General features: G+C 38.8%; 3 protein-coding genes across 3 annotated transcripts; all 3 read left to right on the top strand.

Annotated features, from left to right (window-relative positions):
* Window positions 1-50,177: 50,177 nt before the first annotated feature.
* On the top strand, window positions 50,178-52,495 carry LOC133796295 (protein TRI1). Its single transcript, XM_062233769.1, has 2 exons — window positions 50,178-50,586; window positions 52,143-52,495. Exons 1-2 carry the CDS (start codon window positions 50,287-50,289, stop codon window positions 52,257-52,259), a joined length of 417 nt encoding a protein of 138 aa, XP_062089753.1. The 5' UTR covers window positions 50,178-50,286; the 3' UTR covers window positions 52,260-52,495.
* A 531-nt stretch (window positions 52,496-53,026) lies between these two features.
* LOC133796288 (pentatricopeptide repeat-containing protein At5g02860) lies at window positions 53,027-56,298 on the top strand. Its single transcript, XM_062233762.1, has one exon. It carries the CDS (start codon window positions 53,407-53,409, stop codon window positions 55,876-55,878), a length of 2,472 nt encoding a protein of 823 aa, XP_062089746.1. The 5' UTR covers window positions 53,027-53,406; the 3' UTR covers window positions 55,879-56,298.
* A 1,366-nt stretch (window positions 56,299-57,664) lies between these two features.
* Window positions 57,665-59,660, top strand: LOC133818677 (uncharacterized). Its single transcript, XM_062251703.1, has 2 exons — window positions 57,665-58,663; window positions 58,761-59,660. The coding sequence occupies exons 1-2, from the start codon at window positions 58,076-58,078 to the stop codon at window positions 59,658-59,660; spliced, it is 1,488 nt and encodes a 495-aa protein (XP_062107687.1). The 5' UTR covers window positions 57,665-58,075.
* Window positions 59,661-72,089: the final 12,429 nt, after the last annotated feature.

The following is a 72,089-nucleotide window of genomic DNA, read 5'->3' as shown; positions in this document are numbered from 1 at the left end:
GCTTTTTGGGCATGCAAAGAAAAATGAGTTGAATGGTCATATTTTTTATGCTGAGTTCCCTAGAAAGATGTCAAAAGCAGTATAGGCCCCAAACCTGGAAAGGAGCTTGTTGGTTACATGTGAATGGTTCTATTTCGGTGTTGTTGGTAACCTTTTTAGAAGTTGCTAGTTTTTATCTAGCAAACTTTTCATTTTGGAAACTTTTTTGGAGTTGCTAGGTTTTATCTAGCAAACTTTTTCATTTTGGAACTTTGTTTAGGATGTTTTTTTTTTCTTTTTTTAACTATGTAATCAAGGATTTATATAAAGTATTTCAGTTTTTACAATATTAACCATCATATATATTTTGTCATTATTTTTAATGTCAATTTTTTTTAGTTACTAAATGGTAAATTGAATAATGGAATTCATGAAATTAGGGATTAGTGAATAAGTTAACTAATATGTAAACCAAATTAATGAAAGTGATACTCAAGTCACGATTTTGGTAACAAAATAATAAATTATATAATCGGAGTAATGAAAAAGATCCCGAAAGTTACCAAATTCATAAAATAAAGTAACCAATAGTAAATTAAATATTAATGGCAGTATATCAAACCATAAATAATGTAACTAAACAATATATCAATTTGTAGTTTAGTTACCTGGTAACATGAAGTTTTGTGACAAATTTATATAAACTATTTTAGAAGTTACTAATTAGTTTCTAATTTGATTAAACCAATATTTGGTTACAAAGTTTCTAAAATTTGGTTACAAAAATATTGTATTGTTGTAAATTTGTAAACTTTGTTTACAAAACAAAAGCTTCGTATTTACGATAATGCCCCTCCATCTTTTTGTAATTTATACGAAATTCTATATTTTTAATATTGTTTTTAAATCAAAAGTATTTTTTTAAACTTCCTTTTTTGGGGGACATGGGGAATAATAGCCCTAAAATATTCATCGATCAAATAAATGTCCCTATTTTAAAAAAATTAGAAAAATGACCTGACACACTTTGTTTTTAATACTATACATTACCAAGTATACTCTTTCTGTATAACAAGTTATATTTATACTCTTTCATTTTAAATATTTTAATATCTTCATATATCTATATTAATTTTGTTCAATTAATTTTATTTGAAAGTTATATTGATTTTTTTTCATTTTTTTTAAGTGTTGTTGGTATATTATTTTCCAACTCAATATATATATTTTTTGTGGTATGATATATCAAAGTTGTATAATTAATATTATATAAAAATTATATTATTATTATTATTATTATTATTATTATTATTATTATTATTATTATTAACACAGTATATGCATTATATATGCTATAATATACCGAATATCATTATTGTTATTTTATAAGTAGTACATATACCAAGCATAAAAAATGATAAATCATTATTTTTTTTTTTAAATCAACATAATTTAAAAATAAATATGATATACCATAACATAGAAAACAAATATATACCAAGTTGATAAAATAATATCCCGTCCAAATTAAAATATGTATATATATATATATCAATATAATTTTGAAATAAGATTAACCAAATAAATTTGATATACCACACTAAAGGAAACAAATATACCAAGCTAGTGAAATAATATACCTTCAAATAGAAAATAAATATACTAAGCTAATAAAATGATATACCATCAAAATTAATATATGTATATATATACATATATTAATTTTGAATAAGATTGACCAAACAAATCTGAAATACCACAACACAAAAAAATAAATATACCAATGGAAAAAATGATATACCCCAAAAACTATTGCCAAAATCTAGTTATCATTATTATTATTTTCTTATTTGAATATGTGCAAAAACACACATTTTGGGTGTAGGGTGTCGGAGCCAACAATGATATACTACAATATAAAAACTAATATACCATGCTAGTAAACTTATATACCATAAACTTTTTATTTTTAACAAAATCATTTGATATGAAATAACACTAACAAATTTTGATATATTATAGAATGGACTGCATATATACCATGTTAATTGAAAATTAAAAGATGGAAAAAAAAAATCAATATAGCTTTACAATAAAATTAATTGAAGAAAATTAATGTAGATATACCATGATGTTAACATTATATGTTTTTAAAAATAAGAAACATGTATTACTTACCAATCTTAAAAAAGTCATTTGTTATAAATTTTCTCTTTTTTTATAGGAAAAATATGATTAACTACAAAAGATTAAATTTGGGACCAAGCAAAATACTTAGGTTGTTATTTTTGGAACTACCTATGAATTCAATTTTTTGCACTTTTGTATGTATTTTAGTAAATTTGGTATATTTGGAAACTAAATTGTATGACATGATATATTACTTTAAAAAATAAACTTGAATATTTTGGTATATTTTTCAAAATAATATTTTGTATTTTGTGATAATTTTGAAAATATTTAAGAAAACTAATATTTGAAAAAATATTAAACTAATAATAAAAAATATGAAGCTAATCACTAGATTTTTGTGAACATTTTCAGTTGTGAAACTAGATGTCATGCTTATAATTGTAAAACTAGTTACTTTTAAAAAAAAAATAGTTACTAAACTTTTAGTTGTATTGTGTTGGAATAAAATACAACAAAGGATAACAATCTTAACAATAAGATACAAATTAAGTTCAAGATTACACAAGACAAGAATGAAAGAATACAAACTCAATACTATAGGTTACATTAGGCTTGTCTCTGATGCAGGGGCCGCCAAGCTTTCAGGTATGTTCTAGAGGTGCTCTTCGTTTTGGTCAGAATAGACAACACTCAACGAAAGCTCCAAAATATTGATGGAGATATTTGTTAACCAAAATTAACACGGAGAAGTTGTCGATTCAATGAAAGTGAAGGTGTGTTGGAAATATAAATCTTAAAAGAATAAAATGACGCACATAAATTTATAGTGGTTTGGCTAAAAAAATTGGCGACCTATGTCCACATTGTTGTTTTATTGGTCTCTTTTTATAAGAGTTCTTACAAAGTGAAAAAAGTCCAACCTCTCACACACTCACCCTTCTCCTCTATTTATAGGAGATTGACATTGGGAGACATGAAGAAGTTCGGAGACATCAATATCTTTACGAAGGAGACTAACATTAAATTTTGAGGGTGTTTCTTTTTCCCTTCTCAAGAATTATTTGCTCGACAAATAGCACAACAAAATCTTACAATCACTTCATGTTACAAAACAATCAAAACTATATATATAACTAAATAAAAAACTAAAATCACAAACAACTATTCACTAATCGATTTGTTGGGGAATCCCTCTAGCAAGAGATACTTTCAAAGGACTATTTAGAAGATCAGCATAAGCACTATGATCCATATCAAGTTCCAAACGACCAAGATAGAAACTATTTCATTTCCAATTAAAGAGGAATCAAAACAACAAAAGTTTCAACTACTAGTAAAGTATGAGTCTCATGTCTAGCACCAGACATGGAATCATACGCAATAAGATTTCTCTCCTTTATAACAAAGTGCAAGAGAATCCAATACTATAGACTTTCCACATTAACAAGGATACGAACTTGATCTAGATGAATCCAAAGAGTGTTGCAAGAGATATACTCACCCCTCATAATATCACAAGCAACACTAGTGTACCCAACTTTAGACACATCCCTACTTGACTTTTGAAAATTTTCGTAGGAGTAAGCAATGTTCTTGCCAGAAGAAGAGTCTGTAGTTAAATTTTTCTCTTCACATCACTAGAGAACTTAATCTTCCTCCTCAAATAATACATCATCACATCAATATGCTGCATAAATAAAAAATGCTTACAAGTAAGAAAAACAAAACACCTTGTAAAAAAATTATAAGCAAAAAATACTCTACTTTTTTTCCATAAAAATAAAACACATAGGTAACTGGTTACCTCTACTAATGACACCATCAGGTAACCAATTACCCAAAACAACATAACATCAAATATAAAAGTAACTGGTTACCATCCAACATATATATATATATGACATAAAATTAAAAATAAAATAATTAAAGGCAATAACACAACATAGAAGTAAGAAGCTCACAGAAAAATCTACAAACTCCCGAGGGTAATAAAGCCTGTAGAACCAAGTCTTCTCGTGAATAAAAATGAAAGTCAAATTAATAGTTGGATACACCTTAATATCATCATCATACTTCTTAAACCAAATACATAAATAAGACAAGATTGAAATAATATAAATAAAACAAACAAATTCAAAAAGGAAAAAAAAATCTTACATATACTTATTCTTATGCTTCACATTAGTTTCCATGTATCAATGAAACTCAAAAAGTTGTTCGTCAATATGATTGTTTCCAAGATTGTTTGAAAAATGAAAACTCTTCTCCACTATTCTCAAATTCCTTTGCCCTTTGACTTCAGGTGTTGACGAACCAAACTTGGTAACAAAAAGAGACCTAACATTAACACCAGGTCTTGCCTTCCTTAGCCTAACAAAAAACTGGTCAACAACAACTGCTTTCACACCATCATAAAAACCACAACAGATCAGTTACTTTTTTCCTCCACAAAAATGCTAATCGTAAGGGGCCTCTAAACAAACTCATTTATAGCTTTTCGCATTTCCTTATAAATATGGAAAGGAGTCCTAGGAGTTGTATAATCAGTTGCTTCATCTTGGAACTTACTCCGAAAAACAAAAATTAAAACAATTAAAAATACATAATAAAGAATAAAGTAACACATTACTTAAAAAATATGATATAAATGACATACCTTAATCGAAGTACTAAATTGGAAAATAATCTAAACAGAATGATCCAAATCAACACCTACTCCTTGACCAAGATCAACATCTTAGTATTCTCTCATATCCTCATCATCAAAATAATCCTACATACAAAAAAATGTTTATTATCAAAGAACAAACTGACATAGAGAAAATAATAATAATAAAAATATATATAAACTTAACTGGTTACCTTAGTATCATTATTAGACTTCCTTAGTTCTTCAGACTCTACACCTCCACTGTCATTTGACACAAATAGAGAAGCCTTAATATCTACCAACAAATTAATAGTTGTAGCAAAATTAACTGGAAAACTTTTATTCAAATTAGAAGCTTCATCAAGAATGCACTTTTATGAAGCTTGGACTTCAAATTTTTTTGAATCTAAAGCCTTAATTTCATTATGGAACTCCTTCACATACAAATTTTTTACACAGAAATCATAAGGTGAAAAAAAATAACAATAAACACACATCAATCCAAAATAATATATGCAAAAATTAAAATATAACAAAAAAAAAAGGTTTGCAACAACTTCTTTTGTAGAGAAAGATCAGACCTTAACAAAGGCACCTCTAAAATAGGTGGTCACCAACTATTGGATTTATTGGGAAAAAAAGACTATTAAAAAACAATCATCTCAAACTAGGCAAGTTTTTTCAGCCTCAAAAGGAACAACAACATCAACATCATACTGCATAAAAAATAATAATATAAAATCATTAAAAACAAAGTCCGAAAGAGGTAACTGGTTACTCCATCAAAAACAAAAACAATACAAACTGACAGGTAACTAGTTACTTACAATGTCACACAATTAGTAAGAATATAACAAACAATACAAAAATATAAAGAAACATGTTACCTCTTCCTCCGAAAAAAAAAAATTATCAAGCAGATTCTAATACGACACATTATTCTTGCTTTGCCAATTCAGAATCCTCATAAAACTATAATTAAACCTCCGATATAAAAATGTAGAACATGAAATCCATACAAAGAAAGTAACTAGAAACATGTAACACTTAAATTTATAGTTATCAACTGACTCGTCTTCTTTCCTAGGTACCTTATTGATGAGCTCATTCATCTTTTTTGAAATCGAGCGCATGTAATACCTAGTTCTCTGCCACAAAAACACAGGAAAATCACAATCAACCATGACCAAAAACATGTTGTTCACCCTAGTATCGTATTGCATCCCATACATATATTTGGCCAAAAAATGAACAACAGCTGACTTAACTACAATCTCATCATCCTTGGTCATAATCTTCTTATCATTAAAAGCATTCTTAACCTCAACTTTCCTAACTTTTTCACCAGAATGAGGGAAAATAGCTTTCCTAAGACCATTGTTAGCCTCAGAAAATGTAACACCCTACTAATCTAGAACTATTACACTGTGTTTAAAATGGTGCTTAACTCGTTAAGTAAGTCATTTGGACTCAAACGTGTAATTAAGGGATTAGGTATTAAATTTTTTGGCCAAAAGAATATTACTTTTCATTTAAAGAGTTCAGTATATACATGGGATCCCAGAAAAGAGATTTTAAGAAGGTACAGGATAAACAAAACATAAAATAGCCGTCCTAAGCAGAAAAATGACCTATAGTTCTAGATCCTCAAAAGAAGTCTCGACTGTGGTGATCGAGCAGGCCGCATATGTACACATCGTCCCTGAAGCTCTCCAACTCATGATTGCTCCAACTTCTTCTTGCCCTTACTTGCACCACATAGCACCCGTGAGCCAAGACTCAACAAGAAAACTCAATAGCAACATAACAGATAATCAACAGGTTATAAATCGTTAATAGAATGCTTAGCAGTTATAACCAACACTCAAGCATGCATTCAATCCATCTATGTGGCCATAGAGCCACATGAGCGCCTGCTGCAGTCATTTATTTCAAGTGCCTATAGAGTCATACAAGCGTATACCGCACTTCCAGATTGGCCTAGCCATAAGGGTCTGCATTCCGCATGCTAATTTCGACCACGACTTATAAGCCAAGTTTTTCAACCAGATACAAATAGATATGCATTTCACACATAACACAATTATACATAACACATTCATTCATGTTTAAACAAACATTCAAAGCGTGGTTATAGCCACGTTCAATAATCGGGGCTAAAGCCCTAATCTCAACATAGGTGCAGTTTTCTTACCTCAAGTCCTGAGCGATAAAGCAAGGCGACCCCGACACGATCCTTTCCCCCGAGCCTAGCAGAAACCCCTAGTCATAATACATTAAGGAATATTCATCAAGAATTGAATCGACGGAGGGCTTCAAGACCAAGCCCTAGTCCTTGGGACCTCAAATTCCACTAAACTGGGTAATAGAATCATTCCCGAGCCTTTTGATTCGGTTTTCCAAAACCCAAAGCCGCGGTGCCTCCCAGCTGCGCCACGACCTCACAATAGGTCGAGAGGCCTCCAATAATTCTCAAGCATTTTGCGCTGCGACGGACACCACTATGGGCTGCGGCGCCCCACTTGGCAGAGAGCTAACTCATAATTTTTCTCATTTTGCGCCACAACTTTGGCCACTAAGGGTTGCAGTGCCAAGGCGGTTCGAGGGAAACCCACCCTCAAGACATTCAAGCGGGTTGCGGTGCTATTGCAAAAAACCTAGAAAAATTGTGATTTAAAAAATCGCAAACCTACTCAAATTCATCCCAAAACATAATTTCAACCAATTCGAGCCTACTCCCAACCACATATCAGTCATACCACCCATATGCATCATAAAAACAACATTTAAAATAGGGAATTTACTCATTTGGTACCCTATATTTTTACAAATTATTATTTTGGTACCCTCTGTTTTCAATAATGCTCATTTGGTATCCTGTATTTTAAAATTGTACGTATTTGATATCCTGGACTCAGATTTGATAGATAAAATTTTGTCAATATTATCAAACTATCATTAGTTATATGTAATTAAGTAATTAAATTTAAATTTGGACCTTATATAATTGATTAAATTGATAAAATTTTATTAATTAAATTTGAGTTTAGGGTACCAAATATGTACGATTTTAAAATATAGGGTACCAAATATGTACGATTTCAAATACGGGGTATCAAATGAATATAATTATAAACACAAGGTACCAAAATGATACTTTGCAAGAACACAGGGTACGAAATGGTTACCTACCCTTTAAAATACACCAAAACCCAACAAAGCCCCAACACCAGAAATTGTCAAAGACACTCCAAGAAAAACTCAAAAATCTTCAAGAACTTTAGATTACCTCTTAGAATTCGAACTTCACAACTGAATTCCCTAGCTTAATTGCTTCCTAATTCTTCTCCTCGCTGCTCAATATCCCCCCTTAAATTCTCAATTCTTCAATTTTGGTAAGCCTAAGTTTGAGAGCTTGCTAGGCTTGAAATAAGGTAGAGAGAGAGAAGGAAAAATGTGGGAGTGAGGGAAGAATACTTATCACTTAACCATTTATCAAAACCCTTGGCTAAAGACTCTTTTGCCCCTTCCTTTGACCTTGACCTTGAAGCCCCCACGAGGGCAAAATGGTCATTTTGCTTAAATCCCCACTAAACCTCAAATTACACTCAAAATTCCCAATTAAATCCACTAATCCTCCAAATACCATTTTTTCCCCAAATGTATCTCATACCCCAATAATTCCTAGTAGGCTCATCTCGAGCCAAGTATTAATCCACGTTGTGATTTTTACGCTAATTGCTTAAAAGGACCAACTCATGTCGAATATCTCAAATGTATCCACATAATAATGTGGTCTTAAACATAACAGACATATAATTACAGTTATACCCTCAACGAGTCAAAATTACGAATATGCCCATTTTTAACAAAAGCGGGCCTTTTAGCACATTTAATACACTTAACACATACAATGTGCAGTCATATCATAATCTAACTCATATGTTCATATAATCACATATAGATATTCAATAAAATCACATAATATCACATATAGATCCAATTATGCCCACCCGACACACTAATCAACGTACTAAGCCTTATTGAGAATTTTGGGGTGTTACAGAAAACATGGTAGAATCAACACTACCCACACATTTCAAAATAATGAGAGCAGACTCATTAATGGAAAACCTAACTACTTTACCACCCAACTTAAAACCAAAACTCAACCTCTTCATTTTTTTGATGAATTTCCCTCATTAAAACACTATGAAACAATTATGCCAGAAATGTAATCTCAGGCACATCCAAAAAATGACCAAAAGGTTTTCTTCGAAACATCTCGTTTTGTTTCAAAGAAAAAGTTTATTTAATTAAGTTATAACACTACTTTTATTCCATTGTTGCACTTTAATCCCAAATTGTTTATATGGTTTAATCATAAAATGTGCATCCTACCATAATATAGAAACTAGTTACCACTAAAACAAAAGGCAAAAATACAAAAACAAAAAAACAAATTACAAACATCATACATAACTTAGGCAACCAACTACCTTAGCACCTGTTGTCTGTTTTTCACCAGAGGAAGTGTGGCATTCATTAGAGTGATTGAGCTCCTCGAGCGCTAGTAAGGTTTCATACTATGATCTGACCAGATGCGGATGTTTCCAAGTGAGGCCATGCCCTGAATCTGTCCTCGTGGCGCAGATGTCTCAAGGCGAGGCCACGTCCCATGACCCATCTCCAAGGTGTGGATGTCTCCTAGTGAGGTCACGCCTCGAGGACCATATAGATGGTCCTCGCTCTCTTCCTTCGCCAATCTCCCAAGTTTAGGATTCTTGTCCTCGAACCTGGAGTAGCTGCCAGGTGTCATTCGCTACAACTGTGGCCCACCAGATCATCTGACAACTTTTGGTGAGCCTCGATTAGTGGTGTCGAGTTTGTACTCTCGACAATCGACATTCCCCACAATGTTGCCTGACATGGGCGAATGTGCGTCGTATCCTGACACGGTTAGATGCCTGCTCCCCATAAAGTTGGTAGGCCGGTTTTTTCAAATGGGCCTCGTGCGATCCGCCTAGGCCCAAGGTCTTTGTTATTGCATCCCTATGCAATTAATTAGCAGTTTACTCTACAAATAATGAGGAATGTTGTATAAATTGTTATTAAGGACATTAATGACCCAGACCTTTATAAATATGGTTGTGGTATTTCCTTGTAGAGGGTTCAGAACTTTGGCAAGTAAAAACATTGTAAATTCAGAGCAATATATACACTGCCTGAGACTCCATTAAAGCTTGCTCAAACAAGCTTCAAAGTCACTAGTATCAAATACTCATGGACTAGGCTCTTTTATAGCATGAACCACGGAAAATCCCTGTGTGTATTCTCTTTTGGTTCCCCCCTATAGCGTCCCAAATTTGCTAATAAGGCTTAGGGCCTTGATTAGCGTGCCAGCATGGCAATAATTGATTTAACTACGTTAATATGTGGATTTGATGATTATGTGATTGGAAATGCATGTTTAGGTGAATTAAATATGCATGTGACCCCATTTGGTTATTAGGGACGTGTTTGTAATTTTAGCCCGTTGAGGGCATAATTGCAATATTTGTGTATATTGTGATTAGTATCACGAGTGAGTGGTGATATACTTGTGATGCACGAACCGAGATGGTCCTAGGGAGCAGTTTAGCTAGATAGTCACAAGTGGGAATAACTGGTAGTTAGTGGTACTTTGGTAACTTGGGTAACTATAAGTAACTCTTGAGGATAGTTGATATAGGTGGGAAATTAAGTGGGAATGTGGCATTCTTGCAAGAGGATAAGGAAAATTCTAGGCTGCCCTTGAGGTTAGTTAGAGTCTAAGTTAGAGGGGAGGGCAAATGTGTCATTTGGATTTAATAATAGATTGACTTTGGCTGAGAGAAAGTCTCACACATTTCTCTCTCTCTCTTTAACATTACACTTAGGGGATGTTTGGTATGGGGTAAAGTGAAGGTGGGGATGGGAATCCAAAACACTCCCCATGTTTGGTTCAAATATTTAGGGGGTAAAATTAATAATTTTGGTGGGCCACACATGTATTTTAAGGGTAAAGTGAACCATTTTATACACTTGAGTTTAATATTACCTTCATCCTAAACCCCTCTACACTTTCCAAAGCACTCAACTACTCAAAACAAACACCTCCTTAGTCTCTTGGAAGTTCTAGAGGAAACCAGAAACCAAAAGAAGACTAGCTGAATTTGTAGGATCAAAGTAGGAAATTAAGCCAAGGATTGAAGCCAAGGGAGCTAGAGGTTGTTTTACACGTTTGAGGTAAGATCTTGATTTGCTTATCTATGAGTTTTTGGTGATTTATAGTTAGTGTTCTTGAGATTTAAGCTCAAGGATGGAGTTTGAGGTTTTGAGGTAGTTTTGGGTTAGTTTCTGAGTTATAATTGTTGTTTGTACTACTGTGAAGATGGTTTAGGGATTAGGTCTGGACTTGGTTGAGGTTTGGGATCAACTTTCTTAGTTTTGGGTCAAAGAAAACAAGGGAAAATTTATGGGTTTCGGGCTCAAGTCGCGGCCCTATTCTTCAGGCACTGCGACCCGTGTGTCGAAGAGGCTAGGAGCCTCTGTCTGCCTAAGCACACCGCGACACAAGGTATAGCGCGCTGCGGCCCGTGTCCCCCAACAAAGAGGCATTTTCGCCTCTGAGTGTGATGCGGCCCTTAAGGGGGGCTAGGCTGCGGCTCAAATGTGGAATATAGGTTGTTTGAAGGTTTTTAGCTCGGGAACTCAAATGTTAAGGCTCGGGAAGAATTATACTACCCAGTTTGGTAGAATCCAAGGTCTCGGAGGCTAGATTTATATTCCAAATTTATTTAATGGTTCAGAACTTGATGGATGGTTATTATGAATGCGTTGTGACTAGGTTTTCAGCGAGGCTTGGGTTAGGGGAATGTGCTCGTGATTGCGGTGCTCAGATAGCTCGAGACACAGGTAAGAAAACTGTTGTACCCATAGAGCAGGGTGTGGCCCTATTGATTGAATTGTAGGGCATAGCCCTATTATTTATGTTTAGTATATGTTTAAATATCTATTGATATTATGCTATGTGATGCATATTTGTGAGTGAACGACGAATGCTGGAAACGGTAAAGGCCAGGAACGGCGAAGGCCGAGAACGGCAAGAAGCCGAGTACGGCAAGGGGCCGGGATTGGCGTTGAGCACGCAAAGTGCAGGCCGTTAGGGTGAGACCCTCCTAGGATGTTGGGGTCATCCTTTCAGTGAAGACCGTGAACCTAGGGCCTGGTAAGCGCTTAGGACGACATTGGTCGTTATATGTTTAGCCTATTGGCTGTCTTGCTGTATATTGTTGACTGCTGTGCATATGTTATATGTTATATGCGAGTTTTCTTGCTGGGCTTCGGCTCACAGGTGCTCTATGGTGCAGGTAAGGCCAAGGGAAAGGTCGACCAACCATGAGTACGAAGAGCGTGGAGCGACGGGTACATGTTTGGCCTGTTGGGGTTTTATGCCCTAATTAAAACCCAATTTCTTTGTAATCTCATTTTATTATCAATAAAAGAATAGAAATCATTTTTTGACTTGGTCAATCACTTTGCTCACATGTTTTATTTTCATGATTATTTGTTTAATATAAACTTATATTAAATCCCGAGCATATAGCTAATTGTATTTATAGTGACGTAATCACAATGGAATATAAATATGATTATATGTTCAAAATAAGTTAGTCCTAAGATTAGTCAGTGCACAGGATTTACACTGACTTGCCAATCTGCGATATGATCTACTTACACATTGTGGTGTTATGTTCTTTCCAGAACATTAGCAAAGTAGATAAGATCAGATGCATTTGTTACATCAGACAAGACCGATATTGACAATTGATAAGATAAGTAAACATATCGTTATAATCTATTCTAGTCATATCATATAGTTGACCATAGGTCAATTCAATCTCAATTCTGAGTGGTTAGTATTCTAACTGATTGTATCATTTGAGTTCTTTGACTTGTTCGTTACCAACTTACTCTACGGACTAGCCCATACTTACATCTCAGGAACTCGGTAGTATAATTGAGTGGGAGTGTTAATCATAGATATGAACATCTATAGCTTCTGATGAAGAAGTGAAATGATGGTTTCCTTTTAGTTTGGTTCAAGGTGTTAAATGATAGAGATCTCATTTCAGTAATTAAATTAGTTTACTGAAATATCATTTACAAGGAACTAAGTGTTTTAAGGATAAAATACAATGAGGGGTAAAACGGTATTTTAGTCCTATCTCATTGTAGACCGTCTATAGAGGATTGAGTGACAATTATGGTTGTAACAATGGATAATTAATAGCGTGTCTATATTTGTTATAGAGCGTTCTATGAATTCAAGAGTGCAATTCTGAGTCTTTAGTGGAGTCATGAGGAATTAATAAGTTAGTAAATTTATTTGTTAGATTTATGATAACTTATTTGAGCTTGATTTCATAGGCTCATGGTCCCCAGTGTACCTTGGATAAAATCATCTAGATAGTCTCAATTAATTGATTTAATTATCAATTAGAATTATCAAAGTTGACCATGTCAATTTTGGATAGTTTCACAGAGTTATGTAATTTTGAGAAGAAAAGATAAATTATGACAGATTTATTAATTAAGATAAATTTATATCTAAATTAATAAATAAGTTTAAATCAAGGTTCAAATTATAAATAATTAATTTGATAAAGGATTTAAATAATTATTTAATTAATTAAATCAATAAAAAATAATACAGACCTTGATTTTAAGTCCAGTGGGCTTATAATCAAATGAGAAATTTCATGGGCTTAAAGCCCATGATAATTTCGACCTAGGGCTTCAAATTGGCTATTATTTTATTTATTTTTTAATTAAATTAAATGACCTAATTGAGTCTATAAAATGAGTGCTTAGAGAGAAGTCAAGATAGACGACAGACAAGTTTTTCTGATAGTTTTAGATTCTCTCTAAACGCAAGTCCTTTTCTAAGCCTCTTTGTCATTTTCTCTTCTTCTCTCTGTATCTATCTCATGTGTTGAGAAATGCCCACTCTAGTCTAGGTGATTCTAAGGATACTTTGGAAGAATGTGAAGATTATAGAAGAACAGTTCAGTTTCTTAATAATACTCTGCGACAGAAAGGATACAAGGGTTAGAGAAACTGAAGGAATGACTCACTCATTTCGCTGCGTAAACTGTAAGTATTCTTATCTTTGTTTCTCTTTGAATTCAATTTTAAAAATATGTTCTAGGTTATCTCATATTAATTTGTTTAATATTAGATCTACATGAAAATAAATAACGAACCTTGTTTACCCAAAAAATGGCTGCTAATGACGTGGCAAGAATTTCTCACATGTGGTTGACACGTGGTGTAACACCCTGCTAATTAGGGACCATTACCAGGTGTGTTTTGAAACCAATGCTGGACTTACTAACAAGTCATTAGAACTAAACATGTGATTAAGCCACTAAGGTTTGGATATTAAAAACTTTTGATCATTTCATAAACATTTCCATTAAGTTAATAACCAGTTCTTTACATGGGATCCCAAAAACATTAGTTTAAAAGCCTGTTACAAAACTCAGATTACACATTAGGTCATCCTAAGCGGCAAAAGCTGGGTTTAACACTAGTTCCTTTGAACTTCTCGGTCGTGGTAGTCGAGCGGACTGCATATGTACATACCACTGCTAATGCCCTCCGACTCATGGCTGGTTGAGCTTCTCTTTACCTTTACCTGCACCACAAAGCACCTGTGAGCCAGAAGACTCAGCAAGAAAACTTAATCAACAGTTCAGTGAATAAAACAACCATCAAACAGTAATAACTGAATCCATTGCATTCATTAAACCCAATTGGAGACCATAGAGTCACACAAGTGCATGTCGCACTTTCTTTCAAGTTGTTGGCATCCGAGCCAGTCAAGTGCATATCGCACTCCCAGGGTGGCCCAGCCATGGTGGCCTGCACTCCACGTGCATTATGCCATTCTTAGTTCATAAACTAAGTTCCTTATATCCTTGACTTATAAGTCAAGCCACCACGTGCCTCCAACTTATAAGTTGAAGCCTTGGGATTTTCAACCATTAAGAATCTCCCAGAGCCCATCATATTCTCAACTAATAAGTTGATCTCCATTTAACATCCTACTAATACCCTGATTTGTAAACTAAGCTTCACAGTCATAACAAACAGCCACATGTTTCATATTGCATACTTAACAGATAGTCACACAATGCATTATAATACATTCACTCAACAGTCATAAGCATAATCATAATTATGCATGTTATAGCGTACCTAATCAAACATCTGCAACATAATTATAATCAAGTTCATCACCTTAACTAAGCTCTAATCATGCATTCACATAACAGGTGCAGTTTTCTTACCTTTGGTCCGTATGCGGGTTACTAGCGACAACCCTCCGAGCACGATCCCCGATTCAAGCCCTTAGCGAAAACCTAATCACAACCGCGATAAGGAAGTTCCCATCAATAACAAGTAAATAACAATTTCCAGACCAACTCTTAGCCTCCGGGACATTGAATTCCACTTAACAAGGAAGTGGGATCGATCCCGAGCCCAAACGGTTAAGTTTCCAACCTAAAAATCCCATTAAGGTCAATTTTCCCCTTAAGAGCCGTGGCCCCTCACAGCTGAGCCGCGGCCCGCCTCTGATTCCAGAGGCTTGGCCTCCCTGGAAACCAACGCGTGCCGCGGCGCGCCCCTGCATCCGAGCTCTGCTGGCTCAAAATCCTCCTCGCAGGTCGCGGCTCACCATAGAAGAGCCGCGGCTCATCACCACGAACCCAGAATTTTCTGGGTTTTTCTTCAACCGAACCCAACTAAAACCCATATAATTTCACCCTAACCTTCCAATTCAGTTCCCATAATTATCACAACCCTTTCCTAAGACAAAACCCAACCATATATCACAATAAAACTTACCAAAACCCACAAACTCAACCCTCCAATTATCTAACATGCATCAACACCACAATTCTCAATTATTCAGCATAATTAACCAAACAATTACAGTCAAAACTCTTGCCTCAGTTGGAATGAATCACTGGAACCTAGCTTCTGTTTTCCCCCAACCCTAACACCTTGATTTCCCAAGCTTTACTCCTCAATTTTCCAAAAACCTCCTCAAGCTTCAAAGGCACCTAGAGAACGTGAATGAGAGAAAGGGAGCTGCTGAATTCTTTTTCATGTAATTTCTCAAACTTTCTGAGTATATCCCAGCCACCTAAGTCTTAAACCACAGTGGAAATGACTAAGTTGCCCCCTTGCCCTTATCCTATTCCTAAAGTGTTCACAAGGGCAATTTTGTCATTTGCTTTAAACCTCGCTATCCACAATTTGCATCCTATAATTCCCGCTACTTCCATTATTCTCACACAATTACCAATAAATTCCCATTACCCACTAATTCCCCGTAATGTACTAAATTACTAAAATACCCCGAACCGGGTATTTAGACCCCGTTGTGACTTTTTCGCTAACTTGCTCATCGGGACCGCCTCTCGTCGAGTAACCCAAATATATCCACATAATAATGTGGTCTCAATCACACAAACTCATATTTGCATTTATACCCCAAACGCGTCAAATTACTAATATACCCTTCTTATAAGAAACGGGCCCACATACACATATTCAATATCTTTAAAATACAAGCATGATTATATTATAATATAAGTCATATAATAATTCAATTATTGTAAGAAAATCTAATGGCAAAGACATCTAAGAAAGCTGGACTGGCCGTTGGCGCTGCATCATCTCAACCTCCTCCTCCAAATGTGGCAAAGAATGAACCACATTTAGAGTTTGAAGAGGAGGAGTTGGATACGGAAACACCGAGGGCAACACTGGGGGTGTTGCAGAATGAGTTGCCCAATCTGAGGGCCAATTAGGAGAACGCAGCGGAGACAATGGTGCTGCAGCAGAGAGAAATTGAACGTCAGCGCCAGGAGTTGAATGAGCGGCAGGCGGACATGGACCGTCGGCAGAGGGACGCCATGGCCACTCTTGAAGCAGCCATTCAATTGGCTCGAGGCCAGGCTATGCCGACCTCTCAATCGGATCAGCCACCGAACGCACCACCACAGCGGGCTCCCAATCCAAGTCCTCCACTCCAACCAGCAAACTCCCAAAGGCCGGAGCATCCACCTGTGGCTCAGGATGATGTCCCAATTCGGGATCCTGAGCAGCAACCTCCTTCTCAAGCTGGTCGAGGCAAGCTCCAGCGCCAGAGGCAGAATAGGGCCGGGCAACCGCCCCGCAACCCTAGACGCCCAGGGGACGAAGAGTCGAATCCGCCGAGCAAAGGGTAGCGTCCTTCTGCTAAGAGAAGGAACAACGAGTGAGGCTTTGCGATCAGAGGTTCCCCACGGCATAATAATGCATGGGGACCCAACGACCAGCGTAGGCCTCCTCTTGACGCTCGGGAAATACTTGCCCGAGGAGGAAATAGCATGAACAGCCAGTCACGCTGTAGTCGCCACAATTTAAAGATGGCCATGACTATAATGAAGCCGATTCTGGCAGAGGAAATGCTAGTCGGAGGAATGAGGAAAGAGGTGGAGACAGAAGCCCCCCACATAGAGAAAATAGGCCAACAAGCCATAACACTGAGGGGCAACCCAGGCAGCATAACGTCTTTGATCGGCTAGGAGTTAGTGAGCAGAGGCCCAGGGATGATGATTTGAGGGACGTACTCAATGACCATCGTGAGAGGCACGATGAGTACGCTCCTCCAGCACCGGTCGCCCTAGTGATCCCAAAAGCGGTTCAGGCACAGATTGATGCCCTGAACCAAGCAGTGCAACAACTAGTTGGGAGTCGAACATCCCACATAAAGTACGATCGGAGGAGGGACACTTCGTTTGTGCAAAGGATTGCTGTGGCAGAACCCCCAGAAAATTCAAAATGCCAGTATTGCCGAAATTTGATGGGTACGGAGATTCAGTATCTCATGTAAACAAATTTGAGATACAAATGGATATACTGAAAGTGTCAGAAGATGCCCGCTGCAGGATCTTCCCCGTAACACTATCTGACACCGCCTAGGAGTGGTTCTTTAAGTTCCCTCCTGCTAGTAGAGTATCCTGGGAGATGTTCGTAAAGGAATTCTACGGACAATTCTATGCGGGTCGCGTACATCCCACAGAGGCCAACCAGCTGGTCGAAATATGCCAGAAGGAGGGAGAGCCCTTGAAGGAGTATGTCCAGCACTTTATGCGAGCAGCGGCTGGAACAAAAACAGTGGGTGATGAAGGCAAGATGATGGCCCTAACTGCTGGGGTAAGTCACCATTCCCCTCTTTGGAGCAGCCTGAGGAAAAATGGGGTGAGGAGTACCCAGGAATTTTTGGATCGAGCTGATCGATATATCAAGCTTGAGGACGCGATTTCCAATGAGGGGAAATCGCCCATGAAGGACAAGGGGCCAAAGGAAGAACCCACCAAGGCTGCCAATGGGTTGGAGAAACCCAATGGCAAGGGCAAGGGCAACGGGAACAGAAATGTCAGAAATGGTGGAAAACGGGCGAACAATGAGTCGTTAGCCTCTGAGAATAAACGCCCCAAAGGCAATAGATACGAGCCGAGATTCACCAACTACACGGCCCTTGTAGAAATTCGAGCAGAGGTCTATCAGGCGACCAACTCTAGTGTTCCTTATAAGCGACCCGCACCTATAAGGAAGGATATCTCCAAGAGAGATACCACAAAATGATGTCGTTTTCACAACGACTACGGACATGACACTAATGAATGCAACCAGTTGAAGGATGAAATTGAGTTCCTGATCAGGCAGGGACATCTAAGAAGATATGTGCAAGCTGCAGGAGGGTCTCAGCGAGAGGCTCAAGGTGGCAACGAGCAGGAGCCTACACGCCAACACTCGCCACCTTTACAGCCAGCTCCTGTGGCAGGCACATTGCTCACCATTTGTGGTGGCCCACACCTTGCAGGGGACAGTGGGAAGGCAAGAGAACGATACGCTCGAACCTTATGCCATGACCAGAACATTGAGATGATGAGTGTGGAGGATCAAGCACCAAAGAAGGCTCGAACAGAGGAGGAATTAATAACCTTCTCTGAGGACGATACCCAGCACGTACGGTTCCCACACTCTGATCCACTGGTCGTTGACGTTCAAATCGCCAACATGATGGTAAAGAGGGTATTGGTTGACATAGGAAGTTCAGTCAATGTAACGCCCTGGCTACCCCAGAACAGTTACGGTGAACGGTGGACCGGAAATTTGACTCACTACCTGAGTCCTTTGGTCAAAAACGTGCTCTAAGTGTAATTAACAGGTTAAGGCATAAAACCAATAAAAAGGAAATGGAGATTTTTATTACAAACTGCTCTGCAGAGCTAAACAAAACGTTTACAAGCTGTTCTTAGTACAAAATGGTCACTACTATTGTAAAGTTACAATCCCGCCGACCTAAGCGGCAAAAAAAAAAGGGTAAACCCCCTAGTCCCTCTGAGAACACCTTGACCGTGGTGGTCAAGCGGCTGCATACGTACACACCACCACATCAGCTCTCCACTCAAGGCTAGGTGAGCTTCTCTTTCCCTTTACCTGCACCACATAGCACCCATGAGCCAAGGCCCAGCAAGAAAACATAACACTTTATATAAACATTATCAAATGATTATCATTATAATCACAGTGAGCATAAAGCTTTCAAACAAATGAGTAAACACCACATGAGGTCCTGATAAACCACACTGAGTGACTGACAAGCAAGTCACTAATTCAGGTGGGAGAGTGGCTGCTGAGTAAGCCACTAGCCTCCAAGCGCTTATTTCGTTCATCGACCCTCGGGGTCGGTCTGGCATTAATGCTCTCTGAGCCATTCAATGCTGATAATTGATTTGATCAAATCTTGTTGGCTTGCGTGGCACACGCTAAGGCCGTCCTGACTAATAAGTCAGCTCAACATGATCAGTGCCCAGTACCACCGCCGAACCTGACTAATAAGTCACAGCTTCACAGTTGATACTAGCACCCTTGCCAAACCTGAATAATAAGTCAGTACCATGCACAAATGAGCAACATATGCTAAACATTCTATATTCAGTCCATGTCCATATTCTCACAATCAACATGCCTCATGAATACCCACGCATGTCACATTTGGGGTGCAGTTTTCTTACCTCTGGTTCGAGCAAGAACGAATAAAAGAACAACCCTGAGAACGATCGACTTTTTGGTCCTTTAGCGGTTACCTGGTCATAACCAAATCATGGGATTTCATCAATAAAATGAATAATAAAAGGTTCCCAAACGAAAACCTAACCTCCGGGACCTCAAACACTACTCAACCGGGTAGTAGGTTCAATCCCGAGGCCTTAGGCTTGCATCCCCGAGCCAAAAAGCTAATTCTGGCCAAAAATGCCTTAAGGGCCGCGGCCCTCCTTGGCCATGCCGCGGCCCGCCCCTCAAACAAAGGCGCCTAAACCCAGCAGCTCCCAAGGGCCGCGGCACACCCTGGCCATGCCGCGGCGCAACGCCCATTTCAGCCAAAACCCCTGTTTTTCTTCCCTTGCGTTTTCCCTTGAAACCAACCCTTCAAACCCAATTTAAACACCACCCAAACCTCTCTCAAACACCCATTTAAACCTCCAAACATCACCCATAACTCTCCCCCAACATAACCCAAGTAAAACACCTCAAGAACTCCCCTTAATTCCAACTTTCCACACCAAAATCAAGAGCTGAAAACTATCTTTAAAACAGGGCAAAACTAGAAAAGTAATGATCAAAGCTTACCTCAAACTTGGTATTGAACCCTCTCCAATGGCTGAACTAGTTCCACAACCTTAGCCCCTTGATTTCCTAGCTTAGCTCCACACTTGAGCTCAAAATTCCAAAGAAGAAGCAAGGAGAATGAAGGTACGGGAAGGAGAAGAGGAGAACTCTGTTTTGGGTTCTGTTTCACAGCCATCTATACATCATATATATCCAATTACCAAAAGACCATTATACCCCTAGGTATAATAAAGCTTCTAAAACCACTCAAGGGCAATTTTGACACTTTCCACCTTTTTCGTTAATGATAATTAACGCTTCCCAATTCCCGCTAATCTCAATATCCTCAAACACCAATATTTCACATCCCGTTACCCTTTAATGCCCGGTAACACTCTAATCATTAAAACACCCCGAGACTCACCCCGAGCCCCGAGCTTAAGCCTGTTATGACCAAACCGATATTAAACATTCCTTGATCGTCTCATGCCAAATGGCTCGAACAAACCCACATCATAATGTGGTCTCAAATTATATCACCAACATGCGAATAAATAATCAATTCACCCTTAACGGGCCAAATTACCATCACACCTCTGTATAAAGCAATATGGACTCACATGCATGCATTTCACATCATATCATAATATAATCAACATATAGATGCATTTTATCAATTAATAACATAATTAAGCAAGTACGGCCCTCCCGGCCTACTGTTCACGCCGTTAAACACAACGGAGAATTCGGGGCATTACAGTCAACATACTATACAAGTCTTCACTGGAAAGAATGAAATTGTCCGTCAAAGATCTGGAGCCATGCAACTAAACCATTTATGGTTTTTCTGGCGAATGGCTCGCCCCAACTGGGTCGATCAGGCTCCCAGTTACAGCAGGTACTGCACCTGCAAACAGGACATTACTCACTACTTTCATAGTAGTTGATTGTCCTTCAGCATATAATGTTGTAATTGGGAGGCCAATTTTGGTCAACCTACGAGCCGTTACCTCAATATGGCACCTAGCCATGAAATTCCCAACCGATGCAGGGATAGGATGCGTGTTGGGAAATCAGTAGGAAGCAAGGGAGTGCTACAACGCCTCGATAACTAAGGCAAAGAAAGGTGATTTAAGGGAAGTTGTCGGAAAAGAGTTGCAAATGGCGAGTGATGTACAAGCCCAATCAGGTGATGGTGTCGCCAAATAGGGCGTTTCCCAAAGTGAGGACAAAGATTTAGACCCTTGCTTTGGGGATTTTGATGAAGAAATAGGACCCATCGAGGACCTTGAGGAGGTCCAACTCGATGACGAAGATCCGACTAGGGTTATGAAAGTTGGCAAAAACTTAGAGACAACAACGAAGCTAGCACTCTTGGAATTTTTGAAGAAAAACCAAGAAGTTTTTGCCTGGTCGCATAAAGACATGGTTGGAATAGACCCTGCAGTCATTAGCCATGTCCTGAACATAGACAAGAGTTTTCCACCAATGCAATAAAAATGAGGCTGCTCGACTGTTATCCAAAAATCAGGCACAGATGACGTGGCAGATATTTTTAAACACGTGGCTGACACCTGGAAAAAGTTCTGTTCGACCATCGACCAGTAAGATTCTCCTGGCGTAACATTTGAAGTTTCTATACGACCAGCGTGGTCGTATTCTCCGCTTATTTCAAGGTAATCTTGAGTAAATCATAGTCAATTCCGAGATTGTCTCCTATGATTCCTGATTATCCGATTAATTAGGAATCAATCTCTGTAACAAATTCATGTAATCCTCCTTGAGCCTATAAATAGAGAGAAATAGCTCAAAGGAGGGACTTTTTGCTTTTGGTTGATTAAAGCTATACACTTACGAGAGAATTAGAGCTATTGTATTACGATTGTATTGTTTATCTCTCTCAGACTTGTGAAACTCAGAGAACCCTAGTTCTTTGATCACTCCTTTGAGATTTCATATCAATAATAGCTTAAGTGGACGTAGGTCATTACCAGTTCTTGGGGCCGAACCACTATATTTTACTATGGTCTTTACTGTTTTTGTCATAATATCCATTCCAACACATCTATCCACATCAAGCATTTGACTCCGTGTCAGTTGACCAAAATGAGGGTCAACATTCTAGTGCTTTCATTGAGAGTTTGATACGAGATTGTTGAAGCAGTAATGGTGAAAACAACAAAGAAGACTGGGCAGGCGACTGGCGCTGCACCATCTCAACCGCCTCCTCCCCCAAACATGGCTGAAAATGAGCCACATTTGGAATTTGATGAGGAGGAACTGGATTCCGAGACGCTGAGAAATACCCTGGGGGTATTGCAAGATTAACTGGCCAATCTGAGGGCCAGCCAAGAAAGTGCTGCGGAGACTATGGCGCGGCAGCAACAAGAGATAGAGCGTCAGCGCCAGGAGCTAAGTGAGAGAGAGGCGGAGATGGACTGTCGTCAGAGGGAGGCCATGGCAGCCCTCGAAGCAGCCCTGCACTTGGCTAGGAATCAGACTGCACTTGCCTCACAGCCTGATCAACCCTCAAATGGGCCACCCCAAAGGGGTCCCAATCCTAGCCCTCCAATCCAGCCGACGAGCCACCAATGCCTCAGGATGACGTCCCACCAAGGGATCCTGAAACGCAGCCTCCATCCCAGGTTGATCGAGGCAATCCCCCGCAGCCAAGGCAGAATAGGGCCGGGCAGCAGCCCCGCAGTCTTAGACACCATAGGGGCGAAGAGCCGAACCCACCAAGCAGGGGGCAGCGTCCTTCTGGCAACAGAAGGAACTCAGAGATAAGCTCTGCGGTCTAGGGCACCCCACAGCATGATAATGCATGGGGACCTACCGACCAACGCAGGCCACCCTCTAACGCTCAGGAAGTTCCAGCCCAAGGAGGCAACCGAGGGGACAGTCGGTCCCACCATAGCCAATCAAGGTTCAGAGATGGTCATGGTTACAATGAGGCCGACTCAGGCAGAGGAAGTGCCGATCGGAGAAATGAAGAAAGATGTGGGGGCAGAAGCCCACCACCTAGGGAAGACCAACCAGAGAGACGTAACGCTGGGGGGAAGCCCAGACAAAATAACGTCTTTAACCGGCTCGGAACAAGTGAGAAACGGTGAAGAGAAAAAGACTTAAGGGATGTACTCAACGACCGTCGGGAACGGCACGATGAGTACATTCCCCCAGCAGCAGACGCCCCAGCGATTCCTGACACCATGCAAGCCCAAATAGATGCCTTGAACCAGGCAGTACAACAGCTGGTCGGAGGAAGGACGTTTCATATCGAGTACGACAGGAGAAGGGGCACTCCTTTCGTTCAAAGGATAGTTGTGGCAGAAACTCCCAGCAAGTTTAAGATGCCCACGCTTCTGAACTTTGACGGGTATGGTGACCCGGTATCTCATGTCAACAAGTTTGAGATACAGATGGACATTCAGAAAGTGTCCAAAGACGCTCGGTGCAGGATCTTTCTTGCAACACTTTCTGATGCTGCACAGGAGTGGTTTTTCAAATTCCCTCCTGCAAGTATTGTTTCTTGGGAGATGTTCGTAAAGGAATTTTATGGACAATTCTATGCGGGTCGTGTGCACCCAACTGAGGCGAATTAGCTGGTGGAGATACGCAAGCAAGAAGGAGAGCCACTGAAGGATTACGTCCAGCGCTTCATGCGAGCAGCGGCTGGAGCTAAAACAGTGGGAGATGAGGGCAAGATGATGGCCCTAACTGCAGGAGTTAGGCATCGTACGCCTTTGTGGAGTAGCCTCAGAAAGCATGGAGTTAAGACTACTCAAGAATTCTTGGATCGAGCTGATAGGTATATCAAGCTCGAGGATGCCATCGCCAGCGAGGGAAAGCCCCCAGGCAAAGATAAGGGGACTGCAGAACCCGCCAAAGCCGCCAATGGGTCAAAACCCAACGACAACGGCAAAGGCAACGGGAATGGCAATGGCAATGGTAAGAATGGGGGGAAGCGGTCCCATAATGAACCTTCCACCTCTGAAAACAAGCACGCTAAGGGCAACCGTTACGAACCACGGTTCACTAACTACACTGCCCTTATCGAGTCTCGAGGAGAGGTATATCAGGCCACAAGTTCTAGTGTGCCTTACAAAAGACCCGCTCCCATTCGAAAAGATATCTCGAAAAGAGATACTACCAAGTTCTGTCGTTATCATAACGACTATAGACACGATACAAACGAGTGCAACCAGCTAAAAGATGAAATCGAGTTCCTTATTAGACAAGGACACTTGAGGAGATACGTATGGGCCTCGGGAACTTCCCAATGAGAGGCTCCAGGTGGCAACGAGCAGGCGCCTGCACGCCAACGCTCGCCACCTTTACAGCCTGATCCCGTAGCTGACACTTTACTAACCATCTGTGGAGGCCTGCACCTTGCGGGAAACAGCAGAAAGGCAAGGGAACGATATGCTCGGACCCTACGCCACGACCAGGACATCGAGATGATGATTGTGGAGGACTGGGCATCAAAGAAGGCTCGGTCAGAGGAAGGTGAAATAACCTTCTCTGATAGCGACGCCCAGCATGTCCGGTTCCCACATTCCGATCTGCTGGTCGTGGATGTTCAAATTGCCAACATGATGGTGAAGAGAGTGCTAGTCGATATAGGAATGATGGACCCAAAACGGGTATGTTTAAAATTATACTCGCAAGCGCACGAATCGTATTTATAGAATAGTTTTCGTGTAAGCACGAGGTCGAACCCAAAGGAGTTGTCTAAAATCGAAAAAAGAAAACTATTTTAAATCAAAAGTAATAAATTCTAACCTAGTTCCAAAGATTGATGAGTTTTAATATTATGAACATAAAATAAAAGATTAAAAAATAAAGCTATTTAAGAGAATGAAAATAAACCAATAATGATTTGACAATAAGTGTTAAAAGAAAAGATTATTAAGATACTAGAATCCACAAAATGTAAGTTTAATAATATTTATTAGTATATTGATTCCCAAGTTTTAGTGATAGTTAAAATAATTTAAACTATCATTTTCCAAAAAGATTTATAATTTTAAGTACAGATTTCTTATAAAAAGATAGGATTTTTCTTCACCTTTCAAAATTATACTTTCAAAGCATTTAGTGTAAATCAATCTAATGAAATAACAAATAAATCAATGAACATTATTTATAAGGCAAAACATAATATTTTTGTTCTAAGCATGGATGTGTACAATTTAATGACACATCTTACACAAAGAATATTATGTTTATGCACTAAGAAGAACAAAGTGTAAATATGTTCTAACAATCTAAAATACAAGATATTTAAGATGAAAGAAATATATGAAGAAGAAAAATCCATAGACTTTGTTGTATTACAAGGGAAATCAACATACAACATAAATATTACCTAGTTACAAGTTGCTTCATCATGATCTTAATAATCTTATGAAAAAGATTAGAAGCACATAACTAGAGTAGAAATTACAAAATAAATGACATACATACTTGCAAAATGCTCTTGAAAAACCCAAATGGAAGATAGAAAATGGGAGAAAAAAGATGGTAACCAAAATTAAGCACCCTAAAATGGTCTTGAAATACCATATTTATAGCCAAAATGAGATTGTTAAAATAATCAATTTAAATTAATTAAATTGATTAGATTAATTAAATAAAATAAATATGGTAAGTAGAGGTAAATTATAGGGTGTAATGATGATGTTGTGGTGAAAATTTGTAAGAAAAAGGGTAAAAAGTTGACATTTTAGACATAGGGGACAAATTGTACACTTGAGCTATTTATGGGCTCAAGAAAAATGGCAGCTGCTACTTTGGGCGTGAGGTGATGATGAGAAGCTGGGTGGTACGGATGGGTTGCTGAAGGATTTTTCTTGGGCCTGGGGGAGTGAACTGAAGAGGGCCCAATTGGTTTGTGAAAATAAAATTTGCTGAAGGCTTTATTGGGCAGCTGCATGCGGCTGGGACTGAAGGAGGGGGAACATGGTGCACGGCCTGGAGAGTTGATTGATGGTGACAGGTGGCGTGAAGGGCTTTGGCTGAATGAAGGATGCTGAATGAGGCAAGCGTGAGGGGCAAACTGGGCCAGGCGAGTGGGCCGGGTCTGGGTCTTGGGCAGGCGGCCCAAGGGGGCTGAAATGCCATAATTCAGCAATTCTTTGACATTTGCCACTTTTATTTCTTTTCTTTACTCTTCTTTTTCAAGCATAAAAATTGCAAAGTACAACCTAAAAAATAAGTAAATATTAAATTAGAATCAAATATTTTCAATTATAAAATAACTCATATTAATTCCATGAAAATACTAATTGAAATTTAATTTACTTTGGCAATTAAGTTCAATAAAATCAATTTTTTAACTTATAATCTAACAAAACAAATTTTAAATAATTTAAACTACAACATATTATAATAAAATATATATAAAAACATATAAAAATCTAGAAAACTACAATAAGACTAATAAATTAAAAATTACATAAAAACTTTAATAAGTTACTTAAAAACTTAAGAACTAAGCAACAATTAGCATATAAAATATGGTAAAATAACTCTATTTTGTAGAGTTATCAAGGAATTTCAGTAAACATCCTGTACAAGTCTTCGCTGGAACGCATGAAGTTGTCCGTCAAGGACTTGGAGCTCTGCAACTAAACAATTTACGACTTCTCTGGTGAGGGACTCGCCCCAACAGGGTCAATCAGACTTCCGGTAATAGCAGGCCTGCTACCAGGACATTACTCGCTACTTTCATAGTAGTCGATTGTCCTTCGGCGTATAATGCTGTAATCGGAAGGCCCATACTGGTTGACCTTAGGGCCGTCACCTCAGTATGGCACCTGGCCATTAAATTCCCAACAGACGCAGCGGTAGGACGCGTGTTGGGAAATCAGAGGGAAGCAAGGGAGTGCTACAATGCCTCGATCACAAAGGCAAAGAAGGGAACGTCGAAGAGCACTCCCCCAGAGAGGTTGCAGATGGCCATTAATACACAAGCCCAATCCGGTGACGGAGTCACCAAATAGGGTGTTGCCCAAAGTGAGGATAGAGATTTAGATCCTCTCTTTGGGGATTTTGAGGAAGATGTTGGACCTGTCAAGGACCTTGAAGAGGTCCAACTTGACGAAAAAATTCTGACTAGAGTCGTAAAGGTCGGTAAAAATTTAGTTACAACAACGAAGCACGCACTGGTGGAATTTTTGAGAAAGAACCAGGAATTTTTTGCCTGGTCACATAAAGACATGGCTGGGATAGATCCTGCAGTCATTAGCCATGTCCTGAACGTTGACAAAAATTTTCCACCCGTGCAACAGAAAAGAAGGCTGCTCGATAAGGACAGATCGAAAGCCTTAAAAGAGGAAGTTAAAAGACTGAAGGAGAATGGGTTCATCAGGGTGGCGTTTTATCCATCATGGGTCTCTAATCCAGTACTGGTTCCCAAGCCTAACGGCAAATGGTGAACCTGTGTGGATTTCACAGACCTTAATAAAGCCTGCCCAAAAGATTGCTTCCAACTCCCAAGGATCGACCAGCTGGTCGATGCAACTGCAGGACATGAGATCCTCTCTTTCATGGATGCATACTCAGGATACAATCAGATCAGTATGCATCCCCCTGACGAGGATCACACTAGCTTTCGGACGAATACAAGGTTATACTGTTATAAAGTAATGCCCTTCGAACTGAAAAACGCTGGTGCGACTTACTAGCGATTGGTTAACCACATGTTTAAGGAGTTGATCGGAGTAAACATGGAGGTGTATGTGGATGACATGCTGGTAAAGTCAAAGAAGGCAGAAGGACATGTGAAGGGTTTACAGGAGTGTTTCAATGTTTTGAACAAATATCAGATGAAGCTAAATCCTCTCAAATGTTCCTTCGGAGTAGGATCAGGGAAATTTTTGGGGTTCATTGTCAATTCAAGAGGAATCGAGGCCAACCCCGAAAAGATCAAAGCCCTGATCGACATGAAATTGTCGGTGAAAATCGAGGATGTGCAAAGTTTAACTGGAAGGATTGCCGCACTCAGTAGATTTATTTCAAAGTCGACAGATAAATGCGTCCCTTTCTTTAATCAACTTAGAGGCAACAAGAAGTTCGAGTGGACCGGAGACTGCGAACAGGCTTTCCAAGCCTTAAAAGCCCACATGGCATAGCCTCCTGTTTGATCAAAACCTATAGATGGAGAAACTTTGTTCATTTACCTGGCGATCACCGAATATGCTGCTAGTGCGGTGCTAGTGCGAGAAGAAGAAGGCGTACAAAAGGCAGTTTATTATGTTAGCAAGAGGTTAATCGGGGCTGAATTGAGGTATCCTCCCATCGAAAGATTAGCATATTGCTTAATTTTGGCCTCAAGGAAGTTACGTCCTTACTTCCAAGCCCATCCCATCATAGTCTTAACTGACCAGCCCCTTCGGCAAGTTTTACAAAAATCGGAGGCAGCTGGACGTTTGTTAAAATGGGCAGTCGAACTCGGGCAATTTGATATCGCATATTCACCGCGAGCAGCAGCAAAAGGACAAGTCTTGGTTGATCTTATCGCTGAATTCACTGAGCTCCCAGACAACTAGCAGTGCAAAAAACATAGTGCGCCTGAGCCCCAAGTTGAAGCTCCTTCGTGGAAGTTATTCACGGACGGATCATCCAATGAATCTCACGCAGGAGCAGGAGTGATATTGATAATGCCAGAAGGGCATTGATTTCACTGCGCTATTAGGTTCGATTTCACCGCTTCAAATAATGAGGCCGAGTATGAAGCACTCCTCGCTGGGCTGAGGTTGGCCAAAGACATGAGTATAAAAGTGCTGTATATTTATAGTGATTCACAGCTGGTAGTGAATCAGGTCTTAGGGGAATATCAAGCACGAAGCCTGAAAATGGTGGCCTACCTGAACAAAACGAAAGATTTGTTGGCGCAATTCGAGATATATACCCACCAGCAAATACCTCGAGATCATAATTCAAACGCAGATGCCTTAGCCAAACTCGCGAGTGCGAAAGATGCTGACACTTTAAATATAGTGCCAGTGGAGCGGCTGCGCAAGCCGAGCATACGAGCAGATGAAACCAGTATGGAGATCCAGATAGAAGATACATGGATGGCACCGTACTTGGAGTATCTCATGAATGGTGTACTACCAGCAGATAGAAACAAAGCCAAGACTCTTCAGAGATGGGCTACTAGGTACATATTGGTCGATGGTATTCTATACCGAAGAGGGTACTCCATGCCATTGCTCAGATGCATTACACTAGAAAAGGCCAAAGAGTTGATGAAGGAGGTACATGAAGGCTTCTGTGGTGATCACGCTGGAGGGCAGAGCTTATCAAGAAGATTCTGAGGCAGGGTTATTTTCGGCCGACTATGAACGAAGACTCAATGGAGTTTGTGCGAAAATGTGATAAGTGTCAGAGGTTTTCCAAGATCCCACGCGCAGCTCCCAACGAGTTAAAGAAGATGCAAAGTCCATGGCCCTTCACAATATGGGGTATCGATTTAATTGGGTCCTTGCCAACAGGAAAAAGTGGAGTAAAATACGCGGTCGTAGCAGTCGACTACTTCACCAAATGGGCCGAAGCTGAGCCACTCGCTACCATAACAACAAAGAAAGTTCTTGACTTCGTCATCAAGAACATTGTTTGTCGATATGGATTGCCTCAGAAGATTGTCTCAGACAACGGCACCCAGTTTGACAGCGACCGATTCACAGACTTCTGCGAAAGGCATGGAATCGTCAATAGCTTTTCTTCAGTCGCGCATCCATAAGAAAATGGGAAAGTCAAAGCAGTGAATAAAACACTTAAGGATACCCTGAAGAAAAGGCTCGAAGAAGCTAAAGGAGCATGGTCAGAACAGCTGCCTGAAGTACTCTGGTCGTATAGAACTTCTCATCGAACGACAACAGGCCATACCCCATTTTCCTTAGCATACAGGTATGAGGCTATGTTGCCAGTTGAGTTAGATCTGCCCTCACATCGAAGAATCACATACGACCAAGACCAGAATAGCCAACTGTTGATGGAGTTCCTAGACTCGCTTGAGGAGAAACGAGAAAAAGCCCAACTCCGAGTAGCTGCGTACCAACAAAAAGTCGCCCGATATTTTAACTCAAAAGTAAAAGAAAGAAAATTCAACGTCGGAGACCTAGTACTTTGACGAGTTTTCTTAAACACCCGCGACCCGGCTACTGGAGTACTCAGACCAAACTAGGAAGGACCTTACCAGATTGAAGAAGTCCTTCATCCAGGCACATACAAACTTGCACGCTTAAATGGAGATCTAGTTCCGCGCTATTGGAACGGAGAACACCTGCGCAAGTATTATCAATAAACAGTCCTTCTTAAAGGACTGGCTTGTATTAATTTTTACTTTTTACAAGTTTTGAAAAAGGGTTAGTCATGTTATATGGCTAATTGCTTATAAGTGTAAGATCTTTTTAAAAGATCACTCGTAAAGACATGTTTAGTCCATTTTAATACGAGAATTATAAGGGACTGTGCGCGGCTAGTCATTCTTGCCAAACCTTTGTAAAAAAAATTTTACAAGCATTTTTTCATTACGTGTGTTGTTTTGCTGTATTATAAGTGTTGCATTCTATACCGAGCAGTAATATTCGCACAGGTCGTGGTCAAGGCAAGTGATCAAGGACCTAAAGCTCCTCAGTCACTTGGGGGGCATATAAGGTACATTGATAGCAAAGCATACCAAGAGGTATGTAAACACATGAACAAAATAAGTGAAAGCATGCTACGGTACTTAGAGTATTTTTCAAAATTTATATTTTGTTAAATCAAGCCAAAGTACTATGCTAAGTTCGGTCATGCGAACAGATGTTATAATAAGCAGAAATATTATAATATCAAAGGAAATTCTTTTACACCGCAAGCAGTACTGCTTGGATGTAATTGTTCAAAATTAAAAGTAAAATATGCTACCCATGCAGCAAAATTAAAAAGAAATCAGTCTTTACATCACGACCCGTAGGTCGTGTAATTAAAGAAAAACAAAAAGAAAAAAAAAACTTTATGGAGCTTGAGGAGCAGGAGGATCCTTTGGAGCATTTTGATCAGCCACGTCCCCAGCAGCTTCTCCTCCCTCCACTCCAGCGGCCGGCGGAATGTTTGGGGAAGCAGGGACCCTGGCTTTCTCTTCGGCAGCCAACCGAGCAGTGCAGCGAGCTAGCTCGTCATTCCTAGCATCCTCTGGAAGGTAACTAAAATTGACACTTTGGTTGTGTTTCCAAAAATCATAGAAACACCAAAGTGTCTCATTCTTATACCTCTCCAGGTCCTTGGCATTAGTAAGCTTAAGCTGCTCCACCTGGCTCTGAAGGACAACAATGGTCGTGTCCTTAGCAGGATGCTCCTCCCTAAGTTTTTTGACTTTGCGCCATTGGATTCGGCTAGATTCCTGGTAGTCATCCCTCTGCTTCCTAGTAGTTTCCAGAGAAGCTTGCTTCTCTGCCAACTCTACCACCAAGGCATCCTTCTACTGGGTGACCACCTCCAGTTCCCCAGCATGCCTAGCCTCTGTGGCTTGAAGCTCCTCAACAACCTTTGCCCTAGATTGCTCGATACTCGCACCCGCACGGGTACGAGCAGCAGTCATTGTCAGCATGGCCTGCAATCAAATGATAAGAGTTAGGCCAGCTGAAAAGGAGAAAAATCAAAACCATAATCATAAAAAGAGAAAGAGTACTTACACTGGCCACTTCATTAAGGGCTCGGTTGAGGAGCTGGTCGACCCGCATGTTCTCAGCCTCAGCCATTGCCTCCCTGCAACGGTCATACTTCAGGATATGAGCGAGGCGATCCTTAACTGATCGCAGGGAGCAGCTCGAGAGTTTGGCCCCAGGAAATTCAGCCTGCTGGGCCTGTTCTTTTGGAGCCACGGGCGAAGGATTTTTGGCGGCAGGCGGAGTCTCATTCTCAGCAGGAGCAGATGGTTGGGCAGAAGGTTGGCCAGAGGGCCCATCCTTTGGAGGATCAGCTTCTCGACTCTTCTTGGCCGAGGGTGCTTGTCTAGACTCGCCATCTTGTCTCCTGGCCGATTTCCTCCGTCGGACCAGGGGAACCTCCTCCTCCTCCTCCTCCTGAGTCTTATACAAGTCAAAAACGTTGGGGGAGGCCATTTCTGCAGAAAAGGATAAACATGCAGATAGTAAGACAAAAATAGATGACAAATTATGGCACATCAGAAAAGAAGTAAAGAAAATCACAAAGTCCAATACCCGAGCTACTACTACTTGTCACTACACTACTGACTCTACTAGTCATACACTCACTCTCTGGGACGAAGAAGTCTGGCCCTAGATTTGGAGTATACGTAAAATTGCCGTCCCCGTCAAATAAGTGACAGGGAATTGGCAAGCTATTTAAAAGCGAAATAACAGTATCGTTTTCGTCTGAAGACTCATCCAAGCCTACGACGGTCTCTGCTTCCTTTTGTTTCCCCTTCCCTTGGGGGGCAGAAGGCCTTTCTGCTGAGGGGGCGCCAGTTGGTTCCCTGATCGTAACCCCAGTTGGTCTCCTTCGAGGAGGGGACGCTGGGGGTTGCTACTCGGGATGCCCCTCGGCAGTGGCGTCAGCCACTGTGGGTTCCCTCATTTCCTGATGAGGGGTCAGGAGGCCAGACAGCCTCAAGTTTTCATCAGTGACCAGAGACTTAACGCTTTTTTTAGCGTCAGTCATCCTGTCCAGTGCGTTGGACCTCAACACCATGTCTGGTGTTGGGTTTGGGCGTAGCCATGGTCCTGAAAGGCACAAGATACTTTAGAGAAGTACAAAGAAATTTGCTAAGTAAAAGTAGCGACTAGTGGAAAAGGACATTTACCTCCTCGGGCGAAGGCCAAGTTGTTTGTAGTCATGTCGGGCGTGAGGAAATACTCCTGGTTGTATTTCCCCATGTTGGAGATGTGGGTGGTGTCACTCAGGAATGTTCGGTTTGTTTCCTGGTGACAAAAATGAAAAAACCCGTCTCGGACTGTTGAGGGTTGGACTTAAGGTCAAAAAGGAAGTTGACCTCGTGAGGAGTAGGCTCTGGCCATTTTTTGAGTTTGTAAAGGATATAGAGTGCAGCTAGCATTCTATATCCATTTGGAGTAATTTGAAAGAGGGCGACACCGAAGTAGTTTGCCACCCCCTGATAGAACGGATGTAGAGGAAGGGTAGCTCCCACCTCTATGTGGTACCTCGACTAAGCGCTGTAGACGCCCCCAGGCAAGTTAGCCCTCTGGTCAGTAGCATGGATCTTGAGATTGACCCCAGTGAGAGGATACTTCCTAAGATAATTGGAAAGCATCCTGGGGGTCACCTGGCTGAGGGGAGAAAGATACCACTCGACATCAGGAAGGGTTGAGTGCCGAGGGCGAGCCCTGACCTGAATGCGAGGGTCCGAGGCAATGTTTTCTCGACCGCTGATCGAGGGAACCCTTGCCTGTGAATCAGGCTGGGCAGAAGGATTTGGATTGTCTTCAGGGTTTGGTTTCTTTTTGCCAGGAGATTTAGAACGGGCCATTTTAGGTGGTGATGGTTGAGGTCTGGAAGAAGAGAGTCTTGGGAATGGAATCTTGTGAACGCGTTGGGCCGGCTGTTCTTCACCTTCAAGCAGTTGTGCAAGAAGATCGTCTTTGATCGGCCGCTCACCTCCCCACAAATCTAGCATTAAAATCTACGAACAGAAAAATGGGGAGGTGAGGATGGAGAGTCTAGAAAGTTGGTTAGAATAACGCTGGTCGTGTATAAAAGTCAAACTTTTATACAACAACATTCTAACAAAAAACTAATTTTTTTCACACGAACAGTTTGAAAAACAGATCAAAAAGTGAAAGCAAAAAGTTTTTTGAAAAAGCTTTTTCAACTCCTTCAAGGGCGGGAAAAACTCAGTTTTTCAACTAGCATAAAAATCGAATTTTTACTTCGGTTTTACGTCCTAAATTTATGATCTCAACTATCAAACTAACTCGTAACTCCTGGATGGCAAAGGAACATCATCCTATCTAGCATCACCCGATAAATCCCCTACTTTCATGCATCTCAACCCAAGAACACAGACAATGCCAGAACTTAAAAGTTAACTCACAGCGGCATGCATAGCAAAAATAAAGAGTAGAAAGGTTCTGAAACTTACCAAAGCAAAGATTGTGGAGGTTTGAAGGAATTTCGAGCGTAGACGAACGGACGGCTGGTTCTTGAAACGCTGAAAGATGATCTTCAGAGAGAATGATGGTTCTGATTTTAGGGTTTCTTGAAAGAGAAATAACTTGCGTAAAAAGAAAAAGAAGGCTCTGAGAAGGCTATATATATTTTGTCTGTGGCATGAAAAAAGAGGTAATCATCAGTTTCCTCTTTTCGAAGCATGGGGAAGGGTGATAGACGTCAATAGGTTACTTGGGAACCGAAAAGCCGTGATTAGACAGTGGTAGGTCACTTTTTCCAAGAATGCACGAACTACTCTGACAAATCTGGTGCGGTAATCGAAGAGTCGTTTTCCTTAAAGTTTATTTATTGTTGGTCGTAATAAATAAACTTGGGGGGCAACTGTTATCCAAAAGTCAGGCACAGATGACGTGGCAGACATTTTTAAACACGTGGCTGACACCTAGCAGAGGTTCTGTTCGACCATCGACCAATAAGATTCTCTTGGCGTAACATTTGAAGTTTCTATACGACCAGCGTGGTCGTATACTCCGCGTATTTCAAGGTGATCTTGAGTAAATCATAGTCAATTCCGAGATTGTCTCCTATGATTCTTGATTATCCGATTAATTAGGAATCAATATCTGTAACAAATTCATGTAATCCTCCTTGAGCCTATAAATAGAGAGAAATAGCTCAAAGGAGGGAATTTTTGCTTTTGGTTGATTGAAGCTATACACTTACGAGAGAATTAGAGCTATTGTATTACGATTGTATTGTTTATCTCTCTCAGGCTTGTGAAACTCAGAGAACCCTAGTTCTTTGATCACTCCGTTGAGATCTCATATCAATAATAGCTTAAGTGGACGTAGGTCATTACCAGTTCTTGGGGCCGAACCACTATATTTTACTGTGGTCTTTACTGTTTTTGTCATAATATCCATTCCAACACATCTATCCACATTAAGCATTTGACTCCGTGTCAGTTGACCAAAACGAGGGTCAACATCGACAAAGATAGATCGAAGGCTTTAAAGGAAGAAGTCGAGAAGCTAAAGGAGAATTGATTCATCAAGGTAGCATTTTATCCATCGTGGATCTCTAATCCTGTGCTTGTTCCCAAGTCAAATGGCAAGTGGCGAACATGCATGGATTTCACAGACCTTAATAAAGCCTGCCCTAAAGATTGTTTCCCACTCCCTAGGATCGACCAACTGGTCGATGCCACTGCAGGGCACGAGATTATCTCATTCATGGATGCATACTCTGGATATAATCAGATTAGTATGCAGCCACCTGATAAGGATCACACTAGCTTTTGGACTGATACAAAGCTTTACTGTTACAAAGTAATGCCCTTCAGTTTGAAAAATGTTGGTGCGACTTACCAACGACTGGTCAACCACATGTTTAAGGAGTTGATCGGTATAAACATGGAAGTATATGTTGATGACATGTTGGTTAAGTCGAAGAAGGTAGAAGGGCATATAGGGGACTTACAAGAGTGCTTCAACGTCCTGAACAAATATCAGATGAAGCTGAATCCCCTGAAGTGCTCTTTCGGAGTAGGATCAGGGAAGATCTTGGGATTTATAGTAAACTCACGAGGAATTGAGGCCAATCCCAAGAAGATCAAAGCCCTGATCGATATGAAATCGCCAAAAAAGATCAAGGATGTTCAAAGTTTAACCGAGAGAATCGCTGCTCTCAATAGATTTATTTCCAAATCGACGGACAAATGTGTCCCATTCTTTAATCTGCTTAGAGGCAACAAGAAATTCGAATGGACGGAGGAATGAAAACAGGCTTTTCAAGCCTTAAAGACTCATATGTCGCAACCTCCGATTCTATCAAAGCCGGTTGACGAAGAGACTTTGTTCATCTATTTGGCGATCACTGAATACGTTGCTAGTGTTGTCCTAGTAAGAGAAGAAGAAGACGTGCAGAAGGCTGTGTATTATGTAAGTAAGAGGCTAATATGAGCGGAGCTGCGATATCCACCCATTGAAAAATTAGCCTATTATTTAATCTTAGCTTCCAGAAAGCTGCGGCCTTACTTCCAGGCTCACCCAATCACAGTTTTGACCGACCAACCTCTACGACAAGTTTTACAGAAGCCAGAAGCCGCAGGCAAATTGTTGAAATGGGCGGTTTGACTTCTCCTACTTACCACAAGCAGCGATAAAAGGGAAAGACCTGGCAGACTTCGTCGCAGAACTTACTGGGCTTCCCGATAGCGAGCAACCAGAAGCACCTGAAGAGCCTAAGCCTCAAAACCAAGCTCCCTCATGGAAGTTGTTTACAGATGGTTCTTCTAATGAGCACCACGTAGGAGCAGGAGTGATTTTGATAACGCCTGAAGGGCATCAATTTCATTGCGCAATCAGGTTTGAATTCACTGCTTCTAACAACGAAGCCAAATATGAAGCACTTCTCGCAGGATTTTGGTTAGCCAGAGGCATGCACATAAAAGCACTTGACATCTACAGTGACTCTCAACTAGTAGTCAATCAGATCATGGGAGATTACAAGGCTCGAGGCTTAAAAATGGTTGCTTACTTAAATAAAGCAAATGATCTATTGGCGCAGTTTGATAAGTACACACTCCAGCAAGTACCTCGTGACCAGAACTCAAACGCTGATGCTCTGGCCAAGTTAACAAGTACCAAGGATGCTGATTCCCTAAACATAGTGCCAGTTGAGCGACTATTTGCACTGAGAATCCAAGCAGAGGATACCTCTTTAGTGATCCAGACAGCGGATACATGGATGCCACCTTACATAGAGTACCTGATGCAAGGCGTGTTACCAACGGACAGAAACAAAGCTAAGCCCCTTTAGCGCCAGGCTGCTAGGTATATCCTAGTCGATGGATGTAATGACCCAACTACTCTAAACTTTGAACCATTAATGACTACTATACATAGACACTAATCTTTAATAAAACTCACAAGTGAAATAATCATAACTTCATTAAAACTTATAAAACAAATGTTAAACTACATAAAATGTAAAGTAGGATATGGGATCCCATTGTTTTTAAAATAAAAACATAACATAACTTTAAATAAATGGATTACAAAATAAAGTGCGGAAAATACATATAAAGCATAATTTTTAAAAGACTGGGAAGCGACTTCAACCTCGAATCGAACACTCAATCCACTGATTCCATCCTGCCTCAATACACAACCCCCAAGCTGCCATGAACCTTTCCGCCACCATAGCTATTTTCCTGCACATATAAACATAAAGGAATGAGCCTAATGCCCAGCAAGGAAAATCTAATACATAAATCATATACATAAAATTCATATTGCAACATCTACTAAAACATATCATAAACATATGTCACATATACTATAATGGCCATTACTACTTGGGGCTCATAAACTAAACAAGTCATATGCCCATTAGATTTGTGGGGCTTGCTAGCTAAGCAAGTCATATGCCCATAAATTTATTGAGGCTTGTTAGTTATACAAGTCATATGCCCAAGTCTACAAACATACATAATATAACATATAACATAACACATAAATCATAAGATTACATATAACATAACATATAAAATCCTATCCTATTTTCCTTACCAAATATACCGGGATATGAGAACAGGATTGAGACTTTGGAACACTCCTAAAAACCATCAAAGAAAGGTGAGTATAATTAAAGAAAAAAGGATGAAAAGAATTGGACGAACTATACCATTGAGAATATACTTACCAAAAATCTTACGTTCAAGATCTTAGATTTCCTAACCAAGAATAAACAATAGAGTTAGGATTTTGAGTAGAAAACTATAAGAACTTAAGGAAACAATACAGAAATGAACTAGAATTTGGAATACCTTTAATGCTTCTATAACCGAACTACACCTCGAACCAAAATATACTATGAACCTTACTTCCCGAGTGTTTATTAAGCTTATAAGGATAAAGCTTATAACCCCAACCCAAGTGTTTTAGCACTCAAAAATAACCTAGCAGCTTGCAGACTCTGAACTTAGCTTGATGAATGAATAAATGGCTGGGTACTAGGTCCTATTTATAAAGTTCAAGAATGAAAAAATCTTCATTTAACTTGAATAAAATAATGGCATTTTAAGTGAAAAATATTTGAATTATCGTTCAGCAGAGGCTGAAGAATCGGTCAGAAAGATGCTGGACTTATCAAGAGGTTAAAGATTAAAATGAGCTCGGTTTTGAAAACATTAAAAAATCCTTCAAATGAGCCGATATATCGCCCCTAGTAGGCGATATATCGCCTGGGCTAATATGCCTGAGGCTCGTCGAGGTGGCCGTGCGAAGTTACGTGTTTTTCGTATCCCCGTATGGCGATATATTGCCCCCTAAAGCTGCGATATATCGGCATACGCTGAAATATTAAACACGTAATTACACTTTTTCAGCCTAATTTGAATTGAGTAAACAGCCTTGACTAAGCCCTCTAACGATTTCAAAGCTGCTGACAGACCCTAGGATGTTCAAATATTACTCTTAATAAGTTTATTCCTAAAAAATACTTAATTATCATCAAACATACACAAGACAAGTGTTATTATCTTATTGGGTCTATCTAAACCTTATAATATAATAAATATCACCATCAATATCAGTCATATTAATCAAACCTTAGGTTAAAATTAATATTCTTAAACTATAGGTTAAACTTAGAAAATCTACAAGTGTTACTACGAGTGCCAACTAAATCCCGGTCTGAACCAAAATCCACAGTTATAAAAATACTACAACTATTACTATTGCTACTACTATCTAACTAGATAAGTAAAGTTCTTGGACTCTACAATGGAATTTTGTACCAAAGGGGATACTCAATGCCACTCCTCAGATGTATTTCGAAAGAGAAGGCAAAATAATTGATGAAAGAAGTCCACGAAGGCTTTTGTGGGGACCATGCTGGGGGGCAGAGCTTATCGAAGAAGATCCTAAGGCAAGAATACTTCTGGCCAACAATGAATGAAGACTCGATGGAATTTGTGCGGAGATGCGACAAGTGCCAGAGGTTCTCCAAAATTCCACGAGCAGCCCCTAATGAGCTAAAACAGATGCAAAGTCTGTGGCCGTTCGCAGTCTGGGGTATAGATTTAATCGGATCTCTGCCTACAGGAAAGGGCGGCGTCAAGTACGCTGTGGTTGCCGTTGATTACTTCACTAAATGGGCTGAAGCTGAGCCACTCGCAACCATAACGACCAAGAAAGTGCTGGATTTTGTGATTAAAAACATTGTGTGTCACTATAGATTGCCAAGAAAAATTGTCTCAGACAATGGCACGTAGTTTGATAGTGATTTGTTCACGGATTTTTGCGAACGACATGGAATTATCAAGAGCTTTTCTTTAGTCGCTCATCCTTAAGCAAATGGACAAGTCGAAGCAGTCAATAAAATGCTAAAGGATACTCTGAAGAAAATACTTGAAGAAGCTAGCGGGGCATGGCCGGAGCAATTGCCTGAGGTACTTTGGTCGTACAGAACTTCCCATCGAACAGCAACTGGCCATACTCCATTTTCCTCGGCTTATGGATATGAGGCTATGTTGCCTGTTGAGTTAGATCCGTCGTCGCATCGCAGAATAGCGTACGATCAAGCCTCTAATAACCAACTATTAATGGAATCTCTTGATTTGGTCGATGAAAGGCGAGAGCAAGCCCAACTCCGAGTAGCTGCTTACCAGCAAAAAGTCACCCGGTATTTCAATTCTAAAATACGTGAAAGGAAATTCAATGTCAGAGATCTAGTACTTCGAAGAGTTTTCCTTAGCACCTGCGACCAGGCTGCTGGAGTACTTAGACCTAATTGGGAAGGAACATACCAGATTGAAGAACTCCTCCTTCCAGGCACCTATAAACTTGCTCGATTAAATGGAGATCTCATTCCTCGCTATTGGAATGGAGAACACCTACGCAAGTACTATCAATAAACAATTCTTCTTCAATAATTGGCTTGTATTAATTTTACTTTTTACAAGTTGTGAAAAAGGGTTGGTCATTTTATGTGACTGATCGCTTATAAGTGTAAGATCTTGTTGATCACTCGTACATACATCTTTTGTTCATTTATTACGAGAAATATAAGGGACTGTGCGCAGCCAGTCATTCTTGCCAATTATTGTATTTATTACAAGTATTTGCTCATTGCGTGTGTTGTTTTCTGTATTATCATTTTAAATTCTTTGCTTCGAGCAGTAATGTTCGAACAGGTTTTGGTCAAGGCAAGTGACCAAGGACCTAAAGCTCCTCAATCACTTGGGGGGCATATAAGGCATCTAGTAAGCAAAGCATATCGAAAGGTATGTAAACACATGAGCAAAATAAGTGAAAGCATGCTAGGGTACTTATAATATTTTTCAAAATTTTGTATTTTGTTAAATCAAACCAAAGTACTATGCTAAGTTCGGTCATGCGAACAGATGTTATAATAAAGTGCAAATATTATAATATCAAAAGAAATTCCTTTACACCGCGAGCAATAACTGCTCGGATGTAGTTGTTTGTTAAAAGTAAAAGCTGCCCATGCAACAATAAAAAATTAAAAAAGAATTGTCTTTACATCACGACTCATAGGTCGCGTATTTAAAAGATAATAAAATAAAAGACTACGAGGCTAGGGGATCTTGAGGAGTGTTTTGGTCGACAGTAGTGCCAGCTTCATTGTTCGCGCCGTCAATCCCCGTTGCCAGGGAAATCTCTGGGGAAGCAGGAATTTTAGCTCTTTCTTCTTCCTCCAGGCGAATGGTGCATTGGGACATTAGAGTTCATCTCAAGTGCTTGAACAGATAGCTGAATTCGGCTTTTTGATTGTGCTTCCAAAACTCGTAGAAGCAAAGGTGGGTGGCTTCCCTGTACTTCTCCAAGTTTTTGGCATCAGTCTCTTCGAGCTCCTTAACGCGCATCTCCAGCTCCTTCGTCTCCTTTCTGCTCGCAATCAGATCGAGCTCAAGCTGTTTGGATTCTTGGTAATTGAGTTTGGCACTCTCCCTAAATTTTTCTTTATCTTCATTGGATTTGTTCAGGGCGGCCCAGCTTTCCAACAACTCCTCGGTCAGCGTGGCTTTCTGCTCAAGCAGTTCATTGTTCTGCTTGGTTAGCTCTGCGTTTTTCTCGAGCAGTTCATCGTTCTGCTTGGACAGTTCTGTATTCTTCTCGAGCAGGTCGGCATTCTTCCCCTCGAGCGCCTTCATTGCCTCAGCGAGCCTGGTGTCAAAGTTTTTGGTTTGGGAGACCATTGCACTCGTGCGGCGCCAGCCAGCTGTCATGGTCAGTAATCCCTGTGACCAGATAAAAGGAATAAGACAATGGCAAAAAATTAAGAGTAAATTACTTAGCTACGGAAAACAACTTACACTGAATATCTCATTCAGCCCTCGATTTATTATTTGGTTGATTTCCATGGAGATGGTACCGTCGATGGCCTCTTGACTACGTTTGTGTTTGGAGAGTTTGTATATTCTCTCCTTGGCTGAACTGACCACGGTGCTGGGCAGAGTGTCTTTGGGTTGAGTACAGTGTGGCTGGTCGGAAGGCGCCAGAGGAGTGGAGTGCTGATTGACCGGTGGAGTTGAGGCCAGCTGGTCGAGTGGAGAAGGAGGTGGCGTGGTTTCCTTTGAAGGAGCAGCTGTTGAAGGACCCTCAGTCCGAGCCTTCTTTGAAGCAGTTTTTGTAACGCCCTGGATAGCCAAGACCATTACACTGTGTGTTTATAAAGTGCTAGACTTGCTAATCAAGTCATTTAATTAAAAACGTGTTACTAAAACTATAGATGAACTAGGGTTAAAATGTTTTGGTCTCAAAGTTGTATTTTCATTAAGAAACATTATTTGTTTACACGGGATCCAAAAAATAATAAGTTTAAAGACCGTTTACAAAATTCATAAGGTTTAGATACAATAACAAGCCATATTAAGGCAAAACGAACAGTTAGGCAATCTCTGTCCTGATCCACTCCTCGACCATGATGATCGAACAACTGACCATGTACATTCAACCCCGCAGCTCTCCATCTCAGGTTGGTCCAGCTTGCCATTGCCTTTACCTGCACCGCGTAGCACCCGTGAGCCAAGGCCCAACAAGAAAACACAACAACAGAGCATAAGCAATCAGCAGACAAATCAACATCTCATATCGCATCACAAGTTCTCAACCATATAATCATCCAGTATAACCAAGTATTCAACATACTAACATATTCACTCATATCACATAACATCTCGCAAATAATAACTAGGGCTAGCGCCCTCAGGCCGGTCCCTCCGTTATCCCACTGGCTCCGGCCCGCTTAAACCGAGCTCAGTGAATATTAAGCTGTCCTCGGCTACCAGTGGCCAAGCCATGCTCTGTGCGCAAATATTATGTTCGGCACTCTTAGGCCGCTATCACATGTTCCATGGCATGATACCATCATTGACACAATACAAGTATCGGGAGCACTTAGTCCCATCACAATCATATAATCGGGTGCAGTTTTCTTACCTTTCGATTCGCTAGCTTTGATCCCTCGACTCCTTGAGCACGATCCCCCTCGAGCCCTAGCGCTCACCTAAACACAACCATAGGTCAAAGTCATCATCAATCCTCAAGTCCAAAACCTAGCCCCGGGGCCAATCCCGAGCCCCCGGGAAGTCCTAGTTCCACCAAACAAGGTGGTGGAAACAAACCCCAAACCCTTGGTCAAAAACCCTTGCAAATAACCCTAAAATCCCTTTATGAAAACAGGGCAGCGCTACAGCGCTCATGGGAGGGCACTACAGTGCTAAAAACAGAAGCAAAATCCCCTTAGCAAGCATGTCCTAGCGCTACTACGCCCAAAGGCTAGCGCTGTAGCGCTAGTCACAGACAGACACCACTTCAGTTTTCCCTCCAGCGATTCCCTCGAGCCAAACTCAACCAAAACTTCTCCAAACCTTCACCAAACTCAAAAAAAACCTTATGGACATACTCCACTCATCCCAAGCACCCCAATTACCTAGAACTCAAGCACATGCATCCCCAAACTCAAAATTCACCATAGCCACTTCCAGACATCAAAACTCAACAGAAACCAGTTAAACATCAGAGTTAAAGCTTAGAATTCATACCTTTGATGGAATTTCGACCTCAAGTTGTCTCTAGACCTCCTTGGCTTGATTTTCCTCAACCCTTGGCTCCAACTTCCCTAGAATTCCCCATCAACACAGCTTAGATATCTTTGCCAAACACCAAAACCAGAACTGAAGGAACTTATAGAATTTTACCTTAAGTGTTGGTGAGTTCTTGTTAAACCTCTGACAATTCCTCAAACCTAGCTTAGGATCCTTAATGCTCAGCCTAACCCAGCTCTCCTCTGAACTTTGCTCCAAAAATCCTTAAGAAACTGATGAAGGAAGTGTAAACCGACCTTAGAAAACTCTCTCTGTTTTCTCCCTTTCTTTTTCTTCCTTTTCCTTCTTTTCTTTCTTTCCTCAAACTTCTATATTTTTCTACAACTCCCACTAACATAAAGCCTCAGTAATTCCCCTCTTTAGAAAGCCAAATGACCTTAATGCCCTCCCCTCTATTTCTAATCCTTTAATCCACATAGGGGCATTTTAGTCATTTTACCCAATTCCCGCTAACTCCTCGAGTGTCTCTAATATTTCCCGCTTAATTCCCAATACCTAACTAGTCTCCAATTATATTCCTTGATATCAAGATAGACTCCAGTATACTCACTAAATTCCCATTTATACCCCTAAGCTCACCCCGAGCCGGGTATAAATCCCCGCCATGACTTTTTCGCTACTTTGCTCACTAGGATCGTCTCAAGTCACAGATCACAGATATATCCACATAATAATGTGGTCTCGACAATTATCACATATATCAATATAGTTATGCCCATAATGGCCAAAATTACGATTATGCCCTTCTAACCTAATCAGGGCCTACATGCATACTAATACACATAGTCATGCATCTCAAGTATTCAAATAGTCATATAACATGCTTTAAATCATAATCATGCATCTTAATCATTAAAGTCACACATAATCCCCATTATGCCCTCCAGGCACACTAACCAAGGCCCTTAAGCCTCATTAACGAATTTGGGTCGTTACAATTTTGCTGCTTTCTCCGCAAACCCTCTTGCTATCTTTCTTCCTGCATGAGGAAGTAGCAGCAACCTTGTAATGCTCGAACACATCTTCAAATGACATATCTGCATAAAAGGAAACAATATGAGTAGTGAGATAAAATGTAAAGACGGAACTAAAAAAGAAAGCAAGGAAATTATAAGTAAAGTACATGTGCTACAACTACTGGTCGCTACATTACTTACTGAACTACTGCTACCCTCACTTACTGCCTGGGAGAAATCTGAACCTAAGTTTGGAGTATACTTAAAGTTGTTGTCCTCGTAAAATAAGTGACATGGAATTGGAAAACTATCTAAGATTGAGAAAACAGTATTGTTCTCATCTGAGGACTCGTCGATGGGTGCAGGGGGTTCGGAGACTTTCTTTTTTCCCTTCCTCGTAGGGGCTGGGGGAGTCGTTGCTCGCGGGGTGCTGGAGGGTTCCCTGATTTTCACTCCAGTCGTCCTCCTCCTTTGAGGTTGCGACACGTTTGGGTGCTGCTCGGGAATTTCCTCGCCGGTGGCACTCCCCGCCGTTGTCTCCCTCACATCCTAGTGAGGTGCCAAAAGCCCGACCAGTCTCAGGTTAGCCTCTGTGACCAGCTGTCTGACGCTTTTCTCTACGTCAGTAATGCTGGCCAAGAGTGCTGATTAGACTTCCATGTCTAGAGTGGGAGTTGGTCGCAGCCACAGACCTGAAATGCACTAAATCTCTAAGGGGAACGCAAGAAGAATTAAAGGAAAATAAACGACCAGGGGAGCAAAAATATTACCTCCTTGGGTGATGGCCAGGTTGTTGGCGACCATGTCAGTAGTCAGAAAGTACTCTAGATGGTACTTCTCCACATTGGATATGAAATTGGTTTCACTCAGGAATGTGCGGGTCGTTTCCTGGTGGCAGAAATGGAAGAACCCCATGTTTTATTGATTGGGGTTGGATTTTAGGTCAAACAGATAGTTGACCTCGTGTGGCGTGGGGATCAGCCACTTCTTATGGCTACAAAGGATATAGAGTGCAGAGAGCATTCTATACCCATTTGGGGTTATTTGGAAAGGAGCGACCCCAAAATAGTTGGCCACTCCTTGGAAGAAAGGATGGAGAGGCAGGATCGCTCCTGCCTCGATATGATACCTTGATCAGGCGCTGAATGCGCCTCCGGGCAGATTCACCTGTTGGTCTCTGGTGGGTTGGACTAGGGTCACCCCAAGAAGCCCGTACTTCTTAATGTAATTGGCAATCATCCTAACCGTTACTCGGCTAGGAGGGGCAACGTACCATTCAACATCTGGTCGAATGGCATTTCGGAGTTGGGCTTGAGTTTGGAATTCTGGGTCGGGGGTATTTTCTTCTCGACCACTGGTCAAAGGAATTTCAGCTCGAGGAGCAGGCTGATTTGAAGGAGAAGCGGATGGTTTCTTTTTCTGGGCTTCAGACTTTACTCGACCCATGTTTTGAAGTGGAGTCGATGGAGTGTTTGGGATGACACTAGAGAAGGGGATCTCTGGGATCAACAGCGATGGGTGCTCCTCGTCCTCGAGCAATTGGGCCAACAAATTGTCATCGATAGGCCTCTCACCTCCCCACGGATCTTGCATGAAAATATGCGAACAGAAAAAGGGGAGATGAGAATCTAAGGCCTAAAACCTTGTGTTTAAAAGTTGGAACAACGCTGCTCGTGTATAAAAGTTAACCTTTTATATGACCAACAACATTCTAATAAAAAACACTGTATTTCAAGCGAACAGTTTGGAAAATAGATTAAAAAGCAGAAATGAAAAGTTTTTTAGGAAAAACTTTTCGACTCTGAAAGGGCGGGAAAAACCCAGTTTTTCAACTAGCTTAAAAATCGAATTTTTACTTCGATTTTACGCCCTAAATCTACAACCCTGACTACCAAACTAATTCTTAACCCCAATAAAGTATCTCTTCCGCACTATATCAAGCATCGATCAATATGCCCATTTACCCCAAAACAGTTTCAGTCAAGAACATTCAAAATCTCATATACGAAACAGATAAAAAATGGTTTTGCATGGCATCTCAAACGACTGAAAGATTCGGAAAACTTACTTGGATGAAAGTTAGAGTACGAACACGAACGTTTGAGTGAAAGTTCCTTAGATCAGCGATGAAAGCTTCTGAGTTGTTTGGCTCTGTTCTTCAGAGTTCTTGAAGAAGAGAAGATAAGTGAAAAGTAAAAAGTAAAAAATGAGCTTGGTGGGATTATTTATATTGATAGCGGCATTGTAAAAGAGGTAATCATGGAATTACTTTTTTCAAAGCATGGGGAAACGCAATAGCCGTCAGACAAATTTTTGGGAAACCGAAAAGACTTGATTGGATATGATTAGTTACCTTTTTCGAGAAGGCATGGGCGACTCTGATAGATTTGGTGGGGTATGCGAAGGGTCAATTTCTTAAGTTTACTTTTATGCTGGTCACAGTAAAATAAACTTGGGGGGCAAATGTTTACCCAAAAAATGGCTGCTGATGATGTGGCAAGAATTTCTCACATGTGGTTGACACGTGGCAGAGTCGAAATGAAGATGTGTTGTTCGCTTATCGATCAGCTCCATGTTGCTTCGTCAAACCTCACGATTAGATGCGACCAAACTGGTCGTATGCTTCAATTTATTTCCTTAAAAGATTGTAATTTTATAATAACTATGTTGATTATTTCCTCTTTATTACCTTGATACGCGGATATTAAGGATAATTAAGGCCCATTGGCTCATGTAACCCTCTTGAGCCTATAAATATGCATGAGATGGCTCAAGGAAGGGACTTCTGAATCTTTTTTGGGAATACTGAGAGAAAGAGCGTATAGTGCAATTATCCTCTAAACAGTTGTAATTCTCCTAAGGCTTGTGAAACTCAAGAACCCTAGTTCTTTGATCACGACATTAGGATTCAATATTAATAATAGCACTAAGTGGACGTAGGTCATTACCATTTATTGGGGCCGAACCACTATAAATCATATGTGTCATTTCTTTACCATTGGATTCCATTTTTTATTATCATCTCATTTTTTGTCGTATTTCTGACTCAGTGTCATTGGCCAAATCGAGGGTAAAAAATCCTGTATAAGTTTTTCCTAACACGGCCTACCTGCCTGCCACGACCAAGGTTATTTTGGGAAGATGTAATGTATTGGTTGATTTGTTGCTTAGGTCGACCTTAACTATAATTTTTGTGTTGTAAAGTATTTTCTTAACGGTGTTTGGGATCCCAAATGTATAACTCGTTACGATTTCAATGAATGACCACATTTTTATATTAAATGCCTTTAAACGACTTTTATTATACATAACTACACTTTTAACCTAAAACCTCGATTAGCGAGCTAATGACACGTGTTTAACTCACTTAGTAAGGGCTCTAAGGTAGTAGGTCGTTACACCACCCCCCCCCCCCCCCCCCCCCCAAATATATTTATATATATATATATATGAACTGATTACTTAACATCATCAACAACATACTCAAAAGTCAAACAAACTCAAAAGTCAAACAAACAAGTTACCTTCAAATTCTTACTTAAAGTAACTAATTACCTTAATAGTTAACCAACCCCAAAAAGAAGGAAAATATACAAAGTACCCAATTACCTTTAACTCAACAAAAAACATTGAATAGTAGTTACTTATCATTGAAACAAGAAAGATAAACATAGAAAAACATATCAATGTAACCTCTTACCTCTCTCTCTAAAAAAAAAACTGAATAATATAAAGTAACTCGTTACTTAGCATCGAAACATCACATATTAACATAGAAAAAAAATCATATCAAAGTAACCAGTTATCTCTAAAAAAACACACTGAACAATATAAAAATAACTGATTACTTAACATTGAAACAACACAGACAAACATATCAAAGTTATACAATTACCTTTAGAAAATCAACCAAAAAAACTAAACAACAAACTAATAAAAATAATACATAGACAAAAACAAAACTATAATAAATATTGAATACAAAACACTCAAATACTAAATGACCTGAATCCTTGTAGCATGATCTTTCTTCATCCCAACAACCGTGATCTTCAAATTTTCCCTTGTACTTTGGGGAGAATGACACAAACCGACCTCAACAAATTATGAAGAAGCACCAACACTAGCACATGCTTCACCATCTTGATTAACGTGATAAAGCAACCAAAAATCCTTGAAAGAATGAAACATAATGACCAATACATATAAATACCCCTCACCCACACATAAACCACCCAAAAATCCACAAACTCATGATCGTGGTCAATTAATGACTAAAACAGAAAAAACTTGACACAAGTATACCACGATCACCGATAAGAAAAAGAAAAGGAAAAAGAAAAAAAACTCACTAGAAATACTCAACCAATGAAATGCAACGTGTGAGTACTCAAACAATGAAATGCAGCTATATTAGAACAACTTAAGCTCAGGCGATTGAGGAAGCTAGAACAATGAACATTGTCGAGCAAAAACGACAAGGATCAACATTGAAACTTCTCTGTAAATGAATCAACATGTAACACCACCAGAAACTTGAGAAAGAAGAAACAAGAAAGGTAATTATGGAAATGGGTAAAGTAAAAAAAATATCTCTGAAACTTTATAATAAATATAATTAAAAAATAATAAAAAATGGTTAGATTTTTTTAATACAATAAAATATGTTATATACGATTTAAAAAAAAAAAAAAAGCAGATAAATAATTAAGTTAAAAATTAATAAGAAAATTACCAAACTAACCTCCCAAATTAGAAAAAAAAACATAGTTAAGAACAAAATTATGACTTAAACATAAATTTATAAAAAAATATAGAAAACAAAACCCATAATCATAAGATTTTGGATAAAAAAACTATAAAATAAGGATATTTTAAAACTCTATAAAGGAAAAGACCATTGAAAGCCCATTTAGGATCCGGTCATCCAAGCATATTTTTAAGATATTATTTCTTAAATACATAGTGTTTTAGTTTTTTTCTACTTTCTTATGATTCTTAATTTTTTTTCAAAAATACTTACTCAAATTTTAAAAAAATATAATTTTTAAAGTTTTATAATTACAAAAATACTGTTTTAGGAAAAATAATTTGAAAACAACTTATTGCATTGATCTAAAATAAAATTTAAAAAATACAAAATATAATATATCAGATCAACTAAACATCAATACAAAATAATAAAATTGTAAAAAAGTAAAAATTTCTTTAAAATTGTAAAATGAAAAGAAAAAAATTTTGACCTTAATATTTTAGCAAAATTAAGTATTTTATGTAAAATTCTCTATTTTCAATTCAACATAAATGGTGAAAAAAAAAAAAAAAAAAAGAAAGGCATTCGAGGAAAGAGGGTATCAAAGTAATTTCACTATGCCAGTAAGGTCGTACGACAGTGATTTAAGGCGGGTTCAAATATTATCTCTCACACAAGAAAACATCTCCGAGCGCTGACACAAAAGCAAAACCCACTCGCTTACCATAGTCAGACACTCTTCTTCGCATTATCCCTTTGGGCAGAGCAAACGGCATAAGACATGGCTATGTCTAGCGGCCTTATCTCCACCTTTCTCGCCGGTGAAACGAAGTCGTTTGCCGTTCCTTACTTCAGCTTCACAGCTTCCCCTTGTCCCAGGCCTGTCCGCCTGCGCGTGACACGCACGCCTACTCTGGCCACCGCTTCTAAGCAGGCCTCCACTGGCAAGGGCGAGCTCCGAGGCATTATGAAGCCCAGAAAAGTCTCGCCGGAGATGCAGTCACTTGTTGGAGCTCCTGAGATTTCTCGTACACAAGCCCTTAAGGTTATTTGGGCCCACATTAAGGAGAACAATCTTCAGGTCCAACCCGATTTTCTTTTCTCATTTTTTGGAAACCCTTTTGTGATTTCTCATATGGGTTTTGCCTTGTTTGGTTGTTTGGATAAGACTGCTTCATGTTTCGTCTTAAAACTTTTTCTTTCATGTTTCTCCTTGAACATTTCATTGTTTGGATAAGGTTATGTTCACATGGATGAAATGTGAGGGGTTATGTGTGTGTGTGTTATTAAGTAGCTTCTGATGAGATATAGTGGTTTCTAGTTCATTGGGTAACTAGTGAGACTTTTAATGTATGTAGGTATGTTATATTTGATAGTTTGTCAATTTCTTCTTGGTCCTATGTTAGTCAATATGTTTTATGTGGATATCTATTTCTATATAAGGCCATGTTTGTGTGACGAGAAATGATTGTGCTTGGTATTCCAAGTTTTTGCTGGTGTTTTGCTTGTTAATACATGTACTTTTGATATTATTGTGGATAATATTGACATTGCTGTCTGAAATGAGTTTGGCAGTTGAACTATATTTTATGTTGTTTTTTGTGTTGATTTTGCTGATGAGGAATCCAAAGTTTTCTAGTTGCCAAGTCAAGGACGGCTTACTTACATTTTGTACAGGCTTATCTAGTTCTTTGCTGGCTGATAATACTAATTCGTTGAAAAGATACTACATATTAGATATGGAATGCTCGGTTTATGACTATTCGTTACTCTTTTTGGAACAGATATAATTATAATATTTTTGTTTGAGTTCCTATGCCAACATATTTAGTAATGTATTAGTTAGTTGACATAATAATAATGCCTTGCATTAGATGAACTGGGTATAAGTTAACATTAGCATATTCGGTTCTTGCACATTGCATATTTCAGTGAAAAACTCTTTAAGATTTGATTAGTCTATTCTTAACCATGTTAGAGTTCTTGAACTTGGTTGACAGAATTGATAAGTGGTTTCACAGTTACTCTATGGCTGTAAAACTTGCTTTTCTTGTCTTCTTGTAATTAAACTTTTCTAAACTCCTTTTTCCTCACAGCTAAGTTGTGATTTTCTGCTCTGTGTTTCATTTTCAAATTTTTTGACTGGCGTTACGTTTGTGGAACTGAGATTGGCTTTTAAAATTGTTTTCCAATTTCTTACTAAACCTAGTGATAATAAACTATTGTTTTTCCATACTTCCTATGCGCTGGAAAGCTTGAAGGATAGGTGTTATATTCATTTCATGAAACTTATTATTGTTTCAATAGCCAGATCATATTATTAGGAAAGTAGAAAGATTTTGAAAAGAATCTGATTCTCATTACTCAATGGAATAGCTTACAATAAACTGTATATACAAGAGTTAATTGAGAAGGTTAGTTGTACAATTAACAACCAAATCTAACTAAAGGGTAAAAACAGAAAGCTAACAGTCTTAAACCAACTCCAGACATATATAACTGTATATTCTTGGGCTTTCCAATCCAGCATGATTCAGTCTACTATATTCATATAAATGTCATGGCTCTTTATTATTGTATGTATATTATTTGTATCAACCATACAGTTATCTGATGTGTATAGTGACATTTCTGTAGGACCCTGAAAACAAGAGAATCATTGTTTGTGATGACAAGCTGAAGAGTATTTTCAAAGGACGGGACCGAGTTGGATTTCTTGAAATTGCAGGATTGATTACTCCTCACTTTCTTTGATGGAAAACTTGCGAGGGATAACCTATAGCGATGCGGATGGTTTATATGTAGGGTTGTTTTTTGGGTAAATGATACTTAGTAGAAGGTGGGAACTGCTGAATTTTGAATCTAAGAAAGTGTCGGTGTTTTTTTTTGCCTTACAGAACTAGTTGTTATGTAAGTGTTTCTGTTTCAGAACTTTTTATTGTGTAGTAAGCTTTTCTAGGCAAAATATCTTCATTGACTGCCGGTTTGAATTTGCTTTGTTTTAAATCTTAAAATTTTGTTAGAATCCCATAATTGTTGTTCTCTCTTAGTTCAGAGGATCATTATGGTTAACTATGCTAGGGGCATTATCGCAGGCCCTTGGTTCTATTAGACTTTATGACCGACTGATTTTCCATGGTATCACAATTGGATTATGAGTAATCATATATGTGCACACAAATGCATTACTCACATTTTTTTGAGTTTTCAGTTGTTAATTTTGTGTAATGATTTGAACTAAAGTTAATCATATTACTAATAATACTAAATTCTAAAAGTCAAATTGTTCTTCTAAAATTAGATGGAAAAGGGAAATAAAAAACAAAACAATTACTTGAAGTGTTAAGACCAGTTTAGTTGAAATAATGGAATGAATTGAAGTTTAACATATATAATTAAAATTAAAAAATAAATTATTGCAAGCAGCCCGAAAGTCAAAAAGATAAACATAAGCAATAACACGAATAAAGATAGTAATTGAAGAAAATTAAAAAAAAAAAAAGAAAAATGGGAAGCACGTGTAAGAGAAAAAAGAGAAGCATACAAGCATGAGGAGGAGGAGGATTATCCATATGGATTCATTTTCAATTATCTGATTTAGCTCCATTCGGTGAAGACAGATTTTGAGTTCTTCCTTCATATTACATAATTTGGGTGGTTAATTCGGTTAAAATGAATGATAATTCGTTAGTATGCTCAGTATGATATTACTAACACCAAAGATTTTTTTTTGGCCGTCTCTTGTCGTCATCCTATTCCTGCTGTCAAGCGACTACTATCTTTCTTTCTTCTCCAATCTAAACCCCAAAAACAAAAAACAAAAATTATCAAAACAGCGAGACCAGGGGCATGGATTGATAGGTCCCAAAACCCTGTAAACCCCGAAATTTTTCTCTCTGTAATGGCAGATAAAGTAGTTCTCCCTCTGCTCTTCCCCAACCCTCCTCCCTCAAAACCTTTCTTCCGAAACCATCTCCATACTCCCGTCATACCCTCCTCGTCCCCACCGCCCACAACCCCAACCCCAGCCCCTGTTCTTCAGGACTTTCTTCTCTCTCATAGCTCCACACCCAATTCCCCTCTGCCCCAGAAACTCCATATCCAATCTCCCATCCTCCGCAACCGCACCCGGATCGGCAGGTCCCGCGACCCCAACCGCGGTACACAATGGTCTCACCGCGGCATCTCCCCTCGAGGTCAGAAAATTCTTGACTATTTAATTGACCCAGAATTTGTTCCTTCTACTCTAAATGAGCTTCTTCTTAATTTAGTCGACTCCCATAGGCACCCTTTGGGTTCTGGTTTGGAGTCTCTATCTCTTGATGTACTGTGTCTAGTGAAGGGTTTAGGGTTTTACAAGAGGTGTGATTTGGCATTAAGCGTGTTTGAGTGGTTTCGGAGTCGTGAAGATTGCGAGTCTGTTTTGAAGGGTTCTATTGTTGCTGTGATTATTAGCATGCTTGGTAAAGAGGGCAGGGTGTCTACTGCTGCTACTTTGCTTCACAATCTCCATAAAGATGGGTTTGGGATTGATGTTTATGCTTTTACTTCTTTGATTACTGCTTATGCTAGTAAGGGAAGGTATAGAGAGGCTGTCATGGTCTTTAAAAAAATGGAAGTAGAAGGGTGTCAGCCAACTTTGATAACTTATAATGTGATATTGAATGTGTATGGGAAAATGGGCATGCCTTGGAATAAGATAATTGCTCTTGTGGAGAGTATGAAGAGTGCTGGGATTGCTCCTGATTCTTACACTTACAATACCCTTATAAGCTGTTGTCGACGCGGAGCTTTGTTTGAAGAAGCTGTTAAGGTTTTTGAGGAGATGAAATTAGCTGGTTTTACACCTGATAAAGTCACATATAATGCTTTATTAGATGTATATGGAAAGTCTAGACGACCGAACGAAGCCATGGAGGTACTAAGAGAGATGGAGATCAAGGGGTTTTCACCTAGCATTGTGACTTACAATTCTTTGATATCAGCGTACTCTAGAGATGGTCTACTGGAGGAAGCCATGGCTCTTAAAATCGAGATGGTAGAGAGAGGGATCAAGGCTGATGTTTTTACCTTTACCACCCTTTTGTCGGGTTTTGAGAAGGCGGGGAAAGATGAATCGGCTATGAAGATTTTTGAAGAGATGAAAATTGCAGGCTGCAAACCAAATATCTGCACCTTTAATGCTTTGATTAAGATGCATGGAAATAGGGGTAACTTTGCAGAAATGATGAAAATATTTGAAGAGATCAAAGTCTGTAAATGTACACCGGATATTGTTACTTGGAATACACTTCTGGCAGTGTTTGGCCAAAATGTGATGGACTCGGAACTGTCTGGAGTGTTCAGGGAGATGAAGAGGGCAGGGTTTGTACCTGAGAGGGACACTTTTAACACCCTAATTAGTGCATACAGCCGGTGTGGTTCTTTTGACCAAGCCATGGCAGTTTATGAAAGGATGCTGGAAGCTGGTGTTACCCCTGATCTTTCAACATACAATGCTGTTTTGGCTGCATTGGCTCGGGGAGGGCTTTGGAAACAATCCGAAAAGATACTTGCTGAAATGAACGATGGCCGATGTAAACCTAATGAGCTTTCCTATTCTTCTTTGCTTCATGCTTATGCAAACGGCAAAGAGATTGAGCAGATGCTTGTCCTTGCTGAAAAAATATACTCTGGTACAATAGAACCCCATGCTGTGCTCTTGAAGACTCTTGTTCTAGTTTGTAGTAAAAGTGACCTTCTGAATGAAACCGAACGTGCATTTTTTGAACTGAGAAAAAGAGGGTCTTCACTTGACATAACTGCTCTAAATGCCATGCTCTCAATATATGGTAGGAGGCAGATGGTGACCAAAGTTGATGAGATTATACACTTCATGAATGAGAGCGGGTTCACTCCTAGCTTGACAACTTACAATAGTTTGATGTATATGTATGGTCGTTCTGAAGATTTTGAGAGATCAGAACAACTATTAAGGGAGATCATAGAGAAGGGTATGAAGCCTGATCCTATTTCATATAATACCGTCATTTATGCTTATTGTAGAAATGGTCGGATGAAAGAGGCTTCACGAATATTCTCAGAAATGAGAGCTTCTGGGATGGTTCCAGATGTGATAACCTACAATACCTTTGTTGCAAGTTATGCCTCTGACTCTATGTTTGTTGAAGCTGTTGAGGTCATTCGGTACATGATCAAGAATGGCTGTAAACCAAACCAGAATACATATAACTCCGTTGTAGATTGGTACTGTAAGCTTGATCGACATGATGAGGCAAAGATGTTTGTCAGTAACCTTCAAAACCTTGATCCACATACTCCAAAGGATGTGGAACGCAGATTATTAGAACGCATAAAAAGGAAATGGCTGTAGAAATTCTTATTATCATTGGAATTGCGGGTTTTTTTGGCATACTGTTACTCTGAACACTAGTTTGCATCCGGTCCAAGTCTCTTTCAGTGACAATGTTATACCATATCAATTTGGCATGGAGAAGAGAAGAGGTGCTGCATTGTGGAAATGATTTTTGTTTTGTATTTTCTTTTATTAAAAATAGAATTATTACCAGAGATTATTCATCAATACATCAGTATGTTGTTTTAGATAGTCATCATCCATGTATTATGTATTTATTTAAAATGGGTGGTTGCCAGATGGTGTATAGATCTTAATGTAACATGAAAGGGGAAAGTTCAGTAACTTCGAGGTAGTATGTAAAAGTTTTCTCTGTATCAACCAACATAACCAAATTGTACATTTAACTTTTAGTAGCTTTGGTTGATTTGTTTATTAGTATTTTTGTTTAACATGATTTTTCATATTTCTTTTCTTAAATTCTTTTATCTTTAGATTAGCTTATAGACTAAAGTGTTGTGCTAAAAGCGGTTATATATAAGTAGGTGTTAAGTTTGAATGTTTAAACGTACGAGGACAATTTGAGCAATATGCTGAGGTTATCTGTTGTTTCGACCAAGGATTATATTTCGTTAGATCAACCCAAACAATATGCCTCAAGAGCTTGTCCTGAATCCTACTTTGAGCTCTGTTGTGTCATCATTGTAGTTTTAAGTTTTTATTTGTGACCTTACCAAAATCAATGGATTATCCACTCTGCCTTTCTGTCACTCCTTACTCAGTCGTGAGCATGTGTAAAGCTGTGTTCCAAACTCCAATTCCCAAAAGGAATGTGTTGCATTTTGAGGAATGTTATTTATCACGATTGAATTTTTAACATAAGTTCTCGTCAAGGATTTATTATTGCCAACCAAATATTATTACTAAGTCCGCCAAAAAAAAAAATATTAAGCCTTAGAGGACTCTCAATGGGTGATCTAAAAGGGAAATTTTACTAATTATGCATAATATTGTTTATAATTACTAAATAATACCAACACTAATTAGTTCCCCCCCTCCACACACACACAAACTCTCTCTATCTCTATGTTTCTCTCAATCTCTTCCTCCTCGAAACCCAAACTGAAGGCAAACTTGAAAAAAAAAAAAAACCCAATCGATCTCAACCTCTCTCTTTCTCTTCTCTGAAGTCGCCCACCCAACCTCGTCGAGCTCGTCGAACCAGTCGAACCAACGTCGAATCTCTAAACCCACGTCGGCAACGAACCTGTCGAACCAAGTTCGAACCCATCGAACCCGTCGAACCCATATTCTCATTAAGGTAAATTCTTGAACCCATATTTTCATTATTGTTGTTTTGATCCCTTTGAATCTGGTGGTGTGGAATGGGTATGGCAGTTCTTAGGTCTGTCGTTTTTTCTGGGTTTGAACCAGTAGCTCGATAGGTTCGATGAAGGTTTGATAGAAGCTCAATTGATATATGGAAATATATGAAACTAGCTCGATAGGCTTGATTATGGTTCGATAGTAGACTTGATAGGGTAGTTTGAACGGTTCGATGGTGGATCGATAGGAGCTCGATATGAGCTCGATGGATCTGTGGTATTAGATAAAAAGGGCTCGATAGGTTCGATAATGGTTTGATAGTAGGCTCGATGGATCTATGGTATTAGATTACAAGGGCTCGATAGGTTCGATACTGGTTCGATATTAGACTTGATTGTAGCTCGATGGTTATTTATGTAGACAAATTTTGCTTAGCTCGATAGGCTTGACACTGGCTCGATAGTTTCTATAGATTTAGGTTGTTGATATTGCTTGATACGCTCGATAGTTGCTCGATAAGGTATGTTGCAGCTCGATAGAGCTCAATGACAACTTATTTCAGTGTTTTGATGAATTTTTTTTGATTGTTTTCTTACCAATTTTTATTCATGTGTTGTTGTAGATGCCTAAGTTGCTTGTTCCGTTCAGTGATCACTTTCCTGGTCGAGTGACATATCGGGGTAGTAGCACTTTAAATCACATTAAGACTAGGTTTGTGGAGCTCCGGCTGCTTGAAAGGGCTAAGGAATCCCCTTTCAAGTAGTTCTTTTTGGCTTCAGAGTTTAATTTCTTTGGAGTCTTGGTGCATCAACTGCTGTTGAGGAAAATCGCCAGCAATAACGAAGATGAGGTGCATTTCTTCTTGGGGTCGAAGTCTTCTAGATTCGGCATGGGAGAGTTTGCCCTGGTGACGGGGTTGAATTTTAGTACCTTCTCGTCACCAAAAGAGTTGGAAGAGCATAATCTCAGCGACCGGTTGATAAAGGAGTATTTCAACGATGCTGAGAAAGTAAAGCTCTCACAGGTGGACCATGCTTTCAAGACTTGTACTGTTGTGGAAAATGTGTACAAGCTTGGTCTATGTTTGTTGGTTGAGGGAGTTATGAATGCCATAGAGGGAAAGTTGCACATATGGCGAGATATTCTGAAAATTGTTGAGGACGTAGAGTACTTCTTCAGCTATCCATGGGGGAAGTACTCTTATAGGAGGCTATTGCAATCTTGTAAGAAGGACATGGTGAAGCAAAAGGCCCACTATGATGCCAAGAAGGATGCCAAGGTGCAGCAAGAGTCCAAGTACAGTATGTATGGTTATGCCCCGACCTTACAGTACTGGACATATGAGGCTATCCAGCAGCTTGCGGCGGAGTTTGTTGTGAGCTCGAGAAACATGGTCCCGAGGATGCTTAGTTGGTCGCATCGGAGGAACAAGGATTTCACCAAGTCCGTCATCTCACCGATATTATCGAAGAAGAATGTAAGTTATATTTGATTGACATTAATTTTTTTTTTTTATCTATATGCTTATCTTTTATCATTATTTGAGTTAACCAAATATTTTATGTTGTTTGCAGTTGATTGTCCTTCCGATGTTGAAGCCTCGACCAGCAGAAAAAGACTATTATTTGTCTTTGACAGAGGGAGATCTTCCCCTTTATCCTGGGCTTGGCCAGGATCCCTCGGAGGCTGATGAGGAAGAGGATGCGACTTTTGAGAAAATCGCAGAGATAGTTTCTCAGGCAGTCGAGGCAGCCAAGATATTTGATGATGCTGCCCCGGGGGAGGAGGTTGCAGGTCCCACCCCTCCTGTTGCCCCAGCCTCAGCCTTCGCCCCAACATCAGCCCCAGCCTCAGCCTCAGCCTCAGCCCCAACACCAGCCTCAACCCCTGAGCTCGTCGACTTGATTGAGCGGTTGGACAGAGTCGAGGGTCGACAGGAGACCCTCCTGAAGAACCAGTCAGTGATCTTGGACGTAGTCAGTCAGATCCTGATATTTATTAAGGAGAAACCGATGGGCTCCAATGAAGATTCAGACTCAAAGTCATTGGATATTCCTCTGGACTATGTTGATGATCCAACTATGCCTCCTACCATCACTGTGACACCTGATGTTGGGACTCCGGGAGTCGTTATTGTCAACCTTGAGGATGTTGCTGGGGTTCGGTTTCAGAGGACTAGACGCCAAAGACGCAAGCCAGATTGGTTTGAGGACTACACTGATCCCACGAGGAAAAGACCTCGTACTGATGCAGCTGTACCAGAAGAGGAGGCTACACAGGTGGTGGACCCTCTCAAGAAGCCAGATCGCAAACAGTATAGGACAATGTGCAAGTGGCTGCTTGGAGACATCCCCAACAAGACCCCGAGGGATGTAAAGACTGGGAATCACGGTCCAGCGTGGTTTCTGACATGGAAGACACCCCATTCATGGCTCAATGATGGGGTAAGCCATTTATACCTAATGGCTCGATAGTGGTAGAAATTATGTTTTGTTTTCAATTTTACAAGTTCTATTTTTATTGGCTTGATATGAGCTCGATAGGAGCTTGATGGGGGTTTCCAGGATCGATATTAACTCGATGGAGCTCGATAGAAGTTCGATATGGGTGTTAAATTAGGGTTGTTGTTTACTGTTTGAGATTAGCTCGATGTGAGATCGATAGTAGTTCGATATGAGTGTTAAATTAGGGTTGTTGTTTATTGTTTGAGATTAGCTCGATGTTAGCTCGATAGTAGTTCGATATGGGTGTTAAAATAGGGTTGTTGTTTACTGTTGGATATTAGCTCGATGTGAGCTCGATAGTAGTTTGATACGGATGTTAAATTAGGGTTGTTGTTTACTGTTTGAGATTAGCTCGATGTGAGCTCGATGGAGCTCGATAGTAATTCGATACAGATGTTAAATTATGGTTGTTGTTTATGTAGAGTCCAAGAACTTTACTTAGCTAGTTAGATAGTAGTATAATAGTAATAGTAGTAGTATTTTTATGACTGTGGATTTTGGTTCAGACCGGGATTTAATTGGACACTCATAGTAGCACTTGTAGATTTTCTAAGTTTAACCTATAGTTTAAGAATATTAATTTTAACCTAAGGTTTGATTAATATTGCTGGTTATTAATATGATAATTATTATAACCTAAGGTTTAGATAGAGCTAATAAGAATATGACACTTGTCATAAGCATGATTATTCCTAAGGTTTCGATAGAGCCAATAGGATTATGTCATTTGTCATATGCATGATTATTAAGAAATTATTATTTTAATGATAAAATAAGAGAAATATAAGATTTTTCTTCACCAAAATCTGTTAGGAGCATGCCATTTATCACAATTTTATTTATTTGTGTTATTTAGATAATTAAATAGATTTTTCGTAACTTTAGGGTACTGTAACTTCCGATCTATTTTTGACCCAGTTATGTTATGAATTTTGAAAAATAATATTTCTAAAAAGTTGTAGATAATTTAATTATCTTTCTAACGGTATAAAAAGAGTCTAAATCAGAGTCCTACAGCTCCAGATATGTTGATTTTACTGCAGGAGAGTTTAGAGTTACGAGATTTGGGGAGTTAGAAGTTAGGATTCTATTTGTTTTTATTATTTTTGTTTTAAAAATCAAGCTTTGAATCCTTAAATCTCTCTTAACAATTTGACCAATTCCTAAGCCTTTGCCTGAAGGATATTCAAATATTTTCAATTAAATTTATTATTTTTATTCAAAGCCAAAAAGAAGATTTTTATTCCTAGAACTCTATAAATAGGACCTAGCACCAAGCATTTTTCATTCATTCATCAAGATAAGTTCAGAGGCTGCAAGTTGCTAGGTTATTGTGAGAGTGTAAACACTTGGGTTGGAGATTATAAGCTTAATCATTTTTAAGCTTACCAAACACTTGGGAAGTAAGGTTTATAACACATTTCGGTTCAAGGTTTAGATTGGTCATAAAGCATTCAAGGTATTCCAAAACTCTAGTTCATTTGGTATTATTTTCTTCAAGTTCTTATAGTTTTCTACTCAGCCCCTAACTTTATTCTTTATTATTGGATAGGAAATCTAAGTTCTTGAATATAAGGTTTTTGGTAAGTATATTCTTAATGGTATAGTTCTTCCATTCTTTTCATCTCATTCTCTTTAGTATACTCACCCTTCCATTTATGATTTTTAGGAGTGTTCCAAAGTCCCAAAACTGTTCTCTTATCCCGGTATTTTTGGTAAGGAAATTAGGATAGGATTTATGTGTTATATGATTTATATGTTATGATAAATGTTATCTTATGATTATGTGTTATGTAATATGCTATAATATGTATAATTGTAGACTTGGGCATATGACCCGTACAACTAACAAGCCCCAATAAATTATGGGCATATGACTTGCTTAGCTAGCAAGCCCCACTATTCTAATGGGCATATGACTTGTTTAGTTTATGGGACCCCAAGTAATAATGGCCATTATAGTATGTATGTGACATATGTGTTATGATATGTTTTATGTTACATTATGAAATTTATGTATATGGTTTATGTGTTAGATTTTCCTTGCTGGGCATTAGGCTCACTCCTTTTATGTTTATATGTGCAGGAAAATAGCTTTGATGGCGGGAAAGGTTCTTGGTAGTTTGGGCATGTGTATTGAGGCGGAATGGAATCAAAGGGCCGAGAGTTCGATTCGAGGATGAAGTTTCTTTACTTATGGTTTTATGTGTATTTTTCCGCACTTTATTATGCAACCCCTTTTAATTACAATTATGTTATGTTTTGATTTTAAAACAATGGGATCCCATATCCTACTTTAAATTTTAAGTAAGTTTAACATTTATTTTTACAAGTTTTTAATAAAGTTATGATCATTTCACTTGTAAGTTTTATTAAGGATTAGTGTCTATGGATAGTTTTCGTTAATGGTCCAAAGTCTAGAGTAGTTGGGTCATTACAATTTACTGTTTGAGATTAGCTCGATGTGAGCTCGATGGAGCTCGATAGTAGTTCGATACGGATGTTAAATTAGGGTTTTTGTTTACTGTTTGAGATTAGCTCGATGTGAGCTCGATGTAGCTCGATAGTAGTTCAATGTGAGCTCGATGGAGCTCGACAGTAGCAATTTATGATGGTCTTTGCTAACTTTTTATATCGTACTCTCTTTGTAGCATATTGATGCGGAAGAACACATGCTTCGTATGCGCCGCAAGTATTTTCTCAATATATATTGATAGAATGCAGTTGTGATGAACATGTATTTCTCACAAGTGATACCTGCCTAATATGATCAGTACAAGAAAATTGCCGACAAAACAAAGTATACGTGGGATTCTGACGTTATGTCCATGTTGACCGACATCGAGCAATAGTTTCTGGCATCTTGGGGAGGAGTTGAGGATGTATATTGGTGCCAGAACTATGGACAACAACATTGGTTTGCCATTGAGGCTTCCATTTCTAGTTGGACCCTCATTGTTTACGATTCGGATAACTCGGTGATTAGTGACGCAAAGTTGGAGGAAATTATGAATCCATGGTGCTTTTTTCTTCCTTCTCTGTTAATGTAGAGTAAACTGTTTACTGATAGCTTGATGTTGAAGATTCCATCAGCAGGAAAGAGGCAGCATCAGTTTACATGGTGTCGCAAACAGAAACACGAGCTCACTCAGTCAAAGAGAAGGTAACAAACATCATCTTCATACTAAATTTATTTCTAACTAAAATTATAGTAATGTACATTTAATGTTTACTTTTTTTTTACAGTGGGGATTGTGGTGTGTATGCTGTCAAGCATATTGAGCATCTGATGGTCGGCCTTCCATTGGAAACTATCTGCGATGAAAATATGGAGGTGTTAAGGAACAAGTGGACCACATACTTGTGGTATCAAAATTTGTTACCTTGATGATTGTATATATACAGGGTCTTTACATGTACAATTTTTTGTTCACATTTTTTTATAACTTTCATGGGCTGTTATCGAGCTAATATCAAGCTATATTGAACTGTTATCGAATTTTTATTGAGCAATATCATTTTCATATCCATTATTTAGATGTTATCGAACTAATATCGAGCCATATCAAACCATTATCGAATTACTATCGAGTTATATCGAGCTTCAATCGAGCAATATCATTTTCATATCCATTATATAGTTGTTATCGAACTGATATCAAGCTATATCGAATCGTTATCGAACTACTATCGAGTTATATCGAGCTTCAATCGAGAAATATCATTTTCATATCCATTATATAGCTGTTATCGAACTAATATCGAGCCATAACGAATCGTTATCGAACTACTATCGAGTTATATCGAGCTACTATCGAACCATTATCGAGCTACGATTTGAAGTCAGTTTAGAAGCTAACATACATATTATCGAGTTCATATCGAGTTTACATCAAGCTTAACATAACTTTTAAGAAAAATCAAATAAAAAAAAAGGGAAAATAAGCTAGGTTATTAATACAACAAGTCCAAATGGGAAAAAAGAGTTTATAGCCTAGCTTTGCATGTAGCCTTGTTGTGGCCAAGACCACCACACATGCTACACTTGCGCTCTTTGCGAATGATTTCGCCACTCGATGGGTAGCAGTTTGTCTTCCTTCTTCCCACCTTATTCTTCTTCGGTCGACCAACTAGTTGTTTTTCAACGAGAACCCCAACTTGCATTTTCTCTATGTTCTCGGGAACTTCCCAATCATCCTCGTTGCCAGTTGGGTAAATTGTTTCTTTGTAAGACTCCCTCCACATCTCAGTAGTGTAATATGGTGAACACAATGAGTAAATGTTGACACCGCGCAAGATGGCAACAGCCACACCATGAACACAAGGGTAACCCATTATTTGAAACTGGCCACAGGAGCATGATTTGGTCATCAAATTCACCTCACCATCACCTTTTGGGTCTACCACATGAAATTCAAATTGTCCAAGAGGATGGACTTTCAAGTACCTTGCATCATCCACAATGCCTGAGACATCTTTCTCATATATTGTTGCTAATTTGGATGTGCACTTCTCTACCTCCTCACGACGCGCGGCAAACCATGACTGAATTGTGAAACGAATGAATTCCACAAAAGTAGTGACTGGGAAGGTTCTTGCGTCTCTGGTTTTTTTATTGAAACTTTCAGCGTAGTTGCTTGTCATTAAATTGTATCGACTCCCATGAAAGTAAGCATGAGTCCACTTATCAAAGCCAATAACCTGGAGATATTGAGCTATGGCAGGATCCATTTGCTTTATATTGTTGAAGAACCTGTGAAATTTTGACTTCCAAAATGCATATGCCGCATTCCACATCTCCTTGTGACAGTGATCGGTCTTGAACTTAGCGATTACATTCATACTTATGTGATGGTAGGATGCGTCGTGGTAGGCATCAGGGAAGACCAACTCAAGAGCATGAATAATGCTAGCATGCCTGTCTGATACAAAAGACAGATTATCAACAACTCCAATGGCTTCCTTCAATTTGATCATGAAATATTTCCAAGAAGCATGATTCTCACTGTCAACAATCGCGAAACACAATTGGATAAATGTGGTTATTCGCATCCAATGCGACAACACAAACCATGTGGCCACCGTACCTTGACTTCAAGAAAGTGCCATCCACACATATAACAGGACGGCATGATGTAAATCCCCTTCTACAAACTCCGAGTGAGAAGAAACAGTAAAGAAAGCGACTGTCATCTGTGACAAAATCAGTTATTGTACCTGGAATCTTTTGCTGCAGCATGTACAAGTAAGAAGGTAACTTGGAGTACGATTCTTCAGGTGTCCCCCTGACATAACCGAGTGCCTTCTCTCTGCATCTCCAAGCCTTCATATAACTCATATCGATCCCAAAATTATTCTTCATATCCTCTTTTATGCTGTTTGGTGGGTAGCTAGTGCCATCAGTAGCATATTTGTTCTTGATAAGGTCCCCAATGACGGAAGGTGTTGCTTGACGGTGGTCTTTTTGTCGCAATTCTAGTGAGCAAATATGTACACTATTATAAACAGTGATCTTAAACATCTCCGATCGCGCTACTTTTTCCCCTCTTATTCTCCAACCACAATCAGGATCCTTGCAGGTGATATACAACACATCAGTACCAGACTTCTTAACCATAAACTCAAAATTATTCTTCATTGCGAAGAGAGCCGCTTTGGTTTTCAATTCCATCTTGTTCTCAAAAGTCTTCCCAAGATGTAATTCCCCCAACGCTACACCGGATGAGGGTGATTCAAAACGACTAAAAGCCATGATATCTTCTTCTGTAAACATGGGAGCACTCCATTTTTTGTGATCTTCTGTTGAGCATATTGGAATTTTCCTTGTATAGTTATATTCTGTTCCACCAGGGCGACTAGAGCTGGTGCCAGGTGTTTGACGTCCTTGACTTGGTGGGTTCGCCCGTGAAATATGACGTATTGGTTGTTCTTGTGCTTGTTCTACTTGCAAATGTTCAGCTACTGGATCGTCATTCACTGAATTGTATCCTAAGTCCTCATTATGTTCAGCTACTGGATCGTCATTCACATAGGGGTTGTACTCATACTGGTTGTCCCTCAGGTCACCAATAAGACATCCTAAAGTATTGGCTGCTCCCTCACGTCCAGGAGTGGAATATGGGTATGCAATGCACAGACACCAAGGTCACTTTCAACATGAACAGGTGTAAACGGTTGGTCGCTGCATGTGTAAGGAACCTCCAATTTCAGCCCATACATCTGTTTATCAACTTTAAGTTCCTTATGCAATATGTCAAGAAGTTGCAAGTACGTTACAGTATCCTCCATCGGTATCACCATGCATTGAGGGTCCTCAAAAATCCACTTTTTCCCTTGTAATTCCCAAACACCATTGTAGGATACAAAAACATAGACAAGAGAACCTATGTTGGAAAAAAAAAACATTGAAATTGTCAAGAAAACTGTCATTTTTTCATAAATTCATGGAAAAAGAACATTATCGAGCTATCATCGAACTTTATCGAGTTAGAATCGAGCCCATAATCGAGCTCTTATCGAGTTAGTATCGAGCTACCATTTCATAAACCGAACATAAAATCTAACCAAAACTTTCATCGAACCCTATCGAGCTCCTATCGAGTACATATCGAGAAAACAACTACACTAAATATTCTAGGGTCCAATCGAACCCTTATCGAGTTGCCATCGAGCACAATCGAGAAACAAAACCTAAACCTATCGAGCTATAATCGAACTATATCGAGAAACATCGAGCTCATAAAAGACCTTCTTCTACATACCATCGAGCTCATATTGAACCGTTATCGAGCTCCTATCGAGCAAAAAAGTTGCAGAAAATCCAAAAAAATGCAGATCGTGGAATCTCTCTAAAAAACCCAAAAAAAAGACACCAATATATGCTCAGATCTGTTCAAAATAGCCAAAAAAATGTAAGCAAATAACACCCAACACATAAAATGTACAATCTTATTACCCATAGTTTTTCTCCTCCAAAAACCCTCAAAATAGATGTTGCCTTTGATATTGACGACTTCACAGAGACAATGGAGATGGCTAACAAAGATTTTGACAAGAAAATCATACAAATCTGTAGGTTTTAGGGATGATTTCGTGAGAATGAAAGAGAGAGAGGGAGAGAGAGGAAGAGAATGTTTTATGATTTTTGATATAATGAGAGGGGTATTTTGGGTATGAGATGAATGTTTAGCATCAAATTGAAAAGATTAATAGTGCTATGATTTTTTAGTAATATTAGGCATTATTAAGTATTATTTGTGAAATTTCCCATCTAAAATAATTAAATAAGTAAAATTATACCAAAATGTACTAAAATGAGTCTACAATTGTTACTTTATCCTTCAAAAATATTTACATTCATCTATAGTACATAACTATATTTATAATACACTATTCATCTATGTAAACATATAATATTATTTTTTCATATTTTATCTCTTACATTATTCACAAACACATAAAAGTTATATGTATGTGCTCTTCTCTTTTTTTTTTTCTGTCTCTTTTTATATTTTTTTATATATATAGTTATATACCTAGTAAATGAGTTTTATTTATATTTTATAATATTATTATATTTCATTTTTATTGTTATTTTTTATTTTATTTTAGCACATTATTACATATACATTATATTTATATCTCTTTTATATAAAAAAATGTGTAGATAATAAAATTTTTTGGTTTTAAGAATTTGTAACTATAACAAAATATTCTACATATTTAATGAAATATACTTTTAAAACTAACTAAAAATAGATATTTATTAATTATATTAATATAAATTCAAATATTATAATGATATTTACTATAAGATTACATAGATAATAATTATATTAATATTAATATAAATTTAAATTCAAATGTTATAAAATATAATTATTATAATAATATATAATACAAGACTAGATATTTAATACTTATATTAATATAAATTTAAATATTATAAAATATCTTTATAATAATATATAATACATAATCTGAATTTTTATTAAGAAATTATTTGAAAAAGTTATCATATAATATATATATATATATTTAAAAAAATTATAAATAATGTTTTTGTTTAATTTTTCATTTAATATGTCTATGTCATTCTTTTTTATATAATATTTTTTGTTTATTTGAAATTTATATGATAATGATACAAATTTAATAAAATAATTAATAAATTCTATAAATAAAATTAAGCAAACACGCTGGTTGTATCTAGTATTATGTGATATGATATATGAGTAGATATTATAAATATTATAATATATAAGGATATTATTGATAGTCAAAGAAAATATTTAAAATGAATAGGAAATATTTAAGAATATAGTATTTAAATGATATAGAGAAACTGATGTATGATATAATGTAAAAGTTAGAGGTAAAATAGAAAAATATGTGTTTAAGGGAGATATTTTAAAGGATGGATGTAACGACCCAAATTTGTTAATAATGCTTAGGGCCTTGATTAGCGTACCTGGAGGGCAATAGGTGAATTATGGATATAATATGTGAATTTATGTGAATATGTGATATAGATGCATGTTTAGTTGAATTAAATATGCATGTGGGCCCCGTTTGGATATTAGGGGTATGTTTGTGATTTTAGCCCGTTGAGGGCATAAATGTGATAAATATGATATGTATGTGATATATATCTGTGTAGCACGACCCAAGATAGTTCTAGGGAGCAGTTAGCCAGAAAGTCACAACGGGGTTGAGAATCCGACTCAGGGCGAGTCGATGGGTATTTTGGGTATGAGATGTATCATGGGGTTATCGGGTTATGGAAATAAATATTTGGAGATATATTTGAGGTTAGAATGTCTAGGAGGGAATATTGGGGAAATTTACCATTTTTCCCTCGGGGACGTTTTTGGTACCCGAGCCTTAAGGTAACCTCAAAACTTAAGTTAAATAAAACAAAATAAAGGAAACCCCTAGACTTTCTCTAAATCGACCCACTCCCTCTTCATTTGCTCTGTTTTCCTACACTCTTGAAGGGTTAGTAACATCTTGGAGAAAGCCAGCCAAAACTAAGGATTTGAAGCTAAGGAATTGGGCTGATGGTCTTGAGGAATTAAAGCATGGAACTTAGAGAATCTTCACAGAAATATAGCTCATCAAGGCAAGCTCCTAATATGTTCAAGTGTGTCAATTTGCAGCTGGTTTTAAGGTTGAATATTAGAGTTTGCATGTTAGCTAAGTTTGGATTTGCTCTTGATTGCTTCGCTGAGTTTTGGGGCTGGTCTTTGTTAGGTTTTAATGCTGAGATTGTGATAGTTAATCTGGATTGTTGGCTTGATTTTGGGGGAAATTGGACTGGTTTTTGAGGTGGAAATGCTGAGTTTTTTTGGGTTCGAGGGGTAGGGCCGCGACTCTGTTCTTGCTGAGCCGCAACCCCTTTGAACTTAGGGCGTCAGATTTGGAGGCGCACCGCGGCAACCTTCAGGAAGGGCCGCGGCGCGTGTGGGCAAGTTTGAGGCTAGGCCTTAGGTTGAGCTGGGGGCCGCGGCATGAGTCCCTAGGGCCACGACGCTTAAGGTACTTTTGGGTTTTAAAGAGGTTTTAGGCTCGAGAATTCACTAGTTAAGGCTCGGGATGGATTTTATCACCTGGATTGATAGATTTCTATGTCCCAGAGATTTTAATTATGGTTTGAAACTATTTATTGGATTAGAGTTTGATAGGCGGACATTGTTAATGTGTTGTGACTAGGGCTTCGGCAAGGCTCAGACTAGGGAACTGTGCTCGGGGCATCGATGCTTGGAAAGCTCAGGACACAGGTAAGAAAACCACTATTCCCATAGAGCTTGTATGCAGGGCAGAGCCTAGTATGTTTGTATTGCAGGGCGTATCCCTTTGATTGAATTGGTTCATGTTTAGTATATGTTTTATTATGCTATGAATGTAATTTGTGTAAATGTTCGGCAAGAGCCGGAAATGGCGCAGGCCGAGGTCGGCAGGGGCCGGGAACGGCAAGGGGCCGGGAACGGTGTTAGGCACATGGAGTGTAAGGCCGAGAATGGCAAGGGGCCGGGAGCAGCGTTGAGCACGTGGAGTGCGAGTTACCAGGGCGAGACCCTAAAGGATACCTGGGATATCCTCACGGTGTGGACCGCGAACCCTGGGCTTGGTAAAGCGCCTGGGACGGCATGGCCGTATGTGTTTAGCCTATTGATGGCCTGTTTATATGCTAAGTGTTTGTTATGCATATGTTTTATGCTTGTGAGGGTTTTCTTGCTGGGCTTCGGCTCACGGGTGCTCTGTGGTGCAGGTAAGGGCAAGGGGAAAGTCGACCAACCATGAGTACGGAGAGCGTGAAGCAGCGCGTACATGTTTGGCCTGCCTGGCTGCCACAGCCAGTGGTTTTGGGAGATGGTTGTACTAAAACCTAGATTTTGTCGTCTAGTCGACTTTGTTTGTACATATATGTTGTAAATATTTCTAAACAGTGTTTTAGGATCCCAAATGTCAAACACTTTATGATTTTCAGTAAATGGAATTATTTTCAAAGTTTATAACTCTGTTTATGATTTAATTACACTTTTGACCTAAAACCTCGATTAGCAAGTTAAATGCACGTTTTAAACTCACTTAGTAACGACTCTAAGGAAGTAGGGCATTACAATGGAGCAGAACATCCATTGTGAGTGCTCAGTAGCAAAGCTTTATGCTATTTGGGATGAGTTAAAGATAGCTAAGGAGATTAATTTTGAATAATTTTCAATTAATTTTGGGATGAGTAGTTTTCAAGAAGCAATTAATTTGCTTAATGGGAAGTCTTCTAATTGGGTGATTTGGATGTGCTTATCTAGGAGATAAAAAAGAATTATATTTCACACCTAGGTCAACCAATTTTGCGACTCATTTCTTTGCTAAGTATGTTTTAAAGTGTAAATCATCACTTGTTTGGAAGAAGGTTATCTTATGGAGCCTCTTCCTTAGTTGTGTTATTTTTTGCATTGTAATTTTTTCTTCAAATATATGTGCATGCTTTTTATGCATTATTATGGTGAATCATGCATTTTTACACACGTACATAAGTTATGATCCCACTTTTTTTTATATGACTGTGTTTGTTGTAGTCAAAGCAAACCTCTTACTAATTTTCAAGAAAATCAAAATAATTTAGGATGCCAAAATAAAATTCCAAATTTTTAGTATAGTCACTTGTGCAAATATTGTTTTAGACACTGTTTTTGGTACCCTAAATTATTTAAATTTTCCTGATAATTTGCAAGAGATTTACTGTAATTATAATGAACACCGCCATGTAATAGAATTAGGGTCCACATGTGTAAGATGTGTGAGTCACTGTGATAATGCACAAAAACGTGTACCATTGTTTCCATGCCCTATATTTATATATTATATATATTATTAGCAATGCATTTTGTCCCGTTTTGATGAAAAATGAGATGAAATCATCTGCCATGCGTGGGCCCACAACTTTTGTTGGTATTTAAATAGCGGGCAATTGGTTGTGGGAGGTTTTTGCAGCCAATTGCATGTTTAATTATATTTTTTATTATACGCAAAAAAAAAATATATATATATATATATAAAATGTGACAGTTGGCAATACAGATGCAATAAAAATGGAAGACCTAAGAGCAACTCTAATAGCGGCTATCCTATTGGTTGCCCAAAATATCCAAGTCATTTATTTTCTCTTTCATCCACATTACTTTTGACAACCGTTTCCATAAAAATGGTTCAACGTTAAGTCACTCCAAAAATTGTCAACTATAATCCCACATATCATTATTTTATAATTATAAATATTGTCACACTAAATTTTTTAAATTCATATATTAATATAAATGAATATTACATGAAATTTAAGTTAGATGAAATTTAAAATTAGCTCAAAAAATGACATAATCATAATTAATCATTCTATCATAATTAAAAAAAATACTAATTAAAATGATTTCCAAGTCTGCCTGAAGATTGCGATGAATGTTTCTGTCATTAATTTAAGCATTTATTTGAAGCATTGTCGGGAAGTCAGAAATAGGTCCATGCAATACTTCAATCGTTGGGGTGTCGGTAGGGCCTTCATCATAATTAAAATCAAACAAACTCTCATATGCATCTCTTTCATCCTTGACAATAATGTTGTGTAATATGATGCATGCATACATAATATCTTTGAGAATATCTCTTTGCCAAAAATGCATCGGTCCTCGTACAGTGGAAAAACGAGATTGAATTACTCTGAATGGTCGCTCAACATCTTTGCGTACCGCTTCTTAGCATTGGGCAAATAATTTTATTTTCGCTCCTTGAGGCAGTGTGATAGTTTTAACAAATGCACCACACTCTGGATAGATACCATCTTCTAGATAGTACCATTTGTTGTATTGTGCCATTTATCGTAAACTTAACTCTTGGAGCTTG

The sequence above is a fragment of the Humulus lupulus genome, chromosome 1, assembly GCF_963169125.1.
Source record: "Humulus lupulus chromosome 1, drHumLupu1.1, whole genome shotgun sequence".
NCBI lineage: Eukaryota > Viridiplantae > Streptophyta > Magnoliopsida > Rosales > Cannabaceae > Humulus > Humulus lupulus.
Note: the sequence above shows the minus strand (reverse complement) of the source record. Positions and strands in the feature narration are given on the sequence as shown.

What these genes read in the sequence shown, in the direction of transcription:
- LOC133796295 (XM_062233769.1), top strand. Translation starts at nt 50,287, where the DNA reads ATGGCTATGTCTAGCGGCCTTATCTCCACCTTTCTCGCCGGTGAAACG. An exon ending in TTAAGGAGAACAATCTTCAG is followed by an intron (nt 50,587 to 52,142) that starts GTCCAACCCGAT and finishes ACATTTCTGTAG; the next exon opens with GACCCTGAAAACAAGAGAAT.
- LOC133796288 (XM_062233762.1), top strand. Translation starts at nt 53,407, where the DNA reads ATGGCAGATAAAGTAGTTCTCCCTCTGCTCTTCCCCAACCCTCCTCCC.
- LOC133818677 (XM_062251703.1), top strand. Translation starts at nt 58,076, where the DNA reads ATGGGAGAGTTTGCCCTGGTGACGGGGTTGAATTTTAGTACCTTCTCG. An exon ending in CGATATTATCGAAGAAGAAT is followed by an intron (nt 58,664 to 58,760) that starts GTAAGTTATATT and finishes TGTTGTTTGCAG; the next exon opens with TTGATTGTCCTTCCGATGTT.